At 36.0% G+C, this 72,089-nt stretch overlaps 6 protein-coding genes across 9 annotated transcripts; 3 read left to right on the top strand and 3 right to left on the bottom strand.

Annotated features, from left to right (window-relative positions):
• Positions 1–3,281: 3,281 nt before the first annotated feature.
• Positions 3,282–19,528, bottom strand: LOC121733721 (baculoviral IAP repeat-containing protein 2). Of its 3 annotated transcripts, XM_042124068.1 has the most exons (12): positions 18,988–19,528; positions 16,260–16,405; positions 15,774–15,902; positions 14,035–14,239; positions 12,991–13,143; positions 12,555–12,614; positions 12,185–12,250; positions 11,729–11,831; positions 11,238–11,385; positions 10,225–10,453; positions 9,444–9,590; positions 7,704–8,456 (listed from the first exon to the last, which is right to left on the bottom strand). In XM_042124068.1, the coding sequence occupies exons 1-11, from the start codon at positions 19,384–19,386 to the stop codon at positions 9,468–9,470; spliced, it is 1,761 nt and encodes a 586-aa protein (XP_041980002.1). In that variant the 5' UTR covers positions 19,387–19,528; the 3' UTR covers positions 7,704–8,456; positions 9,444–9,467. The 3 variants fall into 3 exon arrangements, with proteins under 3 accessions (XP_041980004.1, XP_041980002.1, XP_041980003.1); XM_042124069.1 differs by lacking the exon at positions 12,555–12,614; XM_042124070.1 differs by lacking the exons at positions 7,704–8,456; positions 9,444–9,590; positions 10,225–10,453 and adding an exon at positions 3,282–3,294 and having other exon boundaries at positions 11,216–11,385.
• Positions 19,529–22,361: 2,833 nt separating this feature from the next.
• Positions 22,362–31,788, top strand: LOC121733604 (zinc finger protein 200-like). The gene is made up of 8 exons (XM_042123900.1): positions 22,362–23,168; positions 24,332–24,445; positions 24,663–24,806; positions 25,155–25,290; positions 26,487–26,589; positions 29,054–29,180; positions 29,881–29,950; positions 31,614–31,788. Exons 1-8 carry the CDS (start codon positions 22,606–22,608, stop codon positions 31,740–31,742), a joined length of 1,386 nt encoding a protein of 461 aa, XP_041979834.1. The 5' UTR covers positions 22,362–22,605; the 3' UTR covers positions 31,743–31,788.
• Positions 31,789–36,125: 4,337 nt separating this feature from the next.
• On the top strand, positions 36,126–47,226 carry LOC121733923 (3-ketodihydrosphingosine reductase). Its single transcript, XM_042124325.1, has 9 exons — positions 36,126–36,763; positions 36,857–37,098; positions 37,223–37,425; positions 37,557–37,623; positions 41,606–41,771; positions 44,320–44,351; positions 45,715–45,885; positions 46,771–46,920; positions 47,072–47,226. The coding sequence occupies exons 1-9, from the start codon at positions 36,220–36,222 to the stop codon at positions 47,165–47,167; spliced, it is 1,671 nt and encodes a 556-aa protein (XP_041980259.1). The 5' UTR covers positions 36,126–36,219; the 3' UTR covers positions 47,168–47,226.
• On the bottom strand, positions 37,774–40,249 carry LOC121733564. The gene is made up of 8 exons (XM_042123852.1): positions 40,147–40,249; positions 39,741–39,898; positions 39,517–39,625; positions 39,323–39,408; positions 38,935–39,075; positions 38,565–38,664; positions 38,154–38,306; positions 37,774–37,889 (listed from the first exon to the last, which is right to left on the bottom strand). Exons 1-8 carry the CDS (start codon positions 40,184–40,186, stop codon positions 37,783–37,785), a joined length of 894 nt encoding a protein of 297 aa, XP_041979786.1. The 5' UTR covers positions 40,187–40,249; the 3' UTR covers positions 37,774–37,782.
• A 744-nt stretch (positions 47,227–47,970) lies between the features above and the next one.
• Positions 47,971–50,300, top strand: LOC121733563 (protein farnesyltransferase/geranylgeranyltransferase type-1 subunit alpha). The gene is made up of 5 exons (XM_042123851.1): positions 47,971–48,317; positions 48,568–48,691; positions 48,863–48,953; positions 49,218–49,357; positions 49,776–50,300. Exons 1-5 carry the CDS (start codon positions 48,188–48,190, stop codon positions 50,266–50,268), a joined length of 978 nt encoding a protein of 325 aa, XP_041979785.1. The 5' UTR covers positions 47,971–48,187; the 3' UTR covers positions 50,269–50,300.
• A 3,162-nt stretch (positions 50,301–53,462) lies between these two features.
• LOC121733562 (asparagine synthetase [glutamine-hydrolyzing]) lies at positions 53,463–55,840 on the bottom strand. Of its 2 annotated transcripts, none has more exons than XM_042123848.1 (2): positions 55,701–55,840; positions 53,463–55,223 (listed from the first exon to the last, which is right to left on the bottom strand). In XM_042123848.1, exon 2 carries the CDS (start codon positions 55,214–55,216, stop codon positions 53,528–53,530), a length of 1,689 nt encoding a protein of 562 aa, XP_041979782.1. In that variant the 5' UTR covers positions 55,217–55,223; positions 55,701–55,840; the 3' UTR covers positions 53,463–53,527. The 2 variants fall into 2 exon arrangements, with proteins under 2 accessions (XP_041979782.1, XP_041979784.1); XM_042123850.1 differs by having other exon boundaries at positions 53,463–55,225; positions 55,704–55,840.
• Positions 55,841–72,089: the final 16,249 nt, after the last annotated feature.

Genomic DNA, 72,089 nt, shown 5'->3' with positions numbered 1-72,089 from the left:
CTTTTACCTCGGAGGCTCTATAAAAGTAGTCTTTATGTCGTTCGCCTAAGGTTCTATCGATGGGAAATACCTAAGAGTAGGTTGGCGACGGCGCAGACTATGTAAGGAGTGGCTGCGCCCGCGCAGCTGAGTGAGTCATGCGGCGCCCACGTACATACCTTCAGGTAGAGGGCACCACTTGTAGATAGCCCTTTCTAATTGTTAATTCAACGTTCTCATTGAAAAGGCTTGTAACTATGCATAAGCTATAAAAGTTATTGTGAACAGCCTGGTGAGTGGTGAGTGGTGACAGACAGAAGGAAAGACGGATTTCGTTTTTCATGTAATTTTCCCTTTTTAATAAATCAGTAACCATACAGACTACAGCAGATATACTATCAGAGAAGTTGATTCCTAGGCACATGGGGGACCTACGTAATTTGGTCGCATTACGTCAAATCCAGCCGACAGATCACAATTATTAACATTGAATTGACATGATCCGATCAAATGACGTTGGTCTGTCAACTGCCTAGGAATCAATTTCCTTGATGGTACGTATTATACTTAATATACTATAAAATATAACATTAACCTTACCCATACGTGGAAGAGCCATGCTTCGGCACGAATGGGCCGGCTCGACCGGATAAATACCACGTTCTCACAGAAAACCGGCGTGAAACAGCGCTTGCGCTGTGTTTCGCCGAGTGAGTGACTTTACCGGAGGCCCAATCCCCTAACCCCTACCCTATTCCCTTCCCTACCCTCAACTATTCCCTTTCCTTCCCTACCCTCCCTTATTACCCTATTCCCTCTTAAAAGGCCGGCAACGCACTTGCAGCTCTTCTGATGCTGCGAGTGTCCATGGGCGACGGAAGTTGCTTTCCATCAGGTGACCCGTTTGCTCGTTTGCCCCCTTATTTCATTAAAAAAAAAAACCCAGTTTAGACATGTAGATTTCTAGCTGCAGCATTGTCCACACTTTAGTTACGGTCTGTTCCCGATTATTTTACCTCTGACTTCTGAGAGGATCTTATGCCGTCTACAAAGGGATCATTATCATAGCATAAGCAATGACACTAGAAAGGCTATAAAACATAACATAAATCGCGTTTGGTGACAGTAAAACAGTTTATTATTGCTGTGTTATTTTTAATACAAGGATTTGTACTGGCGCCGTCAATTTGCTCCACTCCAGCAGTAATTGCACTGTTGTGGGCGGTTGTTCCTTTGCCGTATAATATAATTATTGTAACTTAATAATAATTTCATAATCGATGTATTTTAAACTGAACCCCCCGCAGTTGAGTTTAAATTAAATTTTAATATTGGTTGGACTATTAAATTAATAAAACAATAAAAATACGATATAGGTAAATGTAATATACTTATATCATGTACTACAGTTAAAAGAGTTAAAAGTATTTACTTACTTTAGTCTGTCAAAAAAGTGAAAAAATTAAAAAGTCGCAAATTCGTTGTGTCTTCCCTTTTTTCTTAGATTGATTTGAAAGGGATGACACTACGATATTGCCACTTTTTAATTTCTTCACTTTTTTGACAGACTATACACTAGATTCTGTTTAAGTGTATTATAATATTATCTTTTTCCTCTTTTTTGATGCACAGTCTTTTTTACTTAATATTCAATAAGTGTTTAACATTTAGCATCCGGCGTGAAGGACCATTAAAACGCTAGATCTCTGTTATTACTCTTTCTATAACTACTTTACACCGGAAACGTAATCTAATAAAAACTATAAACATCCGGTGAATAATTCTTTATGCATAAAACGCATAGGCCATTTGTCCAGGTCATCACTCATCACAATTATATATTATGAATTGACGTCATTTTATCGCAAACTATAGGTAAACGCGTCGTTTATTCAACTACACGTGTACAAATTTTGACAGTTTTTTTTTACTATTTCGAATTCTTTGTCATGAATTCGAAATAGTAAAAAAAACTGTCAAAATTTGTATTTTGTTCCATTTTTTAAGAGATTTCTAGAATGTTTATCTAGCATTTTGAACATCGAATGGCGTTCAAAGAACAGAGTTGCACGTGATCAGGCAATGCACAACCTTGCAAGGACGTCCGTCTATGCAGGCGGCAACTATCGTTAATTAATTCTGCCTTAACGCTGACTCACCGAGCGATTACGAAGGTTTAGGGACATTATACTTATCTGCAGCGCCATCTGTTAGCGACGCCCACGAAACCTTTTTTTTGCGTTGGGGGAATGCGTTTACGCATCCCCGGGGCCTGGGGCGAGGTATGTGGGACTCCCCGGGGCGGACGGAAGACGCACCCGGGACTACCACTAAAAACCCCAACGGTGTTCCTACTCCTGAAGAGGAGTCCACACCGCCTTTTTTTCCATACAAACGTTGTCCCCTGTTTCCTCCCTGGATAATGCTAGTAGAGTTATAATTTTTTTCCTGAATATCTACGGCCACTAATACGATGTCCCTATGTTTTCTTTTTTTTCATAATTTAATTATTAAATAAGATATGAACGTTCAAAAACCCAAAAAAATGGCCAGATTTTCCGCTGTGTTCAAACATCCAGAAAACAGATTTGGCTAGATTATACAAAAAAAGCAAAACATAGGAACACAGATCAAGCCTTTTTTAAATCTTTAATGAAAAAAGTACTTAAATCGGTTAAGTTTTGGAGAAGGAATCAGGGGACAACGAATCGTTGATTTTCTGGATTTTCTGCAGTTGTCTCTATCGCGTTCTGCGGTATAGGCTTGAGGTAAGGGAGACAGCTATAGATATTACACGTGCTTTTTTTTCATTTCTCTAGCCCCTGGTGTATCCTCTGAAGGATTACGGGAAACGCGTGATACACGACCGCAGCCCCACCACCTTTGCTTCTTCAGGCTCAACTCGTGTGGATACACTATTCCACGTTACTCCGCGACGATGCGCTGGAACACCTAGCGCATCATGGCCTACTCGGGACTGAAGCCCGCGAAACCTGACAATGGATATGGTGAAATCAGTATTTATTTATTTTTATTTATGAAAATACAAAAGTATGTTCTGAATAAAGGTTCAAATCAAGGTTGAAATTTTAAATTAGTTGCTCTTGAGTTGAGTGGTTAGGTCACTTCAATATATTTTAATGAAACAAAAGTTTTCTAGGTATTTTGCGGCTTTTGATGGTATAAACCCCAGTGCCAGTAGCACTAAAGCTTGTATACAGTATAGCTAAAGTATACATTTTCCTCTTTCATCATTATTTCATTATTAACTTTTGATAACATATTATTAACCATAATATTATTGCTGCTTATAAACTAATGTTTTAATCCAGTATCAAATATATTGTACCTCGTTATAAAAGAAAACTTGACTAACACTGCGATATTAATGCAAATAAGCAGTTTTCGCCTTGAAAAATAATAATTAATTATATGAACACTATCTAGTTTCTAGAATCTCATTCAGCATTCTATTACTTATCTTGTTTACCTTAGACTTTAGAGGTCGCATGAAGAAATATTTACCGAGAGGCGCGAAATAGAATGGAGTATAAGAGGACTTGAGTTGATGAAGTAGGTACCTAAGTAACATTTTACAACATGAGAGCAGTTGGTCATTTTTTTCCTTATAATTTGAGCAAATCTTGTAACTTACCAACTTCATCATCTAGCTATACATAGAACCCACATTTTCAAATAATTTTCCCAGTCCTAAAGTCTCTATTTATGCAAAAAACGACAATTTTTTAAATTGTCAGTTACCCAATTCATCAACTTACGTCTTCTCTTAATCCAACAACTTTTTATATTACTCAGTCTTACGTATAACTCTGAATGTACAATGCTATAGAAAATCAACGTTTATCCTCAATAAAGACCACAAACAATGCGTTATTTGAAATCGCATTGTCGTTATTGACCTAGAGAGACCTCCACCTACTTTCGACTGTGAGTAAGCATGGAGTAAAGTATACTTAGCTATTATTGCTATCTTGCTTGCTGCATGCTTTTAATACCTTACATGGAAAATAAACCTGTTAGGAAAACTAAAACTTAAAAAAAAACTAATAAATATCAAAGGAATCAATCACAAAGGAATAAAGTCAGATTTTTCAATGATAAAACTTTTCCTGAAACTCAAAATATATCCCTAAAATTTTTTATTGAAATCAGATGAGCGTTTATAAGGTAACAGTCTGACATAGACATAGTTTATAATATTAGTAGGTAAGTACGCATAAAAACTTTGCGCGAACAATTCAATTTCACACATTTAGGTATAGTATATGGTTGTCACTAGTAACTTTTCCATATTGATCGGCTGACGGTAAACTTACAGTAAGCTCTTGATTATGATCAGATTTTACCGGTCTGCACCATACAAAACGAGAAATCGATACTATCCAATATTCATGACATTTCAAAACACTTGGTCCTTCGAACACCTGTATAAGCCTCTTTGTTGCATTTTCTGTAAAATGGGATGAATGTCCTCTTAATTAAAGCAGTAAAAATATAAATGAATAACCTAAGCCAGGTAACATCTGGTAACTGGTTCTGCAATGAATGATATGAGATGAGTCAGCAACAAGGTAAAAGTAGTCTAACGATTTGATAACATTTTTGGAAACTGTACTTTTTACAAGGTTGACATTATTATGTTTCAAGAAATACTTTCGTGCCAAGCATTTGCGAAATGCTTCGAAATATAGCTTCAGGTATCAGCCAATCCCGAATGGCTTAATACCTATATTATGTATGTTCTTTCTTCCCTGTTTAAGCTTAAAATTGAACGACCGCATTCATAGACAATAGGCACTTATCTTATTTCTTATTTATTGGAAAGTTTGATAAAAAATGTTATTAAGTTTATGCCAATGCCAAATCTTCATTAAATTAAGTAGTCATATTTTATTCTCTCTTTGTGGAGCTGTAATATTTTTGAAGAGACATTGTCATACAAGAATTCAAGATTTTTTTAAGTACTTTCTTTAATTTGATTGAGGACAAGTGCTGCCATCTAGTAACAATATCGATTTAACCTGAATAAAAAACTAACTCCAAAACTTCGCTCTGACCATGTTATGCTGTGCATGTAGCATTTTGAATATTAATATAGACCGGGCGTCGCGCACGCCGGCGTCTACGCTATTTCTGATCACCTATTTCCGTCCAGACGGCCGCTTCGGCGCCTCACTACACCTGCACAAAAAAACTCACCTTTGATCTGATACGACCATCTAATTGGAGGAGATTTGCACGGGGAGGTTCAAAGTATACTTCAAACAATTTTTACGGTCGCCTCTCGGGCTATAAGAGCAACACTTTAACGAGACCGCATCAAACGACGATCAAAGAGTTTAAAGAAAAATATCGTCTATAAAACTCTTTTTAATGTTTATAGAATTAATTTACTCGTCACTTGCACTAAGAAATATTTTTTTAAAAGCAAAATCTTTTGAATTGATAGAGTCTAACCATGTTATTTTTAACCCCCGACAAAAAAGAGGGGTGTTATAAGTTTGGCGTGTCTGTCTGTCTGTTTGTTTTATTAAGGATTTATTTTATTAAGGACTAAAAACCCTCAGTGGTCTACCTGTGTGCTGTTAACGAACTGGGATCAAATTAACTACTCCAGTGCCTGTTAAGATTGAGAATAAATCTGAATAAATCTTATAATGTAAAAGTATCTGAGAAAATAAATTAAGAAAAATCTATATAAGTAATATACATAAAACTGACTGACATGGTGATCTATCAACGCATAGCCCAAACCACTGGACCGATCGGGCTGAAATTTGGCATGCAGGTAGGTGATATGACGTAGGCATCCACTAAGAAAGGATTTTGATCAATTCTACCTCCAAGGGGTTAAAATAGGGGATGAAAGTTTGCATATACTAATACATGCTAATACTTCTTAACGCGAGCGAAGCCGCGGGCAAAAGCTCGTAATCAATAAAACCGAAAACACATTAGTAAATGTATATATTAAAATGGTACATGCTACTAGAGACATAAACTTTTCATACTAACAACATAACAATGTTCAATTAAGGACATAACATCACAAAATTACCATTTACCACTAAGTTATACCTAAATACAAGATCACAAAGCATAATATACATTGTACTTATATTCAATCGAATGAATAATTATTATTGAGGTTACAATTATTATTATTTCCTTCTAAGAATAAAATTAATTGCACTGACATTAATTTATTTCATTTTACATAATGCATACAAAATTATTTTAATACAAAAAATATTTGAACATTTAATAATTAGGCTCCATTTTAGTGGGGCAGTATTCTGTCATTAAACCACAATAAATAATTATAATAATCAAAACGACAAATTGTTTTGCTCGATTCGCTGTTTGGCCCTTAGCTATATAGGTACTTTTTATGATTTTAGAAGTCATACTCATTCAATTTTTCTTAATGTAAGTATATTTTTTTATTTTTTCAACTCTTATTCATGGATCAATCCCAAAAATAAATCTAGTCGATGTCTTGCTCAATTCCAACATAATAATTATACTCGAGTACATTATTTGCGAGATCTTTTTATTTAATTTTTTTCATAATTTTCTTTGTTGGAAGACATTACCGCCTGGCCATTGATTAATTTTAATGTTTAAAAATGTGTTAAATTTAGATAATATTACGTATACCCAAGGTACCTTTTATATAACTGGTTTTTTTAACAAGTTTTATTTTATATAGTTTTTAAAACTTTAAAACTTTTCAGTTTTCTGACAGTGGAGACACAATAAAATGTGTATCTTCAGTTAAAGTTTCTGATTTTAATTGCTTATCAAAAGTCAATGATTTGTCAAACCATTATACATCTACCTTTATAAGATTATAGAATGTTAGGGGGCATCTATAAAATATGTATGCCATCATGGCATGGGAGGCTCCTACTGTATCACACAAAATCTCTTTTGGGGCGGAGGGATTTCAGCAAAAATAATTTATTTTAGAAGTCATCAAGCAAGAAATTTACTTAAAATATAAGATTTTTTATTAAAAGAAGACTGTTAGACTAGTCTAAAAATATAAAGTTATCTTAAAAGTATAATATAAATGATTGTGTGCACTCCATATTATATTTAAAATAATTAAAATCTTTTTACACAATCAAAAAAGGATTCAAATAGAATTAAAAAAAAAATTAAAAACTTTTTATGGACACCCCCTTATTTATACCTTGTACATAATTAGGTATAATATTGCGCGATGTATTTTATTCTAAAGTTGCTCAAATGCCCTATATTCTATGATATAACATCAAACACAAAAGATGACCATCATCTTCATTCATTTTGCGCTACAGCTTATTTAATATTTGGTCTCGAGGCAAATAATTCACTAACTTAACTACACTACTAAGTTTCTTTAAAAAAAAAAACAACGCATTTTATATCACTTGGATAAAAATTAACTTTATAATATCGAATACGACATTATAATAATTTAGAATATAATTATGAATACCATTGTAATATATAGACTATAGATACGTTTATATCTAATAACAATCCTACAATACTCCTACATAATATCTAAAAGACCGACTAAAAGTTGTAGCACTTGGTCGAAATTGCGATGGTAATACTAATTTTGAGGTTAATAATTATTATTTTCTTCACAACTTGCTGCAACTTCAAGTCAGTCATTGGGATGAATGCCTACCCTTAACATGATTATTTTTATTTTTCTATTATTGCGTATTTGAACATAATTTGTTTTGGAAATGAAGCAAAGATGCAGATCAATTTTTAAGTACAGACAACATTTAGTTAGTTCTATTTTTTATTCATAGAGTTAAGCAAATACAATAATTAAAATCTTTTTACAGCTGCCTACCGTTATTATGGTCATATCATTTGAAAGCAATCATAATCTGCATTAAATAAAACATAATCTGCATATAAGCGGCGTGGCTAGAACTTATATATTTTATTTTACTTTTATTATAATGCGATTTGTAATTCCACAGTTTTAGTTTAGTTTATATTTTACCTTGTAAACAGGACAATATAATTAATATGATTTCCTTACATTTTAATTACTGCATGTTCATTATTCATTTTTGCTTAGTGGTAAACTAAAAACTATTTGAAACGATTAACTCGAGTTACAGTATCAGTAATTATTATTAAATCAGAGATTACTCCAAAAATGTTAATTAAAAAGTTCAGTTACTCCATAGATAAAGAAAATCAGACATGCGTTTAAAAATCAATGTTTTTTTAAGTTTATAGTAAAATATCATTTAAAAAGCCACAAAAGTGTAAAAGTATTTTCAATTTCTGATCAGTTTGTGATATTATAACATGATAAAAGTGGCACTGCGAAAATATGTCAACAATAAATAATTACATAGGAACAGCGAAACGGACTCTAACCTCAATCCTTATTGGACCAAAATAGTATTTTCATTGCGTTTACCAAAACCGAATACCTGAAAAGAATATAATATTACATTTAGATTTTAAATTTGATATTGAAAGTCAAATAAAAATAAACGCACGCAAATAATCCTGAGCGCGTATAAACCGAAAGAATTAGTAAACACAATACAGTTTTTTTGGTTTTAATTTGAAATAGAAATAATTTAAATTATAAAACTATGCGTCGCATCGTCCAAATCTATTAGCATCTTAGAGCGATTTAAGAAGTGTGATTTGGTTCTTGCAAGATTATAGTAAAATTAGGTTAAGAGAGTAAATAAAACAAATATCGCAGGGTGCAATTAAACCTTCCTGCCAAATTTTGATATATTGATCCTTGTTAAAAATAAAAATACATTTTTTTTTCTTTTATAATCACTCAGTACTAAAATGTTGAGAAATAGCTTCTGAAAGTTATCCTACAAAACACTACAATTAAAGGACACGACGCGTCGACAATTTCTTTTTTTTTTTTGTTAAATGGATTCTACCAATGATACCTAAGCCCTAGAAAAAAATTGGCAGGAAGGTTAGGTTTAATTGCACCCTGTATATGCCAGGTGAGAAGAAAAAATCAGGAATCAGCTTGTTTGAGCCTGAGCGGACCCTCGCAAAATAAATATAATAATGTTAAAAAAAAGAAACAATTCAGGGCTTGTTATCAAGTTTAAACAAAAAATCACCCCCTTAAAGGAGAGAAATGGTAACTAAACGCAAAATAAATATTATGTACTTTTTATATAAAAAAAAATTCGGGGCTTGTCAAGTTTAAACATAAAATCACCCCCTTTAAAAGGGGAAAAATGGTAACTCTGATCTGGGCGGGGCTTTGGGGGCGGGGTCAGGCGCACAAGCGCGCACGGCAGCGCGGCACAGCGGGCACGCCGCCAGCCGCGCCGCACCCCGTTCACGACCCCAGGTGCCCGCACGGCAGGAACACCACGCTCACCTGGGGCGATGTGTTAGTACTGTGAAGTAGTGCGATGTATAACACTGACCTGGGCGGAGCGCACGGGGCGGGGTCAGGCGAGGTAGGCCCGCACGAGTGCGCGCACGGCGGCGCGGCACAGCGGGCACGCCGCCAGCGCCGCGCCGCACCCCGCGCACGACACCAGGTGCCCGCACGGCAGGAACACCACGCTCACCTGGAGGGATAAGTTAGTTCTGAAGTGTGAAACAGTGTGCACGTTGGACATATTTTTGAATTAGGAACTCTAAACAGTAACCATATCTTGTGAAGTATCCTCATTTCAACAAAAAAGACTAATATAGGTTCACAAACGGCGAAGATATCCGCGAACAAACTTAAAAAAAAAACAGTAAGCATTTTGTTGCGTTATCGAAATGCATGCAATGAATGTTTTGCGTTTCGACAATGCACCACAGCTCACTAGAGCAGTGTTGACTTGTTCTATGCCTCTTTGTCAGCCCCGGATTTATATGTAGACCGTAGACCACGGCCTAGGAGTGGCAGCATCCAAGGGTAGCGTCCATAGAGGCCCTACAGATTACGTACTATCAGAGAAGTTGATTCCTATGCAAATCGGGGACCTAAGTAGTTTGGTTGCGTTACGTCAAACCCAGCTGACAGATCACAATTAACATTGAATTGACATATTCGACCGAAATAACGTTGGTCTGTCAATTGCATAGGAATCAACTTCCTCGATGGTACATGGGGCGGCGGAAATAAAGTAGTCTACTCTCACACAAAAATATAAATTCGGCACTACTCTTTGTTATATACGGCTATAATATAACACACATTCAAAAACTCACCTCGTTATCCATACACACTTTACACAATCTCGCCTCTTTCAGTTGTCTATTTTCTTCTTCTAGCGTCAATTGTTTTTTCTCCTCTGGAACAGTATCTTGGGTTTCTCTTGGCTCTTCACTTGTTACGGGCACAGGGCACAGTCGTCTAGGTGTCGTATTCGGTGTGGGAGTACGGATGGGACTTTCGTAGTGAGATTCTTGGCTGTCTGATCTTTCATCGGTTGAGACCCTGAAAATATGAAATATTTACAAATCAGTTGTTAATCGTAATCATTATGTTCTGCAAGAGTGTTTAGCGGTTATCAATAAGCAGAAAAAATTACTTTTGTTGATTTTTTATGATGTAACACAGTCACTTAATACCATATTATAAACCTATCGCTCCTTTAGTCACCAAAATGTATCAGGTTTGACATAACTGATCACTACGAGTAAGTTACATGTTGCTTGCAGCAAACTAGCAAGCAGCTAACAATTTTTAGGGTTCCGTACTCAAAAGGTAAAAACGGGACCCTATTACTAAGACTTCGATGTCTGTCCGTCTGTCTGTCTCCAGGCTGTATCTCAAGAACCGCTATAGCTAGACTTCTAAAATTTTCACAGATTGTGTATATCTGTTGCCGCTATAACAACAAATACTAAAAACAAAATAAAATTAATATTTAAGGGGGGCTCCCGTACATCAAACATGATTTTTCGGCCTTTTTTGCTCTATATCGCGATAATCGCAAGAGGTAGGCACTTGAATTTTTCACACATTCTTTTTTTTGTATGTGTACTTTAATATTTAATAATAATATTAAAATAAAATAAAAATTTAAGGGGGACTCCCATACAAAAAACACAATTTTCAGTCCATTTTTGCTCTGTATCGGTAGGGAACCCTTCGTACGCGAGTCCGACTTGCACTTGGCCGATTTTTTTTATGATATCAAATCCTATGCATTTTGTTATCGAGCTTCGTCGTCGACATGCGTCAACTAGTAGTTACATATCGAGATCAACTAAATTACCCAGAGTTAGGCAGGAACTCCGACAGTGTCTCCGCCAGAATGTCTCTCGCCAGGCGGCTGCTCTGCGGCGTCTCACTCCACGCCTCCTCGTTTAGCTGTTCGTCTAACACCGCGTCTATCAGAGCCTCAGACGATGTGAACGGGACACCTGAAAGTTTAGTTATAAAATGTAGGTTAGAGGAACTTTTTATAATATTAAAATATACTGGGGGAGGCCTTTTCCCAGCAGTGGGATAACAAAGGCCAACAAAAAATACTAATTACGAAGTCAAAGTATTACATACAAGTAAGTCAAAATATTACATATTTTACTACACATTATAATTTAACCATGACAGTTCTTAGTCATTATCTACAGGGAGCATAACCAACACGTTTACTTTTTCGCTGCTGATCAAAATATTATATGGAATTGATATAAGCATTCAAACGATAAAAAACATGTTGGCTAAAGCACCTGTAGACATTTATATACTTTTTTCAGGTTATACCTGTGGCACGCAACCGACGTGAGATGGCGCGGCGCACGCGCGCTGCGTCAAGCCCCGCCCCCAGAGCCGCGGCCGCGAACGGACCGCACATGCCCTCTTCAACCTGAAAATCATAGTTTAAACTAAAATCATGGAGATTTGAGTATTTGTTTTCTTTCAAAATGACTGGTCTATTTTTGCTTTCAATTTCCTCCAAAAAGCCCATATTATTGAAATTTGGCACATTTATAGAGCAGATCATAGGGTAGGTTATCGAACAAGGACAAATTTTGGTACAAAAAAGACAATTAGCTATGTTAGGTCCAATCAAAATTTATACTATACTGTAAACTAAATATTATTTATTAGTATTGAAAGGAAAGACGGGAGGCCTTTGCCCAGCCGTGGGACACAAACTTAATAAATTAGATTAGAATTTAGAGAGATAGATAGTATTTAAAAGACTTTGAATCTCACCTGGCTTTCAGTGATGGGGAAATTTATACTCGATCTAGTTCTCATGGCCCGACCACGGTCTCTGTTCTGAAAAAAATCATAAAGTGTATACTAAAAGTTTATATACTGTTAAAGAATATTATAAAAAAATGTATAAAATACTACAGAAAATCATTAAAATTATTGTTGTTATTTTTATATCTTTACTTAATTTGTATAAGTCTGTTTACTTAGATCTTTAAAGCCCCTCAAACGATTTAAATGGAGTTTACTGTTAAACAAATAGATTAGATATTATAGTTTTAATAAGGAAAGGCGCTTTTCAACGTCGAAAAGTATTTTTAATTCTAGATGTTACTTTTGCATTCAATTGCCAATTAATGAAACTCACCGAGTCTGAGAAATTCACACTCGTCATAGTTCTAGTTGTATGCCCACCGTCAGTTGAAGACTGTAAAATATTTAGATAATAAATTAATTAATCAGCATAAATCAAGAAGGATTTTATTTTAAACATAATAGCAAATATCAATATTGAATAGACTCTGTAGTTGTTTTTCAGCAATTTTTCGGCGCATACCCTTTCTTAAAGTCAGTAAATGATTAGTGATATGTGGATGTTGTCCAATGACAACTGTCCGGAACGAAAAATTGCAAGTCACAAACAATGAAGTATCGCTCCTGTCCCGAAAAACGAAAGAATTTGCTGAATTTGCGGACCAGAAAATTAGTGATACTACGTAATGACAACTAATAATTTAATGATTTATCATGAATTTATGACACTTGACGTGATCAAACTACACACTACAGTGGTGTAAACTCACCGTTCCATTCCGTTTCCGGCAAGTATCGATGAACTCCTGTCCCTTGACTAGCAGTATGTACCCGCAGGTTGGAAACCAGTGCGCGTGCTCCGACCACGGCCCGTCGCCCGCCTCCCACTTCGCCAGACCACCGTCGCAGTAGAAACATCGCACCTGCAAGATGTTGATATTAAAGAAAGAAAACATAGAGAACATAAATTTATTTGATATTACTCTGATATTACATAATTGCATATTACGGAAAAAACACTCATTGATGATTTTTATATCTTAACATTCTAACTCATTATTACCAAAAAAAGTAAAAATCTGACTCCCATCATCCTACATCCTTCGTGTCCTATTGGGAATAAGGAGTTAAGTTTTAAGCACTTACAAATAGTCTAACAATATTTGAGTGAAAGGATTTTGATCTAGATTCTAGTGTTTATTTCATAGTATTTGTGACGAAGACACGTAATTCTTAACCATATTTTCTAATTGCCGACGTATTTCTCGTGTTTCTGCTCACGCAGATATTGATTATCGACGCCCGTGTAGAAGAACCCCGCGTCGGCCAGTGTTCGAGGATCCTGAGGTCTATTCGCCGGCCAGCGCTCGAATTTTGCTAGTCTAGCCGCTAGAGACGCCTTGTCGGAATGCCGCGCGCTTCCGCCGACCACGCCCAACTCACGCCACGCCCCTAACATACTTTATCCTGCTCGCACACATATTTCTATCTCACCTGATCATCGACGCCCGTGTAGAAGAACCCCGCGTCGGCTAAATATGTTAAGGTGGCCATACACGGGACAATTATCGTAACGATTTATCTCCTCGATGTTAAAATCGAACGACAAATTGTACGTGTGTAGCAATATCGCGGACGATTTTACGTTCAAAAGATCGATTGGACGATTTTCTTTAAGATTGATCGAAACGACAGATTGTCCCGTGTATGGGCAGCTTTAGGGGATCCTGCGGTCTATTCGCCGACCACGGCTCGTAGTCGCTAGTCTGACAGCTAACATACTCTGCCTGCTCGCACAGATATTGCTGTCTCACCTGATCATCGACGCCTGTGTAGAAGAACCCCGCGTCGGCCAGTGTTCGAGGATCCTGCGGTCTGTTCGCCGGCCAGCGCTCGAAGGTCGCTAGTCTAGCCGCTAGGGACGCCTTGTCGGGATGGCGCGCGCTGCCGCCGACCACGCCCAACTCCCGCCACGCCCCTCCAGCCGCCACTACACGCTCGTTCTGCTCTGCTGCCGATCTGAAATTGACAGTAAATAAAAAAAGATGAATTTATTATTCAATTCAGTTAAGTTTTTTATAATGACAGAAAAAAAGTTATATGTATATATGTATCGAAAAGGATGCTTAAGTATTTTTCACTCTGTTTAAGACATTCATGGCACAAAATCAGAGTTGTTATTTACTTTTTAAGAAAATGTTAAGATTATAACTACGAGGTAAATTAATGACTGTGATTGTAGTATACGTAGTATACTAACTTTACATAATAGTAATTACTACTATTAGTCTTAAAAATGACAAAATAATAATAATTAATAACATATTATGCGATTTTTTAAACAATAAAAGAGATTATATGAATAAAAATGTAATATAATATGATAATAATAAAAAAAATTATAAGAGTTCATAACGTCATTTTAAACAGAAGCGAAGTTTCGATTTAGGGGATTCCTTATTGATTCATTTACTTGTATTAACAAGATACTACTCGGTTTCATGAATCACAGTTCTCATTAGCTATTAATGAAACAATTATGGCTGTTTTGAGTTAGTAGTTAGTGAGCTCAAGTTCATACTGAGAAAAGAAACTATACAGTATTTTTAAGATACATACTCAAAATTGAAATTTATTTACTTCAAAAGAAGATACACAATTCATATTTCATTGTAATGCTAAGTACTCACATACGGTTTTGCTCGATCGAGCAATAACGTCGAGCAGAACCCGCGTCTCGGACTTTCGTCCACACATTCAGCATTGCTCGATAGTTTTATTCTAAATCGATATATTTAATTCCATCAAACCGGCTCGATGCGAGCCTTCGAGCGGCTCTATGCTCGAGCCTTCGAAGCTTCGAGCTGTCAGTTTTGCGGTCCACACAGTAAGGGCGTTTGTTCACTACACGGAATTTTACCATCCGGCGTCCCGATTTCTTACGTTTTGATATGGAAAACGTGAAAGTTATGAACGCCGGACGGTAAAATTCCGTGTAGTGCACAAACGCACTAAGTATTACTCGATTTGGAGTAAAACTATTGAGCAAAACCGCATGTGAGTTAACTTAGCATAAGACTTCAAATTTCAAAGTACACACTGCACACGGTGGCAATCATACTCTTATGACGAAATCTATATAGATAATATATTGCAGTGAATAAAGTTTAATTCTAAATCACTATCAATATAATGCATTGTTGAATACCAAAGGTGTGGGCTGACCTTTAGCCAAAAAATTCTTGTTTGTGTTTCAGGTTCTACAACTTTGATTTCTATTACCACAATAGGATTCTACACTCAAATCAAATCATTTATTCACCGAATGTAGTTTACAAAGGTGTTATCTTATAATATGTGGTCTTCGCTTCCATTCTACCATTAAAATAGACTTATAATATTAAGCTCTTAAAAGCAAAAAGTACAAAAATAAAAACAATAGCTTAAAAACACATCAAGAAATAACAAAAATGTTAATATGTACTTAGTTTCTTTGTAACAAGACCTAGCATTCTAATCTTATCTCAAGGACTATTTTTGGTGTCATACTTACGTAGGTCCTTTGACTGTTGTATTTACTAACGGCATTTCTAGGGTAGGAGTATTCTGTGATGTGGTTGATATTTGTATATTTTGCCTCTCATTAGCTAAAGTCGTCGCAAGTGAGCAACGGGGGAAATACCTAAAAGCAAACCACCTTATCAATATTACTTGTCGTAAATACACTTGAAATTAATACACTCATACCGAGGAAATGTACCAGCTTCAAAAATTTACATGTTGTTAATAATTTTACTATATAATATTTAAATTAATTGAAAATATTTTAAGACAAAATATACTTAAATTGAAACAATAACAGTAGGAAAGACTCCCACATAAGTAATATTTCTTTTCTTCCGACCTTAGTATTTAGTATCTAAGTTATTAAAGTACCATTACTTCTATTAACACCTCTATCGTGGCTATCGCAGACACAATAGATTTTCAATTATTATGCGGCAGCCGACTGTGTATAATATTTTAACATTAAACTTACATTCTATGAACTTCCAGAGGTGATCCAAGTGATCCTAGGCTGCTGAATGGAGCGAGCTCACCCCCGCACCAAGCACAACGGACCCTCCCTCCACCTACATGGTAGAAACCAGCACTGACTAATGCTTCCCGCGATACTGAGGTATCCTAAAAAAAGGGTTATAAAAAAAAAAATGTTTCTCTACTATGCTTGAAGTCGTAAGACGTATACTTCGTCGTCGTATACTTACTTAAATATAATCTGTAATAAAATAGTACAATGAAATGTGAAATCGGTCAAGTTTCACTTTTTGTTTATTATCTTTAGATCAAAATATTAGAATGCTGCACAAAATTATTTTCTTTTTAAATGGTAGTCTACGAATAATAAAAACTAAGGAATCGTAACTCCCATACTATTACCGTTTTAAATTTGGTTCCTTTTGATGTGTCATGTAACGTCAGCTTACTACTGCTCAAGGTTTTTTTTTTATCAGAGATCTGGTTTATTCCTAATGCAATATTCACTGAACCTATCCAAATCTTCTTGTAAAAGATGGCAGTCAAGAGGTGAACTGACATTTTTCATTATTTTTTTGTCATCCGCATATAATAGAAACTTAGAATAGTGGAAACACGTGTTGACATCATTAAGAAATATTGCGAATAACAAAGGTCCCAGAAGTGAACCTTGCGGTACTCCAGAGGGCACCAATGTCCACCTTGACATGTATCCATTGATAGCAACAGCTTGAGACCTATTGCTAATGTACGAAGTGAACCATTGGTATAAGTTTCCGTGGATTCCCGCAAGAAGTAACTTTTGAAGAAGAATAGAGTGATCAATACGATCAAAGGCCTTAGAAAAGTCAGTGAATACTACATCTACTTGACCACCAGAATCCATGTTGGAGCTGATATAATCATAAGCAAGAATTAAATTAGAAGTTGTGGACCGAGACTTTAAAAACCCATGTTGCTCCAAGATAAACCAATGTCTAAGCGATGGGTAAATCGCATTATAAACGATACGTTCAAACAGTTTTGCAAAAATACACAACTTAGATATTGGCCTATAGTTTTTTATACAAGACTAGTCGCCAGCTTTATGCACCGGAGTGATAAATGCTGACTTCCAGATATTTGGTACATAACCTTCATTTAGGGACCGCAAATATAATATTAACAATTGAGTAACTAAGCTCGAGGCACACTTGACAATAAACAGGGGAGGTATGTCATCAGGCCCTGCGCCCTTATTCAAATTAACTGATTTTTAGAAGTGTCAGTAAATTTTTGGGGTTCACTTCAATTTCACCAATGAAACTATGATTTGGCAGTGCTTCAGTACTAATATTACCATCGGAGGAACTAGAGTTAGAAAATTTGCTTGGAAGTATGAAGCGAAAAGGTCACAATTTTTGTCACCAGAACTAGCTATCTCTCCATCATAGCTCATGGAGAAGGGAAAAGTTGATGAGGTTCTCGAATTATTTTTGATAAAATACCAATAAACTTTTGGGTTACTAGTAAGTGCATTCTCAGTACTTTGAATATATTGTTCATAACATGAGCGCTCAAGGGATTTGGCTGTTCTTCTAAGATGTGAAAAAGAGAGGTAATCACTATGGTTGCCATAGACCTTATATTTACGGTGGTACTTATATTTTTCTTTTAATACCTTTCTAAGAGCCGGACTATACCAGGGGGATAATAATTTGGGGTGGTAATTTTATGTGGTATGTGAGAATTTCGCAGATCATATAGTTTATCGTAAAAGTATTTAATAGCATCTTCCAAAGGCTTTTTTTTTTAGGTATTCATGCCAATTGATTGAATTTAATGTATTGTTGATTTCATCAAAGTTACCTCTTTTATAAAAGTATTTGTCTCTCCTTTTTGTATCTAAATCACAAACTGAGCTGTGCACAAGGTCAATACAAAGTGATCGATGGTGGGGTATATCCTCAGGGACTAATAGGTCGTCACAGGCATGAATAGCAAGTTCACAATTTGAGAAAGTCAAGTCCAAAAACCGATTATTGTGATTGCGAACTCGACAGCGTTGTGAAAGATTACACTGAGCAAGGGTGTCAATGAAATTGATATGGCTCCTGGTGAGTGATAAGCTACTTGCTGGGAATTGATTTCCTTGAGGATGCTATTCAATAGACGGGAGGTTGAAATCTCCTAATATAATGAAATTGTCATTAGGACATGAATTGACTATGTCAAATAAATTATTTGAGGTCACCTAAATATTGCAAATGTATTGAAATGTGTACCTAAGGTACACTTTTTTGACAAGTATTGTGGAGCATGTTTTTTGACGGAGTTACTTTTCCTTAGTTTTTATTATTCATAGATTTACATTATTACCATAACAAAATAACCTGTTTGATTTGAATCTAACAATATGGCTATTACTTACACTGTTCTTGTGGCCATGACCTAGTATTACCTGCTCAAATAGTGCCTTCAATACCATATTATCTAATAGCAATACAAAACTGAGTTTACCATTCTTTTTTAACAAGAATCTAGCTACTTTTTTGCTATTTCCAGAAAGTATGAATAACCTCAGAAACAACATAAAAAAACTTTTAACTACATAATATATATTATTTTTATAAAAATGTGTATTTACAAATATCTGCAATATGTACCTGAATATCAAACCAAATATTACATAACAACAAACACAAAAATATCTAATTAATATTAAGGTATTGTGTTAAAAAACCACTTACTTCCCAATTAACGAATGATAGTAGTCGCAGCACATAACTTTTATATAGTTCATCTTCTTCAGTCAGTCCATAGTCTTGAGGCACATCCGGCCCCTGTATATTGTCTGTTTCGGAACGGTTTCGTTGCGCTGGAGTGCATTCTCTGCTTAAAACTAATGGCACATTACCAGACAATCCTGGATTCAAAACAAAAGCACAATTCGGATCCATCCTTCGATGGCGCCACATAGCCTGGTCACCGTAGTGCCAATCCGATATTTTGCCGCCGCAGCTGAAGCATTCCACTTCGGTTCCCTGCCCCGTATAGAAAAATCCCGCTTTTGCTATTCTAATCGGATCGACAGGGGCTGAACCAGGCCAATTTATAAAAGTATTCAGCCTATTCGTTTCAAGATTCATAGTTGCGAGATCACAGTAAGCACTTAAACTTAGATGATACAGTAATGTATTCTATTTGAAGAACAACACCAACGAAAGCATAACATAAACTCATTAATTTATCAGACGCACAATCAATACGAATCCGACATCGACGATCCAATCCAAAATAAAACGAGTGCATGTCACTAACATGTCACTGTCAAAATATGTCAATACTCAATGTTACTGTCAAAAAAAAAATGTAATTCTTATTATGGCACTTCGGCTATAAAACCATGGCCAGTGTCGAGTAAATGGCGGGAAACGATGTTCTATGTATATGTGTATACACAGATTTTAGAAGTAAGAGATATGTTAAAGAGCGTGTCACTTGTCGAAATAGACTATTAAGTCGGTAAGTTCGGTAACCCGAAAATGTGTGACCATTTTCAATCTGTCAATGTGTGCGTGTGCTAGTGATGTATATTTTACTATCGATAGTATAGTCCGTTCGAGTTATTTTACCTGAGTTAATAATATAAGAAATAAATAATATGCAACTTTGACAGATTTGTATTTCAAATAAGGTATCATAAATTTTAATTGGCAAAAAAGGTGACGATTGAAAAGTAGATATACATTTTCTTTTGGAATGATTTTTCAATCGTCGGATATGTTATGACATGAGGTTCTTATAGGGATAAATAATACACACATAACACATTATAAAGTTACATTATTACTCAGGTAAAATCTATCTGGTAAATCAGCCCTTACATTGAAAGTAAACGTTGAAAATAAACAACACCCATAGTATATTATATTTCATTCTTAAATTAAATACATAATAATTATCATAAAATATCATAATATTTTTTATTACAATTATTTTTAACCGACTTCCAAACAGGAGGAGTCTAGACGTTCGGCTCTGGATATATTTTTTATGTATGTTCAACGATTTTTCTTTTGTTGTACATTGTATTGTTCCGAGTAGGTATCATGTTCACAAAAGTGGTGGTCTGGTGATGAAAACCATGAGAAATCGAGGTGACTCCTTGATATTCAAATGGGAACATATGGTCCCAGAAAACGTTCAAAATCTTTCGATTAGTAACCTTCTTGGGATTCCAACCAACATGCCCAATTAATTTCAGCCATTTTCCTCTTATTAGAGGATCTTGAGGGAATCTGTAAAACAAATGATTATGATATATAAATATAAACCTTCCTCTAGTTTTAGAGTCACTCTATATTATAGTAGTTATATTATATTAGCTATATTATACTTTACTATATTATATTAGTTATAATAAGATAATATGTCCTTTTTAGTCCGGCCGCACACTATCCGAATTTCTGATCACAAAAATTCGGACGCCCCGCCCCGCTCATACATTTTGACACGTCAGAAATTCTTTTAGTATAATGGGTCTACAACAAAATGTATGAACAGAGTGCGTTCCGCCGGGCGTCCGAATTTTTCTGATCAGAAATTTCGGATAATGTGCGGCCGGGCTTAAGGTGATAAATATAAAGGTAAATGATTTTTATTTTAGTTTCATGTTATTGTAAAATATCGATAAGCATATTGATAAATTTGATTCAAGCACTAGCGTATGTGTAAAAAATTTTGATGAAAAATTTTTCTTCAAAATTTGTGTAATATAAGAACAATAGTACCTTTAGTTACGCAAAATATGAAAGTAAAAGGGAGGATTCACAATATTTTGTTTGAAATAGAGAACTAAAGACAGAATATAGCAAAAATAAACACATCGTAGCAATTAGGACATAAAGATTAATTACCTGTGAAATGTATATTTTTCAGGATTATTCTTATGATTTACACTGCAAACACTTAAAGCACAAGTCACTATTTTTAAATATAATAATATTTATTAAAAATAACAAACAAATTGAACAATATATTGAAAATACCGAAAGGGCATAAAAACGACTGACGACTTTTGACGACCTGTCAAATAAAAGTGGTTACAATTTTCATTAGACTGCCTCTCTCTTTTCATCTTGTTATAATTCTATAAAGGATTTTCTTCTCTCTCGCACTCTTTATTGGTCTTTAGCATTATAGGTTTATGATTCAGTCAAAGAGTCAAGTCGGTCGATTCAGTAAAGTGGTATCCGCTTTACGGCGTTTTCACACGAGACACGACACGACACGATTCATAGACAAATATAAATTGAACGACAGACGTCACACAGTCTGTCGTTTGAACGTTTTCACACGAGCGACGATTTCTGCGACGACACCGTATTCACTTATGGCTGGTTTACACGTATTAAGTAGATAAGTAGTCAACAAGATTTTAACTTAAATTACTTTATACTTACTTAAATAAATTTGAATTTGCTACTTGCTGCTAAAACTGTGTTTACATGCAATTAATAACTTAAAATTAAGTTAAAATTTAGCTGTTACCTCGATAAGCAATTTATACGTGTAAACCAGCCATTACTTCTTAAAAGTATGTCATCTATTGTTGGGGTCCTAAGCTGATAGTTAAGCTTATTATAAAACGTAGTCATAATATAATTTTATTTATGTATAGTATAAAAAACCTGCCAGTACCTCGCCCATATTTTAAATGTTAATTATTAGCATATTATAATACTAGGTATGATGTAAATGTAATATGGCGGCGTAATGCTCGCCAGAAAACCGCTATGCAGTTTGGTAGGCTGTTAGATTATGATTAATTAAATATTTAAAAATTTTTCAATAAAGAATTTATTTATATATTATCTGTAGACAAAAAACGTGACGACATAGCGGATTGTCGTCTCAAAATCCTGTGTACATAGAAATGAATGGCGCCCGGAGTCGTTATCGCATTTTGTCGTGTCGTGTCGTGCACAGATTACTAGTTATATTTGTAGAGTGTCTTGTCTCGTGTGAAAGCGCTCTTACTGAAACTTTCGATGGAGTTTTGGAGGGAACACAAAATAGCACGTTTCTGGATATTAGGTACATCACTTTCCTACACTTGTGCATGAAAACGAATTTGTGTCTTTTGCCGAAACAGTGGCCGAAGCCCGGAACTCAAAGGATACTAAAAAAATTAAAAAAGAGAAGAAGAAGAAGAAGAATTTACAAACTACAACTTGGAATTTGGATGTGGATTTTGATTTTGTAAAAAGTCTGCTGGTAAAATAATTAGATATCTATATTTCATTGTTTATCAAAATACTTACAAATATATCTTTCAACAAATAAAGCAAATCTTTTTTGTCAACATGATTAATGATGATGATTTGTATGTGGTTATTGTTGATGATACAAACGACGCTGATGATACTGGAAACAGCTACAAACCGGGAAAAAAAGTCAAAACTGAACCCGAAACTTCGTATTTAGAGATCGAGAACGATTGGATGGAGAGAAAATATCACTTAGAAAAAGAAAAAGAGGATGAAGTCGAAAATATACTTAATGTGGCCCAAGAACATGGAGAAATTTTGCACATTGAGGAAGACGATGATGATGAAGCTTTCATGCTAGAATATGATACAGAGAATGACAGCATTTTAGATGATAATGCATATAAACCAGTTAATATTATATTTGATGGTGATCGGAGTGGTGCAGATAGTGATGAAGACAAAGAGGCACTAATCATAAAAGACATAAATTGGAGAAGAAGGAATACAGACTCATTTGTCCAAAAGTTAAAAACGAAATTTCCCCGTTTAAGATACAATAATGAGTATATGGTTAAGAGATTAGCAAAAATAATGAAAGAAACTCAGCAACCCGACCCACCTCCTGATTATGTCACTTGTGATGGTGATAAGTACAGGTAGAAACAAACATTTTAATGCTTCAACTCCCAAGCGGCCACATGCGACATAATATATATGTTACCGACTAAACCCGATTTCAGGACAAACCAGTTTTGCCTAGGCTCAACTAGTTCTTCCTATACGCGATAGGATTAACTAGTATAGCCTAGTTCAAAATAATTTGTCCTAAGCCTGATAGGACAGACGAGCTTAGGCTAGGCCAAACTAGTTGGTCCTAATATCAATACGCACACTCTAGGATAAACTAGTATGGCCTAGTCTAAACATCATAGTATATCTAGAAAATGAAAATAAATAGATAAACTGAATAAAATACTCCGTGATTGGAAAAATAATAATTTTTATCAAAGTAGTAGCTTTCATTTTCTTAGCCTGTTTCACAAGATTTTGTGCTGCAGTTGTTCTAGCTCTATGAATGTTTATTTCAGATGAAGAAACTTTTTCTTGGTTAAGTACTATGTAACGTTATCATCACTGTCTTCCGTCAGGGTAAAATTGCGATCCTCTTCTATCATCTTCATCCTGAATATTATTTATGATTTCTTGCGGCAAAGAGGAACTCGAAAGTCCTACTCTGTGTTCTATTCCAAATAATGCCTTGTATGGCGATTGCTTTATCCCTGAAGGGTAAGTGAGGTTTTCCATGAATTGAATATAATATGTCAAGCCTTATTTCGTTGAAATGTTGTCCTTCATCCAAGAGACTATCATATTCTCTATATTATCTTAATTGGCACGTTCAACAGAGCCCTGGCTTTGACTGTGCCTGGGTTTTCCGTGCACAATTTAGAGTTCGGGCCACAGACTGGCAAGACCAATGACCCCACTAATTTTTTTTACTATTTAGACTGGGCCATACCAGTTTATCCTAGAGTGTGCGTATTGATATTAGGATCAACTAGTTTGGCCTAGCCTAAACTGGTTTATCCTATCGGGCTTAGGACAAATTAGTTTGAACTAGGCTATACTAGTTAATCCTATCGCATATAGGAAGAACTAGTTGAGCCTAGGCAAAACTGGTTTGTCCTGAAATCGGGTTTGGACGGTAACATATACACAGACATATAATAACAATAGATAAGCTATTGTGTCTGGTTTTTCAACGATCATGTATTTGTTGTGTCACTTTTTAATCCCGATTTCATATTTGTTTTTCCAGGTGTAAAATCTGTTACACTGTGAGTTCTACTGAGCCAATAGCACAAAGGCATTATCAAGAGAAACATGGAGAAAGATATTTGTTTTGCTACGCATGTGGAGCCACATTTAGAAGGTAAATATTACTAAGTAACTCTTGTTTCCTAAATAAAAATGTAAATGAGCAAAAATGCCACGTAATATTGTATTGTTGCCACTTCTTAAAAAAATTATACTAAAACCTACAATGTTTATGCGATTTCTGCCTCTTTCTGCATCAATAACTATTTATCAATGTTACAAATGAATAAATAGAATTTTATGTGAATTTCATTGTGTTTTAAAATTTTCAGCAGGACAAATTTATATAAACATGAGAAGTTTAATTGTCAATCATCTGATATAGCACTTGTGTTAAGAGCAAGGGCTTTATTCTTGGGCCGCATGGGACGGTCACGACCATTCAAGCTCGGTCAAAGAGAAGAACCCCGTAAGAGGTAAGTGATATTTCAATCTCATGATAGTTAATACCGGTTCAGACTTCAGACTACTAAGTCATCATAACTAAAGGCGAGACCGCACATAGACAAACATTGCTGTGGACAATGCAATACTTCATGGCCTTATATAAAATCATTTATATCATACCACACTATGCAAACATGTAATTATATTTTACTCCAGTACTATGGGAAATCTAGTGTTGTGTCACTCAGCTGCAGTGTAATCCTACGCTTAGTGTGGTTTCACGAAAACATTAGCTTGAAATAACCCAATCAAATAACATCTGTTTATGAATCAAATCTCTCTGATAGTTCTGATAGTAGTTTATTCTGTGTTTACAGATTCCCTTGCACAGAGTGCTCAGCAACCTTTGCTAACAAGGCCAGCCTAGAACCGCATCTACGCATGCACCGCGGCGAGAGGCCTTTCCGCTGCTCCCATTGCCCGCGCGCGTACACCTCATATATTGCGATGAAAGTTCGTTTTTTTTTAATTTAAAAAACCCTGGACATACGTTTTTTGCCATTATTTATTGACTGTTTTCTACGAAAAAATATTGCATAAGCAATTCTAAGTTTGATAACATATTTTTATCAAGCTGTTTAAAAGCTTTATGCAAGAAAATGACAGCTAAGAAATCCATACTAATATTATAAATGCGAAAGTATCTCTGTCTGTCTGTCTGTCTGTCTTGCTTTCACGCCAAACGCCAAAACTTCCGAACCGATTGTAATGAAATTTTGTATACAGATAGTCTAAAGCCTGAGAAAGGACATAGGCTACTTTTTTACTGGAAAAAAGGGTTGTAAGGGGGTGAAAATGCGTAAATTTGTTCAAATTAAGTTAGTTCCAACAATTCATAATAGATGGCACCGTGCGTCTTCTACATCGCGCTGACGCTTGCTCAAAAGTCTTTCTATAAGACGTGGTATCATCTTACATTTAAGTTTCGATTTTTTTCGATTGTTATATCTATTCTACGGTATTAAATAACTCAGTACTTTATCTGTGCAGTGACGTAACCTTAAATCTATCAATGATAAATAGTTTATGGGTAAAGTTGTGTAATTGGAAGGCTAAATAAGCTTTAAAATTTGGCATAAAATATAAAGTTTAATATAAAAAAATGAAATACTTATTGTGTGCACACTGCACAGCTGTATTGATTTAAGGGGTACCAGGGTTTTTTTATAAAAGCTTTTGACACCAATTTTGTTGACATCGCGCGCTATAAACTGAAGTCCACGCGGACGAAGTCGCGGGCAACAGCTAGTATTATATAATATGTATTTCATACCATAACAGAGCACAAAAGCGTCTATAGTCCTTTTATATTTAACACCATAAGGCTATAAGTCACGGGCGTATATATAGCTTTGATAAGGGGGGATTCCCTAACGTAAAATAGCGGCCAAGTGCGAGTAGGAATCGCCCATCAAGGGTTCCGCAGCAGCAAATAGGCAACGTGCTTAGGAAATCAAAAACAATTTTTTATACGTGTACCGCACCGATTTTAATTGGCGAGGTACATATATTATTGTCGAAATTGGACAAGCAAGATGGATAGTAATGGGTCCGGACTCCCAGGACGTCCCCCTTATATATGCCCATGCTATAAGTAATTAGAAATTATATCCACCTAAAAATAAAACAATATTATATTTCGTTTGCAGCATCACATGAATAAACATAGCAGTATTCAGTTTATCTGTGACTACTGTGGCAGGGTATTCAAGGAGAAAGGAAAGCTTGTCGTACACTTGGCTTCACATGCGCGTAAGTATATTATATACTCTGATGTTAGCTGAGTATAATTCTGTACCCGAAGAGTAAAATCGGGACCCTATTATTAAGACTACGATGTCTGTCTGTCCGTCTGTCTATCCGTCTGTCTGTCCGTGTGTCTGTCTCCAGGCTGTATCTCAAGAACCGCTATAGCTAGACTTATGAAATTTTCACAGATTGTGGTATTATCTGTTGCCGCTATAACAACAAATACTAAAAACAAAATAAAATAAATATTTAAACTCCCATACAACAAACAATCAATAGCCAGCTTCTTCGATACTTGGACGGCCAAGCAACTTGCTAAGCAACAAACGATACGGGTTCCGTAAGGGTCGCTCGGCTGGTGATCTCTTGGCATACCTGACTCATCGTTGGGCTCAGGCAATTGAGTCGAAAGGAGAGGCATTGGCTGTTAGTTTGGACATTGCGAAGGCCTTTGATCGGGTTTGGCATAAAGCGCTGCTATCAAAGCTTCCATCATACGGGCTGCCCGAGAAATTATGTAAGTGGGTCACTAGTTTCTTAGGAGACAGAAGCATAAAGGTCGTAGTTGACGGCATATGCTCGGAAACTCAGTCTGTTGATGCTGGTGTCCCTCAGGGCTGTGTGCTATCGCCTACTCTATTCATACTGCATATCAATGACATGTTACAAACCAACGGCATTCATTGCTATGCGGATGATAGTACAGGTAATGCTGTATATACCGGCTCCCCTAATATTTCTCGGCAAAATGTCTCTGAGAGTCGAAACAAACTTGTGTCTAAGGTGGAGAATTCATTGGAGAAGGTCTCTGAATGGGGTAGACGTAACTTAGTCCAATTCAACCCCGCCAAGACACAAGTCTGCGCGTTCTCCACTAAAAAGTCACCAATGGTCGTTTATCCTCGTTTCGAGGGCACATCTTTAACCATCTCCCCTAGCATTGAGATACTTCCGATATCATCTAGAGGGTAAGGCCAAATTAGCCTCGAAGAAGCTTGGTGTTCTTAACAGAGCGAGACAGTACTTCAGTCCGGACCAACGGCTACAACTCTACAAGGCGCAGGTTCGGCCTCATATGGAATATTGTTCTCATCTCTGGGCAGGGGCGCCAAAATACCAACTGCTCCCTCTGGATCGTATCCAACGAAGGGCCGCTCGAATTGTTGACTGCCATAGTGTTTCAAACAGCTTGGACCCCCTGGAATTACGCCGAGATGTAGCTTCACTCTGCATCCTCTATCGGTTGTATCACGGGGAGTGCTCTGAGGAATTGTTCGGAATCATACCACCTGCAACTTTTCGCTATCGTCCCACGCGAAAAACATACCATCCTCATCACCTTGATGAGTGGCAGTCTTCCACAGTGCGTTTTTCGCGTAACTTTCTGCCGCGCACTGTAAAACTCTGGAATGAACTGTCACCGGCAGTATTTCCGGACCGATACGACCTGCAAACCTTCAAGAAAAGAGCGTATTCCCTCTTAAAAGGCCGGCAACGCACCTGCAGCTCTTCTGATGTTGCGAGTGTCCATGGGCGACGGTAGTTGCTTACCATCAGGTGACCCGTTTGCTCGTTTGCCCCCTTATTTAATAATAAAAAAAACATGATTTTTTTTGGCCTTTTTTGCTCGTAATCAATAATGGTAGCAGGCACTTGAAATACTCACAATATTCTTAATTATATTTTTACTTTAATAATTAATAATAAAATTTAAATAAACTTATTTTTGCTCTATAATGGTATGGAACCTTCGTGCGCGAGTCCAACTCGCACTTGGCTGATTATATGTATTGCTGAGTATGAAAAAGGAAAAAATATTTATAGCTAATTTATTGTTTAACTAGATGACGCCCGCAACTCCGTTGCGCCAAAATTCGTTTACCGCGCGGGAACTGTACATTTTCCGAGATAAAAAGTATCCTATGTCCTTTCCCGGGACTCAAAGTATATATCTATAGTAGTATAGTATAGTAGTAGTATACCAAATTTCAGCAAAATCGGTTCAGCGGTTAATGGTTTTGCCGTGAAGGGGTAACAGACAGACAGAAATCCTTTCGCATTAATATAATATTAGTTTTTTTTAATGTATATCTATACAATATAAAACTCAAAGGTGACTGACTGACATGGTGATCTATCGGGATATCTATCCACTGAATTGGGATGAAATTTGGCATGCAGGTAGATGATATGACGTACGCATCCGCTTAGAAAGGATTTTGATCAATTCTACCTCCAAGGGGTTAAAATAGGGGATGAAAGTTTGTATATAATAATACTTCTTAATGCGAGCGAAGCCGCAGGCAAAAGCTCGTTAGTATAAATAAGTACAAACTGTTATTTGTAAAATATCTCTAAAGCTTGAATAAAAGCTTGATACCACATCTTTTTGCAATACGAATTAATTCAGCAATATGGTTTTGCCATGTTGCTTGGTCATGTTTTACTAATTAATCATTACTTGTAGCTATAAAGAGATACGGTTGCAAGGAGTGTCCAAAGCGGTACTCGACTAAATCCGACCTGACGGTGCATGTCAGCAGAGACCATAGAAACCTGCCGTTGCCGTTTGACTGCAAAATATGTCCAATGAGGTATGCCGTATGATATTATAATGCTACTAAATGACGCCCGCAACTTTGTTGCGCCGAATTTCGTTTATCGTGCCGGAATAAAAAGTATCCTATGTCCTTACCCTTCTCTTACTTATTACCTCTGTGGCTCAGTGGTGAGCGCGTTGGTAGCTCAAGCCTGGAGTCGCGGGTTCGAATCCCGCCGACGGAACAAAAAGTTTTTCAATGTTCCTGGGTCATGGATGTGTATTAAATATGTGTATGATATAATAAAAATCTTAAATATATGTATAGTATAAAAGTATTAAATATATTTCCGTTGTCTGGTACCCGTAACACAAGTCCTTTAGGTACTTAGCACGGGGCCAGACTGACGTGGTGTGAAGCGTCCATAGATATTATATTATTATTATTATTACCAGGGACTCAAAGTCCTGAACTCATACCAATTTTCAGCAAAATCGGTTCGGCGGTTTTGGCGTGAAGAAGTGACAGACAGACAGACATACGTTCGCATTGATAATATTAAGTATGGATGGATATATTGAGTAGCCAACTATGAAAATCCTTTTATTTATTTTAATGTGGCCATCTTTGATGTAGACCTAACTTCTGAGATGGACTCATTGTGACCAAATGGTCTTGACGACGGAAAGATTATTCATAAATACATTTTATGAAATATTTTTTTACACTTTATTGATAATTTTTATTTCTTCAGATTCGCACGTATGTCAACTTTAAAACGCCACATGAAGAAAAACCATGGAATGGTCATCATAACTTCAAGGGTAAGTTTTTTTCGTCATCTTGAAGGTACAAGTTGGTAGCCCGCTACATGAAGCGGCAACAGACGACGTGTCGTCGCGACACTATTGGTTTCTATGTATTTCTTTGAAGTTTTGTACGTGGGAGAGCCATGCTTCGGCACGAATGGGCCGGCTCGACCGGAGAAATACCACGTTCTCACAGAAAACCGGCGTGAAACAGCGCTTGCGCTGTGTTTCGCCGAGTGAGTGAGTTTACCGGAGGCCCAATCCCCTACCCTATTCCCTTTCCTACCCTCCCCTATTCCCTTCCCATCCCTACCCTGTCCTATTACCCTATTTCCTCTAAAAGGCCGGCAACGCACCTGCAGCTCTTCTGATGCTGCGAGTGTCCATGGGCGACGGAAGTTGCTTACCATCAGGTGACCCGTTTGCTCGTTTGCCCCCTTATTTCATAAAAAAAAATAAAATAAAAAAAAATAAAAATAGTGTCGCTATTTCATAGAACCATACCAACTCTTATCTTTAGAGTTCGTTTTTAGTTAGGCACATAATAGCGTTAAGGTTTTTAGATTTCTAGGTCTGTTTATAAAATGTGTGTATATAGAGACTAAAATAGATATTATAGTTGAAGATTGACAAGATATATAAAGTACTAGCTGGTGCCCGCGACTTCGTCCGCGTCAGCATAGTAGATCAATCACGTCGCAAGTATTGTTTTCCAAAAATTTTCAATGTACAGAATTGACTTTCCTACGATTTTATTATATGTATAGATGACTTACTTTGTTCCTAAAAACGCCACGATACCATTTCGTTATAAGTAACAAATCCATGGTGGGGGGGGGGGGGGGGGTTTGGGGGGGGGTGCAGTCCCCCCAAATCAAATGACACTCGAAAACCGTATGTTTAGTTTAGTTTTTAACTTTGCTCTTCAAAAAGGAGAAATATAACTCCGTGACATAGTTTTATGTAGAGGAAAATACCCCCCCAAGAAACGACCGGTGCCGAAGCTCGCTGCATAGACACTCGAAATCTGTATAGATAAGATAGATAAAAGCTCATAGCAAGAAAAGGAGTAGAGATAGATACAAAGTGTAAAGGAGTAGGAAATTTTATGAGCTTTCATTGCGTACCGCACTTTTTTTCTCTACAACGCACCGTTTTAGCGATATGATCAAAAAAACTAAAAATAAAGAAACTTGAGCCCCACCCTGGGTGGGTTGGGCTCAAGTAGGCGATATCGTAATAATATATAGCCTATGTGTTGACCCGACCTCTAAGTAATATCTGTGAAAAATTTGAAGTAAATCCATCCAGTACTTTCTGAGTTTATCCCGGACATACATACAGACAAACAGACAAAAATTCTAAAAACTATATTTTTGGCTTCTATATCGATTGTAGATCACGTCGCAAGTATTATTTTTCAAAAATTTACAATGTACAGAATTGACTTTCCTACGATTTTATTATATGTATAGATACAGAGGTGACGTAAGGCCTCGCGGTCTTAGGGGCCTCGCGCCCCTTGGACAGGGCGTTTTTTTTAGGATTTACGAGTATCAAAAAATCTTTCAACAAAATCCGTCTTCTTGCATCATCCATCAGGGGGCCTCGCAAAATATATTTCGCCCACATACAATTTAGGTTTTGCGCCGCTACTGAAAGTATATTTTCTTTCCAGATGTTTGCCAGACAGCTACCATCAATGACAGAACAAGAAATCGTGACACAACTCCAAGAGGCAATCATTGTCCTCAAGAATTCAGATCCATCTCATAGCAATGTCCAAAAAGAGCATTATGAATCGTGATTGGCATTGTGATTTTTGTATTTGGCTTGGCTAAATATCTACTTAAATTAAAACATACTTTAATTTAATCCTTCGATCGTGGATTCTTGAAAATCTATTGTTATTCTATTGTGTCTCGCTCACCGGTGAGCTTATCGGGCTTGATGGGTTAAGGATTGAAAAGTTTTTGGCTAAAGATGTTTTGAGTATCAACATCTTATTATTAAAATTTTACAAAACACCGTAAATTATGAATATAATGTAAAATAATAAAGTCATTTTAGATAAAGTTGTTATGTTTACCTTAATCTGGCAACATTCAGGGGATCAGTGCCGTAAATAGGGCGGTGCCACCGGTGCCCAGGCACAGGGCGTAGACTCTGGGGGGCGCAAGAATGGCCAGGCCAGACAGATCCTTATTTTTCAAATTGCTCCCGATAAGTTTCCGCTGCGCCCCAGAGATGTTTCCCAATGTAGTAAAAAAATATCCACAGCCGAACATATAACCTCCTCCTTTTTTGAAGTCAGTTAAAAAACAAAGGTGCAGTTAGGGGGGTATTACATTATCCTACTATCCTACTAATATTATAAAGGCGAAAGTTTGTTTGGATGTATGGATGTGTGGATGTATGGATGTTTGTTACTCTTTCACGCAAAAACTACTAAACGGAATTTAATGTAACTTTACAATAATATAGCTCATACATCAGAATAACACATAGGCTTTTGACGACCTCTGTGGCTCAGTGGTGAGCGCGTTGGTAGCTCAAGCTGGGGGTCGCGGGTTCGAATCCCGCCGACGGAACAAACAGTTTTCGAAGTTCCTGGGTCATGGATGTGTATTAAATATGTGTATTATATAATAAAAATCTTAAATGTATGTATACTATAAAAGTATTAAATATATTTCCGTTGTCTGGTACCCGTAACGCAAGTCCTTCAGGTACTTACCACGGGGCCAGACTAACGTGGTGTGAAGCATCCATAGATAATTATTATATTATAGGCTACAATTTTAACCGACTTTCAAAATGGGGGAGGTGCTATGTTCGTTTTCTTATGTTCAACGATTGCTCCGCCGTTTGTAAACCGATTTTCAAAATTTTTCTTTTGGTATATAGGGTATCATGCCAATTTAGTATTATATTCATAAAAGTGGTGATCTGATGAATTATCCATAAGTAATCGAGGGAACTCCTCAAATTTTATAGGGAAACGTGTGGTTACTTCGGTTTCGTGAGAAGTATTCTAAGCATATGCTACCAACAAGTGAGATTTTGCACCGAGGTATACCTGGTATACCGTGGTTCGGAAGATGCTGTGAGAACTCCTGATTCTTTATAGATATAAGTTTGGGAGTTTCGGCGTTGTTTTAAGAAGGAAAGCATATTATGCTACTATGCAAATTACATTCATCGTCATCATCATCACTACCATAATTGTTAAATAAATAAACATAAATAAATAAAATATCTTTTTATTCAAAATGGGTATCATGATACACTTTTTGAAAGTCGAACGAAGAAACTACGTTGCCTACCACCGGTTCGGGAACTACCTCGCCGAGAAGAACCGGCGTAAGAAACTCGCACGGGGCCATCTTTTACTAAAAAAATGGAAAATTACAATGTTATGGCTTACAGCTATGTAACAAAATTAAAAGAAAAGTAACCTGCATGGAGCCACCCTATTCCCAAGGTGTGCTGTCCTCGTCCTCTATAGTGATGGGACACTCGGTTGATATTTGTCGGTTGATTCGAGGATATCGATAAACTAAGATGTTATAAGTGAGCGTCCTGTTATATTATACATATATTATATTGATATCAAAAATGTTTTTTTTATATTATACAGGGTGTAACAAAAATAAGTGATAATACTTTAGGGTGAGTACGTGTTCCTTATAGAGAGTTCATTGTGAAAGTAGCAGCGCTGAAAGACCAATTTTTTTTTCACTTTTGTATGGGGAAACTTGTGACGCTCGGGCCCTTGCCCATACAAAAGTGAAAAAAAATTTTCGTCTCTCAGAGCTGCTATTTTCACAGTAAACTCTCTACAAGGAACACGTACACACCCTAAAGTATTATCACTTATTTATGTTACACACTGTATAAAAGAAATCATTTTTGCCTATTTTGTCTCTATGTATATATAATACATAGAGACAAAATAGGCAAATATGTTTTTTTTTATATAGGAGCCTCCTTAATTTTAATAAAATTATTTAATTTATTTTAAGTTTATTAATTATTATTTAAGTTGCCATTACTGATATCGGGCAAAAATTACCAAAAAATCGGACAAATACGAGTTGTACTCGCGCACGAAGGGTTTACAGTTTATTTTAATTTTACCATCAATTATTATTATTATTAAAGTATGTATACAACTGAGTACTTTGTGAACATTTCAAGGACCTATTTTTTTCCCGATATATCGAGACCGATATTGATATTTTTTCAAATATCGATGTATCCATATATCGATATTTTCTTTCAATTTCGACATCCCTATAATACGACACTTTGACAGTTTATGTACCTCGGAGAACCGGAACATAAAATGGCGGACCGGCCACAGTATTTTGATTTGGTAGAGTCCATATATATTAAGTCTATGGTAGAGACCATTATGCCGAGTCCACATAATAAAAGTCAATGCCTTTTTTCCAGCCATATTTTACTTGACACTGGCCATGGTTAAAACAGTGTTGCCAACTATGGGGATTTCCCACTAAATTTAGTGGGAAAAAATAAATTTTGTGGGTTTTTTAGGGGGTAAAATATTTTGGGGATATTTTTGGTGATAAAAATTTTGAAGAATGGAATATTTTTTTAATAACAACCTTAAAGTGGCTCGGAACTTTGCCGCGAGCGACTGCGACGGACGAAAATTCAAACGAAATACCACTTTATGACATAGGCTATAGGTTTCATTTTACTCAACCACTAGCTTTTACGCCGCCGCCGCGCCGCGCCGGCGGCAGCATGAGTCGCCACGTAAATGTCAGTAGAAAATGATACCTATATTCTATGTCATAAAGTAGCATTTTATTTGATTTTTTACCGGTCGCGGTCGTTCGCGGCATAGATCCGAAAGCCACCTTTAAGATGGGAACTGCCGCACAAAGCACATGTCGCTATAGTCTTTTGAGTCGTACCAGCTGACAGTAGGCTGACAGATTATTATATTTGTTGTCATTGTATGTAATGAAAAAAAGAAAGATTGAAGTATTTAAAAACTGCCGGCCTGTTTGTTTGTTTGGCCTGTTGAAGGTGTATTTCAGCGTTTTGAGCGCTTAGTAGAACATAGAGCAAGAAATTTTAAATATTTTGATTTTTTGGGGAGTTTTTGTTGAAATTTAGTGGGTTTTGAAGTTGCTTTAGGGGGAAAACGTTTTGAATAGTTGGCAACACTGGGTTAAAAAGTCGAGCGCCATATTATGAAAAAAAGGAACACGCAAGAAGAAGAAGAAGATAATATTTGTAAATTGTAAGCAAAATCCAAATCCAATCTACCAGTGTTGCCAACTTAGTGGAATTTCCACTAGATCTGGTGGTTTAGACATACCTTCCGGCGGGAAAAAAATGGTTTTAGTGGCTAGTGGATTTCTTAGTGGATTAGATTATTTAAGTTAGTGGTAGCTTCGACGTTAAACCACTAGTTTTTTTTATTATGTTTCTAACCCTTGAAGACGCACACTGGAAACTTAATTATATTATTATTATCTTTATTCGTTTTGCTGAATTCTAACGCTGATAAAGCGCGATTACTTAGCATGATGAATGTTGTCAAGACTTAACAGAGAAACCGGATGAAGTTTGATCGCCTTTCTTTCGTGCAAGGTTAGCACGCGAAGGCAAATGCTGTAATAACAACATTATACTATTAAATACCGTATTACAAAAATTAGAACTAAAGAAATTTATTCTTCACAAACTGAACAAGTAAATGACAATGATTCCTCTAAAGACGTTCATCTTTACTCTTAAGTTAAGTACCTACTTATACATAGGTAACTAAAGTTTTCCTTCTTGTAGTAACAAAAATAATTATTTCATAATAATAATGACGTTGTTGTATTATTTTCAAATTATATTCAGATAGGTTGTTGTTGTCTTTAAGTTATTTAGTGGAATTCTGGTGGTTTGAGAGGCCATTTAGGTTTTAGCGGTTTCTGGTGGTTTACGCTGCTGAATTTGGTGGGTTAGTAAAAAAAAAGTTGCCAACTTTTTTTTTGCACTGCAATCTACAAATATATACTGAGCAACACTGCAATCTACAAATATATACTGAGCAAAGGACTCGTTTCCAGCTCCCAATAAATTAAAAAAAAAAAAAAAACAAATATATACTAGTAATCTGTGATCCAAATCTTCCAAAATGTTTATTGAATTTTAATTATAGGTTTATATTATTTTATACTAAGTTAAAGCTGAATACTAAATCTTAAAACATTCATACCCGTTGAATGTACTAGCTAATAGTAAAGAAAACTATGTTACTGTACGTTTTAGTTGTGTGTTTAATTTTGATATGCATTTTTACGTTAATTGTTGGATATTCGTTAGACAATAAGAAAGTTTATAGTGATCTTAAGGAAAAACACGTTGTTGTTACTGGTGGCTCAAGTGGAATAGGAAAAGCTGTTGCTATTGAGGCTGCAAAACTTAGAGCCCATGTGACGATAATTGGGCGTGATATTGAGAGGTTAAAGTCAACAGTTGAGGAAATATTGAAGCATACCCTTAGCAATGAGCAAAGGATACAATTCGCACCCTTAGATGTGACATCTAATTATGAGGTTATCAAGAAAACACTGTCCGACGTTGAAGCTAAAGTTGGTCCAATATTTATGTTGATCAATTGCGCCGGTATGTGTAAGTGCGCCGAGTTCGATAAGGCAGACGTAGACGATATTAAGCAAATGATTGACTTGAACTATTTTGGTACAGCATACCCCACTAGGTATGTCTTGCCTGGCATGAAAAAAAGGAATGAAGGTTTAATAGTTTTTGTATCAACTGAGGCAGCTCTGATAGGTAATTTTTAGCTATTAATTTTTTAATTTTTGATGCATAACTTGAACCATAATATATTTTACAGTTTAACAAGACCATTAATATTTATTTCAGGAATTTATGGTTATAGTGCATATGGTGCTGCAAAATGGGCAGTGCGAGGGCTAGCGGAGTCTGTGTTTATGGAGCTCATTGGTACAAATGTGAGACTGACATTGGCTTTCCCGCCTGATACCGACACACCTGGCTTTGCACAGGAGGAGCTGACCAAACCCGTGGAAACCAAGCTCATCTCGGGCTCTGGGGGTCTGCACTCACCAGAGGAAGTGGGCAAGAAACTAATTATGGATTCATTAGTGAGTTTTTAATAACAGTTTTCACATAACAATAGCCTGACCAAAAATTAATTGAAATGTTAACAAATATAATTAATTACATTTACTTTTTGTACTGTACATTTCCATGAATATTGGATTTCAGACTGGAAAAAGTTACTCAGTATTTGGAATGTCTGGAAAAATTCTGTCACTTTTAAACTGTGGATCGTTAGAAAGTAAAACTCAAGTTTTCCTGCAGATTATATCTATGGGCTTTTTGAGAACAATTATGGTAGCTATTTTACTGTCATTCCATAAAATTGTAAGAGATAATTTAAAAGAGAAGAGAAAGGCCCAAAAAAGTGAATAACAAAATTATGGGAAATTATTGCTTACAAGGTATGTTACTTTTTTCTTATTACAATTTTATGTAACACTGCTTATTAAGTTTTTGTAAAAAGAATATAATATTGTAAGTAATTTTTCGTTTATTCCAGATTACATTCAGAATTAAATTCTGCATACTTTGGGTATAGGCTAATGATTAGTGATGAACCAAAAAAGGTACACTAAATAGGCATAGAGCTTCAAGCATTTATTTTTGTAGTTTACTGTTACTACTTTATAACCACTTAACATTATGGTAAGCATAAAGAAGCATTTAATACATAAACAATATATATTTTAATAATTTATTTTGTATTTGTTTTTTTTTTTCAACATTCAAATAGGCATAGAGCAGGAGTTTTGTTGGTAATGCAACTTGAACCCTCTTCCAGTGTAGACACCATCAGTTCTAAACCACACTATTATGGGACCAGCACCCTCATCTTAAACAAAAAAATATCTAGACTAGAGTTTCCATCAAAATATAATTAGTATGCACAGTAAATTGAATTGTTGACACTCACTTTTCCACATAGATTTTTAACTTTTTTTAAATCTTTATTACGATGAATAAAAGTGAGTAAGCTCATAATGATCTGAGCATATGGCATGAGTAATTAGAGCATTTGTCGCGTTTTGCCGTTTAGAGTGAAGGAAAAAGGAATTCATTAAGTAATATTATTTATAGTTAGAGAATAATTAATAACCTGTGACTGGTGCATCTAATGAGAAGTCCTGTAAAATGGATCCATCGTTTAATCTCTCGCCACAGAGTCTCACTGCTGCTATCAGTAGCCAGTCACTCGGGCAGTTGTATATCTCTACGCCCGCTTGGCGTGGCGGTATTATTGGTGTTCCATCTGAAAGAGTATCATAATTTTTTATTAAAAAAAAACATTTCAGGTTGAAGCAGGTTACATTATATGTATGTTAGAATTATTTTTGATTTATTAGGTATCAAATATCAATGTAGATGTCGCAGCCAACTGGTTTAAATAGCCATTCAATCAAACAGTTAGCCCTTTGGCTGAACAACGATGGCTTTTTTAACCAGTCGACTGCAACATATATACAAGAATATTGAAAGAAATCCCCAAAATACATATTAAAAAACATACCTGTATCATAATTTACGATTTGCATTTCTCCAACATTTGTGTATGTAATGGAACAGGTGGACGGCGACCTTCTTATACATATTGCGTAGTTAAGATTATTCTAAAAATATAAATAAAGCATGTATATTGGTATAAATTACATACTAATTAGGTATACAACAAAACATATGTATTTTTGTTATTTTAATTCCGGCACAAGACGTAACGTTCAACGCAACATGGTATTCAGCTGATCAAAAAGTTCTGACGAGAGATTGAATACAATCCCTTGTCATTTGGTCTCTTACTCAATGAAATCAGATAAGTACTTACAGATTGTCAAGAATCATTAAATATTTTATCGTCTTGCATATTTCATCAGTTGACTTACCAAATAACCCAAACTTCTCAGGATGCCTATTTCAGTTCTGTCTTTATAGTTGAATGACTCTATGTGACCATGGTCCTCTGTGTGGTACTGAAGACAACCCGACGGCGCTGCCAAATCGTCAGAAGCGGTCAGCTGTGTTACCTGACAGGAATAGTGTTATTTGATAATAATGGTATAATTAAAATAATTGCAGTAAAGCATTCCTTGTCCCTTTCTATCGCGAACAAATATTATATTGACATATCGTTTTCACTGATACCGGATACGCGATAGGAACGGGATAGCAATTTTAGCAATAGGTAAGATGTGTAAAAAATTCTATGTAGAAATTCGTCTTTATAATTTAAGTGATTGTGTGAGAGTGAAATAAACTGTGATTTAATCATACTTTAATGGAGAATAGTCTATTTTCCTCATTCAGGGTTTGAATAGAAAGATTGATGGGTCCCTCCGTATTTCCAACCTCTATGTACACTGAAATAAAAAAGGTGTTATCAGAAGAATTTTGTAATATTTTAGAGAAAAAAAGTATAAAAATTGTAAAAATAGCCAAGTAGGAATAGTTTTTTAATCAAAACTTACTATGCTGGCCACTGTTAATACCACAGATAATGGGTATTACATTGTTAGCATCTTGCCCGGAGATAGAGAATTGGTCTTGCTCACAATTCCCACTTGTGGGTGGTAAAATCTGAAAATAAATAGAAACTAATATTAAAGGTACGCTCGCATTGTGGCGAGTTGCAGCGCCAAACTTAAAACATTTTTCATTATTGAAAAATAACTAGCTTAAAGTGGAAACTTACCTCAAAATTGGTGAAATCCAACCTAAACTGCTTGATGTCGTGAGAATTTTTCTCCAAAGTGACTACACAGGACAGTCTCTCTGAACTCGGGGCTGGGAAGTTTGGATTGACGAACCACCCAGATAGAGCTGATGAATTTGAGTCGCAGGCGAAAAGGACTAAAAAGGGAGAAGATTATTAATTGGTACTAGAGACTTATTTAACGTAATGAAGACGTGAGCCTATCCCGGGCAATTTCGTGCTTTGGGGTAAAATTTCATTAAGAAGTCTCGTATGTTTGGGTAAAGCTAACCGATAGCCTGCAAATATTATTATGCCTTCTCTCTCATAAATGCGAAAAACCAATGAGATAACATTATCTTGATCCGTACGACTAACTGAAATCCAGACTGATCCAAATACTCACTGACACAACACGTTCCCAAGCCATCAGCGCATGAGCCCATGGGTGATCCAGCTATACTCTGGCAGTCGAACTCATGTAGACAAGTGCCTTCCAGACCACTAGACGAAAAGCACACCTCATGATCGAATTCTACCACTTCAAATACTTCCAAAAATCTTTGGCGATTTTTAAATTTGGTGTTGTTAACCGGTATTTTCTTTCCTTGCCTCCTATTGGCTGAATAGAAAAACGAAGGTTGAAATCCTGTTTCGAAAACATGCGTGAAGTTGCCTTGTTGATTATGCTCTTTATACTTGGTTGATGTTTCATCCCAAACTTTTTCGGTCTGTGTTTTGTAAGGAAAGTCTGGTAAATACAGAGATTTACTGTCAATTCTTCGTGATGTAATATCTTCTCTGTTTCCATACTGGGTCAAATAATTTGATGTATTTTCTGTCGCCAGGAGCCAATGTATGCCTTCAATAGCTGTTACACAAGCTAACACCACTAAAACATGATTCATTTTAGGATTTTTCGCGGATTGGAATTTGAATCAAGTAAGTAGGTATGAGTTATGACTGATAGAGAGTATAATAGTACAGTAGACTAGAGTACTAAAGTCGGTATGGCTGATGGAGAGTACACTTCGATACTAACAGAAAACTGGAGCAGTGCATGTGATGCACACCACTTACCCTGCGAGGGCCGCTTGACGGATCTAATTAGACGTTTACATAGAAAACATGTTCGTTCACCTGTATGCTGCTGCTAGAAATAATTTGCGATTTCTCTGTATCCGCGGCATGAGGCATTATCACTATCGTGGTAGCTACCTAGAATGCAGCCCCGGACTTATAAATAGGCCGTATAGGCCGCGGCCTAGGGGTGGTTAGCGTCCTATAGGGCCGACAGATTTCAACAGTATCTCCTTATCATAGGACGACCATCTAGATACCTAATGAGATTTCACTTAGTGCTAATTTTGGCGTATCACCACAATAAGGCTGGTATAAATAATCAGTAGGTGCTCAAGATGCATCTCGGTCTCAAGACACGGTTCAGGCTTTGTAATTGGTTGGTTGTCAAAATTTGGACCAATCATAGAGCCGAACCGCGTCTTGAGGCCGAGATGCATCTTGAGTACTGACTATTTATACCGGCCTAGGTATCGCCGACTAATGGCTGCTGAGTTCTGACAGTTTTAGGTCAACTAGTACGAGACCACGGACAGCCGCACCCTCTCCTGTTTAATCGTCGAATTGTTGCATTGTTAGCTGCTGCTATTAGGATAATGTTTCCACAATTATTGTTTAGAGCTAAAGATGGCATGGCTACTCTATCTAACTGGTTAAACTTTAATCTCCTCTCCCTTAATACTTCCAAAACCAAGTTTCTTTGTTTTCACAAAAATGCTGCCTCCGCCCCTTCCTCGCTTAATGAGTTAAAAATCCATTCCTCAATGTGTACTTATCCCGTTCAGAACATCAACTGCTATAATTGTTCTGCTATCCAGCGCAGTGAATCCATCCGCTACCTTGGCGTTATCCTGGACCACCAAATGACATTTAGACAGCACACAACAGAAACGTCCAAGCGTGTTAGAAAATTAATGGCCGTCATGAGGAACTTACGAGATGTGGTCGATGGTCAGACCCTCAAAACTATCTACTTCGCTCTATGCCAATCGGTTATCAATTATTGCATTCTGGCTTGGGGAGGCTGTCCATCTTCCACTCTTCTTCCACTGGAAAGAGCGCAGAGAGGGGTACTGGAGTAGCACTGGAGAATCCCTTAAGATATCCTACTAAAAGCCTATACGATGATACCAAGGTCCTAAGTGTCAGAAAACTTTATCTAGTAAGAGCGTTTGAAGCAGTACATAAATCTATAGTTAAATGTCAACATACTTACGACGAAATGCTTAAAAAAAGAATTTTTAAAGTACCTAATGTCCCTGTATCCACTTCTTCGCCTCCCGCTTTGGAATTTTTCTGTCTCCAATACTTACTGTACTCAATTAAACTCCCCCATAGGACAGGCCTCGCCTACTTTGGGGGACCGTTATTTGTTAAAATGTTTGTAAAATTATCATGGTGAATAAAGACTTTTGTATTTGTATAGTATATATGATATCATATATAACCTCCTTTTTGAAAGTCTTGGAAGGGTGCAGTTATATAAACTCGCACAGGGCGCAAAAAGGCTATTTAGGTACGGCACTGCGTATACCTCATCTGTGTATTAATTGATACTTGGTATAAAATACATTACAATATTTTGCGGTCCGAAATTCGACATTTCGCGGTCCGCATACGGACCGCGATCCGCCTGTTGCCTACGGCTACCGTTGCCTTTAAACTTTAAAGTATTCTCACCTTAGTTTTGTTACACTCTATATATGCGGCGGCGCGAACGCGCGGTTTTTCCGCTACACTGCGAGATTACTAATGTACTATAATTAATTAGCAAATATAGTAGGTATACTTAGTAGTACATATAGTAATATAGTATAGTATAGTAAGAAAGAATTGATAATGATATTCGTTACCTTCGAAGTGAAAAACATTGTCAAACAGAATTATCCCCGACAATAATTAGGTAACTATTCCTTCCTAGGCTTATCTGGCAAGTTAGGTAAGCCTTATTGTAGTAATAAATTATAATATCTACTAGTTCAAACAATTAAACTGGTAGGCGAAAGCCGTATATCAAAATACATGACTCGTATGCTATCCATACTAATATTATAAATGCGAAAGTATCTCTGTCTGTCTGTCTGTCTGTCTTTCACGCCAAAACTACTGAATCGATTGCAATGAAATTTTGTACACAGTTATTCTAGAGTCTGAGAAGGGACATAGGCTATATTTTGATGTGGGAAAATATCTTATTTCCATGAAAATATCGATGAAAATTAATTCGCATTGCGCGTGGGCAGCGCTCATCCCGGGGGTCCTGGGTTCGAGTCCCACAGGCGGAACAAAAAGTTTTCAATGTTCCTGGGTCTTGGATGTGTATTAAAATAATATTTTAAAAATCTTAAATATATTAAATTTATGTATAATATTATAAAAAATCCAGAAATATATCGATGCAATGAACATTTTAGTTCTAATACGATTTAACAGATGGCGTTTTATTTTTTACTTCATTGTAACAAAGAACTAATCATTTTAAAACCCTGGTAAGTGGTACCCCTCTTAGGGCCGCGCTACACCGGAATGGCAGCGCTTAAAGTGCTCGCCTCGCCGCTGCCATTCTGGTGTAACGCGGCCCTTAATTAATCAAAATACCCAAAAACAGCTGTGCAGTGTGCACATAATCTATACTAATATTATAAATGCGAAAGTATCTCTCTCTGTCTGTCTGTCTGTCAGTCTCGCTTTCACGCCAAACGCCAAAACTACCGAACCGATTGTAATGAAATTTTGTATACAGATAGTCTAAAGCCTAAGATAGGACATAGGCTACTTTTTTACTGGAAAAAAGGGTTGTCAGGGGGTGAAAATGCGTAAATTTGTTCAAATTAAGTTAGTTCCAAAAATTCATAATAGATGGCGCCGTGCGTCTTCTACATCGCGCTGACGCTTGCTCAAAAGTCTTTCTTTTAGACGTGGTATCATCTTACATTTAAGTTTCGATTTTTTTCAATTGTTATATCTATTCTACGGTATTAAATAACTCAGTACTTTATCTGTGCAGTGACGTAACCTTAAACCTATCAATGATAAATAGTTTATGGGTAAAGTTGTGTAATTGGAGGGCTAAATAAGCTTTAAAATTTGGCATAAAATATAAACTTTAATATAAAAAAATGAAATTCTTATTGTGTGCACACTGCACAGCTGTATTGATTTAAGGGGTACCAGGGTTTTTTTTATAAAAGCTTTTGACACCAATTTTGTTGACATCGCGCGCTATAAACTGAAGTCCACGCGGACGAAGTCGCGGGCAATAGCTAGTTAATACTAAACATTAATCATTGTGGTCGATGTACTTAAGTCTTGAGGCTTGACATAACGTGTCCTGAATCAGCCACACCTGTACTTTCCTAAGGTCCTTTAAACACAATAGCCCTTATATAATATGTGATAAATCATATTGTTACCTACTCCTTGAACTAGAACATTGGGCTGTCTGATAGGTATTACGTTACTATAAAAGCTTAAACTGACCCGTGACTATCACATACGGTATCTGAATTTTGCAACGATACAATGATTAAGGTGAGTGGTTTTGTCTAAGATAACTATTACTCATTAATTGATGGTTATTAACCTAGATATTATATTATAGTGTTCCACAGACCCACAGCTGGGCGAAGGCCTCCCTTCTTTCCTTCCACAGTTCACGATTGTATGCGCACTTATGAGCGCGTACTTTTAGTTGGTACCTGTGTAAATAATGTTATTTTTTATAATCAAAGTTGCAACTAACTACGTTGATGTTGTTCGCAAAATCAATTTTGTCGCAAAGTAGTTTCATTATGACGCAATAATGGTCACATAATTGATAATGTATTATGTGAATTAACCATTATTGCGTCATACTGAAATTACTTTGGGACAAAATAATTGATTTTGATACAATAGACTACTTGACCTACTTTTTTCTTCATGCTAATCGCTTCTTAATCATTCATTTTCACAAAAAAAACTAATATTTTAATATTTTACACAGTAGAAACCCATAAAAATGTTGATTGAAAAGTATGCCTTATAAATGGCGCCGAAAACACTGTCCGTTATAGTGTGACGTCATACGTTTTGTATTTTAAACTCTCTTTATTGAACATATTTTTATGTGCTAAATGTACGAGTCTAAAAGTGCCCAAAAATTATAAAATAATTAAATAAGAAATTAGAAATCATATTTTGTAATGTTGCAAACTTTTGGAGAAAAGTTTTGGCCATTTCATTTCCAGTCTACAATAAATGGAGATAATATATAAAACTGATGTTTTATTTGAATTATTCAAGAAAAATATATTTTACAAATCTTTCTAGACTTATTCTTATTATTTATGTACAAATAAACTTACATAAAACGAGTGCGATAAATAAAATATATTAAATTAGGAGTCTGATGACGTCACATCCAAATCGGAAGTACCGCAAAAGCGTTTTCGTCAGTACAAATCCTATTTTCATAAAATCATATTTTCAAATCGACTTTATTTATCAATCATAAGCTTTTATTTGGTGATAAGGGTGAAATACGGTTTCCTAGGCCAATTTCTACTAGAAATATGCATTTGTTCAATAAAATTGAATATAGGTCAAGTAGCCTAGGTGCAGAAAACGAATAGACTGTATCTACTATCTACTAACCTGACGAAAATAATAATTATATCTACCTACATACTAACCAATATAGCGATATTTACGCAGCGTATGGCCATCCGAGGTCCGCTGTCTTTGTCCAATGCCACTTATCCAATATGACGGACAGACAAGCAGACCTTGAAATAGTTATAGATTCGCTAAGTATACCTACTTAGCGTATTACTATACGTAGGTAGGTAGGTACATTACATTGTTAATGGGGCTCTTCTTTAATATTTGAGATGATTTAAAATTTAAATTCCAGATCATCCTGTTACCATGTATTTTGGCTGCGGTCCAGGCGGCTGGTCTATTAGGCCCAGCCGGGTTATACGGACCACCAGTGGCCTATCCCGGGTACAACAACTACCCCGCGCAGCCGGCGATTGCTTCACAACAGGCCAATATCTACAGATCGCCTTTTAATTTAGGCCAAGTAAGTAATTCCATGACTATAATAGATAGAAAATGCAGCATTAAGGTAGCGCACTTTATGACAGGACGCACTACGCAGCGTAGCATTTTCCATACATTTTCCGAAACGGCGGCAGGTCATAAAAATGTACGCAAAATGGGACCGCATTTCCATTTTCCCGATTCGCTCTGTCGCATTGTGTCCGTCTTTTTATTTTAATACGAATCATAAGGGATGCTATGGGGATGCTTAATGTTGAACCTTTCAGCACTAACTGCCGCACTCAGAAACGAATATTAGTTACTTACGTAACTGTAATTAAATAAAGATTTTGACTTATGCCCCATACATTACCTGTCAAAGTCTTATTTAAATTGAAGTTTAATCCTCATTAAGTGTCTAATGAGTGTGGCCGTTACAACGATGACCTGCAAACAGTTAGAGCGTTTTCACATTATCCGATCCGATATCGGTGTCGGACGCCGATCCGATACCAGGGACCCGGGTAAGTAAAATTTGTCTATGGTTAAAAATGTATGAACCGATATCCGGTATCGGGCCGGACAATATGAAAGACAGGTTATATTTCATACATTTTACTTACCGTGGATCGGCGTCTGATACCGATATCGGATCGGATAATGTGAAAACGCCCTTATACCTATCCTACAGAGATGTTGCGGATCCCGAATTTTTTTCATTGCATCCGCATGAAAATCCGCATTGATTTAATGCGGATACGGATGCCGATGCAGATGTCCAAATTTGCGCGGATTCTTCGCATTTGCGGATGCGGATGCGAATATTCGCAACATCCCTGCTATCCTAGCACTATTTGGTACCTACAGTATTCAGCAGCCGACAGACAAAATAAATTAGATCTTAGTTTTTAAATTAATTTTTCAGGTATCCACTTATTCAAAGGCAATCGATACGCCGTTCTCCAGTGTCCGGAAGGCGGACATTCGAGTCAGTAATCCAGGTTTAGCATTGGCGCCGTCGGCGTACCATGGACTGGCGGCCCCAGTATTGTCGCACATTACGGCTCCTGCCAAGGTAAAGCCTTTATACTATTTACAAAACGAAATATAATATGCCTAAGCGTTTATAAACGTGTATACTTAAGTCTCAACTCTTAACTTAAATATGTTAAGTAAGTCTACAGCAGCTAGAAAGTTAAATAGCTTTTTTTTTAATTATTTTCCAGGTGGTAAGCGGTGTACTAGGAGTAGCCTACTCGGCGGCCCCCGCAGTCTCACACATGACGTACACAAACGGATTAGGCTATAGCTATGGCTGGTAATTAATAATGAAGTTGGATCTATTGGAATTAGCTAGAATATATGACTGTACTTTTGCTATTTATTTAACGTAACTTTTTAGTATTTTAAGTTAAAGATTCCTCTATTTATTTCCTCATAGATTTAAGGATGGTATTTGTGTTGTAATAGAACTATACAATAAACTCTGATAAGAGAATTTTCTACGTTTTGTTTTATTTAGGTTTGTTCTGTCTGAACTGTAAAATATGATATGAGTATTGTTATTATGCTAAGTAATAACCGTATGTGAGTAACATACGGTTTTACTCGATCGAGCAATCACGTCAAGCAAAACCCGCGGCATGGACTTTCGTCCACACATTCAGCATTACTCTATCGAGTAAGCTCGCCGTTCAGTATTCACCGAACCCTTCGAGCCAAAATATTTCTGTTCAACGAAATATAATCTACACGCTTGAGTAAAGCTCGAGCGACGGCAGCTCGCGTCGAGTAAGTTCGAAGGAAACATCAAGTCGGCTCGATGCGAGCCTTCGAGCTGTTAGTTTTGCGGTCCACACTGTGGTTTTTGCTCGATTTGGAGTAAAATTATCGAGTAAAACCGTTTGTGAGTACTTAGCATTAAAGATGAATAACATTATGTTGTGTGCCTGTGCATTGTCCATATAAAAAAACTACCTGTCAAATTAAACATGACGTTGATACTTGACATTTGACAACTGATAATTTGTTAAATCCAAAGGAGATACTGGCAACTCACAAAGGAGCCATAAATAAAAAAGAAGAAGAAGAAGTGCCGTACTAGAATTTATTTTTATCTTACGTTTATTTATTTAGAGAGATAATAATTTAAATAAAATTCTAGTAGTAAATACTTAGTATACTTAGTTTACACAAGCATTAAATTTATGTTTTGTATCCTTAGACAAACATAACAATAATTCTAAATACACCGTTTTTCTCACAACTAACCTTCTGGTTTTTGATAGGTAAGGGAGGTATTTAAAGGCTCTGAGTTAGTAAACCAGTTTCAGTGAACCAAAATGTCGGACGGTGAAAGCAGTTACACGGAGTGGACTTTCTATAGAGATAGGCCAGAATGGTCAGATGTGACCCCGGTTCCGGAGGATGATGGACCTACACCGGTTGTAGTTATTGCACATTCTGAAAAATGTAAGTATCTGCACCAAATGTTCGATAATTTGAAAATAATATACTTAGACAGCAAATAAGTCAGGGTAAAAAATAAAACTTTAGGTCAAGGCATTCTTATATTTACATTGGCTTATTTAAAGATAATATTATTTTTAATATTTTGTTTGTTTGTGATTCAGTATGTAAAATTAATCTGATTTGATTATTATTATTTTGATAAAAATGTTAAGGAAATCTAATTTTAATATGATTATTTGTATTCTTCCAGTTGAAGATGTTTACGACTATTTTAGAGCCGTCCTTCAAAATAATGAGATGTCAGAGAGAGCTTTGCATTTAACTAAAGATGCTGTGGAGCTAAATTCTGCTAATTATACTGTTTGGCAATACAGGTAATTACTCAGGCTGTGGCCATATTAATATAATTTCACTTTGAAAAACCACAATGCCTTTTTGTAAATATTATTAAATGTTTGTTTTAAAAATTTTGCAAATATTCAATAGTAACAAATTCATACTTAACAAGTGTCAGTTAGTTCTTAAAATGTTTTATTTTATTTCAGAAGAGATCTGTTAAAAGCTTTGGGAACTGATTTAAGATCTGAACTAGAATATGTCGAGTCTGTAATTAAACAATCACCCAAGAACTATCAAGTAAGTGTAATAAAATAGTATGATCTGACTTGTACCCAGAATAAACATGAACCCTTCGATCGCGGATTCTTGGAAATCTATTGTTTTTGCGGTAATGGTGGGTATGGTTAATTACATAATAAGTAATAATAAGATTTTATCAGTCAGTTCTGACTGATAGGTATAAAAGTAGTATAACACAGTTAATAATAATGAATATTTTTAGTTTTTACTTATATTCTGCTGATGCAATCTGTAGTATAATTAAAAAATTTAATTGTTTAGGTTTGGCATCACAGAAGAGTCTTAGTGGAATGGCTCAAGGATCCATCGCAGGAACTTGATTTGACTGGTGATGCTCTCATTCAAGATCCAAAAAATTATCATGCGTGGCAACACAGGCAGTGGGTCATCAAGGAGTTTGGGTAAGAATTTTTTAAGTTACCAGAAAATAAAGTAACCTATTATTGTTATGGCTGTAGTTCTGTTATTCTGTAGTACTTACATAATGGCTTGTATAGTTTCTAAGATCCTACAATCTAAGGTAGGGAAGAACAGCAACATGCGGTTTTTAGCAGCAAAATATCCATACTAATATTATAAATGCGAAAGTGTGTCTAGATATCTGTCTGTTACCTCTTCACGCCCAAACTGCTGAACTAATTTTGCTGAAATTTAGTATGGGGATTGGAGATACAATCCTGAGAAAACGGACATAGGATACTTTTTTATCCCAGAAAATTTTACGGCTCCTGCGCGATGAACGAATTTTCGCAACGGAGTTGCGGGATTCATCTAGTAAGCAATAAAATAAACCATGTATAATATTAAAATCTGTTGCAGGCTTTATGATAAGGAAATGGAGTTTGTTAATAACTTGATAGATGAAGATGTGAGAAACAACTCAGCCTGGAATCAAAGGTACTTTGTAATGAACAATCACCACGGATGGTCGGACATGAATGTGCAAAAGGAAATTTGCTATGCCATGGAGAAGATCAAGTTTGTAAAAAATAATGAGAGTGCTTGGAACTATCTGAGAGGAGTTATGCTTCATGATAAGAGAGGATTATGCGGGAATTCAGTTGTTGTGTCGTTCTGTGAGGAACTTTACGATAACAAATGTCGTTCCATTTATTTACTAGCATTCCTTATCGACATTTGCGAAGAGGCCATGAGGAAAGGCGAAACCAATTCCTATTACAACGCCGATAGAGCGCTAGAATTGTGCCAGGCGTTAGCAACAAAGTACGACAAAATAAGGTCTAAATATTGGAACTATGTTGGCGATAACATTAAGTCGAAAAAGAATACAAATACCGAGCTCTTAAATTAAATTATGCAAATTTTAAGATATTTATGAATAAAAACATTGTTCTTGTACTACCGTCTTCTAAATTAATACTGGCTTAGGCTGGTTTTACAGTGACGCGTACCGTCCGCGCGGGTGATAAGCGCGGCTCGCAACCATGCGGATGACCCGCTCGAAACTATAAAACGAGTTGAGTGCCACACGGTTTGCCACCTCGTACAGTCGCAATGAGAACAGCGCGGCCGTAACACCGTCCGCGCGGTTTATTTTACTATGTAACGACTAAGGCTGGTTTTACAGTGACACCTAACGCCCGCGCGGGTGGTAAGCACGGCTCGCAAGCAATGCGGATGACCCGCTCGAAACGAGTTGAGTGCCACGCGGTTTGCCACCTCGTACAGTCGCAATGAGAACAGTGCGGCCGAAACCGTCCGCGTGGTTTATTTTACTATGTAACGTGTAACGACTAAGGCTGGTTTTACAGTGACGCATAATATTGATGGTGTAATAGGCCGAATCGCAGTATCACAGACCACAGTACACTTGTGAATCGCGTGATACTAGAATCATGATAATATTGATTTAAGGGGGATATTAGATTATCATATATATTGGATCCGAGATCATTGAGTCAATGATATTGCATAATGTAAAATAGACATATGATTCATTTCTTCCTTGATCATAGATTTTTGACATTTGCTGAGAGATTGGATCCAATCATTGACTTCTGTTTCCTTATTCATTGGATCCAATACGGTCATAGAAATAGGTGTTGCCAGTTATTTAATATAAAAAAGAGTTTTTAATTTCTTTTTCGTTATTTTGTTTCAAATAATGTAATGTAATTATTTTTCTAATTATATACTTGGATAATCTTGCTGAAATAACAAAAAACAAGCCATATTAAAAATGACGATGTCTTTTGACAAATCGAATTCTCTGAGATCTAGTAACCCTAACGTCAATACCTGTCAGCGTTAGCGCTCTCTATTGGCTATTGAAACCACATATGACGTAAAATAGGATCAATGAAATATGATTAAGTAATATGCAGATATGATCAAATGATCATATATATTGGATCCTATATATGATCATAGAAATGATCATAATATATAAATGATAATGTAATACCCCCCTAATACCTGCCATTGAGAAAAGCGCGGCGGAAACCCGGTCCTAGCGGGCCATCCGCGCGGTTTATTTTACTATGTAACGATCTATTGGCACTCAAAGCTCGTTGACCGTGACGCTTACAGGTACCAACCGCGCTGGCAGACGCGTCTTTAAAAAACCATACTAATCTATACTTGATTGGTAATTTGAATCTAAAGCTCGATTACTATTATAGGCACCTAAAGCGTCACATTAGTATTTAAATCTTAAATCAAGAAACATTTTAAAAAGATTGAATAAAAACACTTGTTCAAATTAACATACCAGTTCAATGCCGATTGGTTTTGGTGTTGTGTTTAAATTATAAATTATTGTTTATTTATTAAACGACGCGTTCCGGATTCACATACTTAACTTTATAAATAGGAAATAACATAGTTTGACACAAATTACAGTGGTATCATAATAATTGCTACTCTAAACTTAAAACTTTTAATAGGAAGCAAACTGCAACGCTGTACTCTGCGCTAGAACTCCGTGGATTTATTATAATTATACAAGCTTATACAAGTTATGTTATCACTCATCAGCCCAAATTCCTCTGAGCTCGCACGCGGAATAGAGTTAGAAGGAATAAGTTGTTAGAGGAGAGGTATTACTTGTAGGTACTTGGGTTCTTGCTAATTAGCTCTTCTGCCTTTTAAAAGTTTTTATTTTATTTTACTAATTGGTAATGCTGCGCTCCGGCGCGGGCGCCCCTATATTGTCTTGGCGTCTGTGTGCGCCGCACACTTCGTTCATAAGGGCGGTGTTAAGGTGTAAATATTATATCAGGAATGTAAAACTACTTGTTTTACATTCCTGGCACATACTTTTAGAAGATATTTTATGTACGATCTATCAAACGGAAAATGTGTATAGAGGAATTATATACAGGGCGGCGCGGCCCTCCGCCCTGTATATGTATAATTCCTCTATGCTGCTCTATGCTGATAGAGATGGCGGCACCTTTTTATGGATGGCGTCTATGATATTAAGTATATTATAAAAGATTACGTATTATCATGTCCAAATCATTATCAAAGAACAAAATTATACAGAATATTCAGAAAGACAAAATTTTATTGCAAAATAAAAATATTAATATACCTACTTACTTACATATTGTGTTTATTTTACTAGTAACTGTAACTAGAATTTTTAATAGCTAGTTGCTAGGATATAAAAATGATTTAATTACTTATATACAGTGTGTAACAAAAATAAGTGATAATACTTTAGGGTGTGTACGTGTTCCTTGTAGAGAGTTCACTGTTAAAGTAGCAGCTCTGAAAGACGAAATGGCCCGAGCGTCACGAGTTTCCCCATACAAAAGTGAAAAAAAAATTTGGTCTTTCAGCGCTGCTACTTTCACAGTGAACTCTCTACAAGGAACACGTATACACCCTAAAGTATTATCACTTATTTTTGTTACACCCTGTATAACAAAATTAAGTTATAATTTAAGTTTAGGATAAGATAAAAATACTTATAAAAAGATCAAAATAATTTGGTTTGTTTGTTTCAGATCAAAAATATTTAAATAAGTAAGTATTGAAAAATAAAAATAATAAGTACACATGTTTAAACTTAACTGTAAAATTTTATAGCTAGGCTATTAAACATAACATAATTTTAGTGGCAATTAGAATATCACATAAAGCAGTGACAAATAAAGTGGCCTTTAAAAGACGTAATATAAATAACAAAATTAACGGGTACCTACTTAAGCTAAGACAAAATATTAAGATTTTTTTGTTTCAGATCAAAAATAGTAATATAAAAACTTGTAAAACATTCTTCAACTTTCAACTTGTAAAACTTCTTGGCTAAGAATAGGTTATTATCGCCTGACGTTGTTGGAAATCTATAAGTACTAATATTATAAATGCGATCTCTTAATAATTTAAAAAATATTAATGAAGTACTTACTTAATTTACATAATATTGTGCCGGTTTTTATAATTATAATTTTAAAATTTTCATGCTGGTCCAAAACTGATTTATAAATGAAATGATAATTTAAACAAATTTTAATATTAATTAATGAATACCTAATTTTTTGTATAATAATCTCAAGGTTAAATAAGAGTTATGGACCATTTTTCAAAATGATTTAAAAATATTATATTTTGTATTCTTGAATATAGTTCAATTTTTCTTTTGCAGCATAGTGTTTAATAAATCTTGCAGATGGATCTGACACTTGGACCCATTTTGGCATCCAATAGTATGGCGTGAAATTATATTGTCCAGGAAAAGACTTTTCAAACACATGGCGATAGTACTTTGATTCCACGGTGGTTGGTTGTGTTCCAGGGTACTCCTCATCATGTTTGGAGAATCTTTCTCTGATGATCTCGTCGATTGTAGTAAATAGCGACTTTTTCACTGACGCCACACCATCACTGAATGCTTCTTTGTGTCTCCATAATATAGAGTCTGGTAGTAGCCCGCTGTTTGCGAAACTTTGCCTTAATAAGTGTTTTTCCACACCATTTTGGGGGGTTTTTAATTTTGCGTCTACATTGAGGTAGTGGTTGGTGAATTGAATGTCCAAGAAAGGCACTCGAGGTTCTAAGCTCTGGGCACTGGTTGTTCTGTCAGCTCTCAGTCCATCATACAAATATATGTCTGAGAGCAAGCGTATACTCTCCTCGTGTCCTGCAGCTTCAGATGGAGCATCTCTGAAGTAAATGTAGCCCTGAGCTAACTCATCTGCCCCTTCTCCACTGAATATTACAGTTGTATCAGTCTTTTCCTTTATGTACTTAGAGAGGAGGTACATGGGCAAACTTGCTCTTATTGTTGTGATATCAAACGATTCCAAATGATAGATTACATCGTCTAAGGCAGCCTTAACATCATTTTCGTCAAATTTAATCTCGTGATGTTCTGTTCCGAGATGGTCGGCGACTATTCTAGCTGCAGCCAAATCTGGAGAGTCTCCCATACCAATAGCAAAGGTTTGTATCTTGTAAGAAATTTGCTGTTGCTTAGCCAATTTAACAACTAAGGCAGTCACTAATGATGAGTCTAATCCGCCACTCAAAAGACAACCAATTCTTCTATCAGACATCAATCTCTTTTTGCAGGCTGCTTCCAGCAAATAGGCAGTTTTTTGGTACACATCTAGATCTTTTAATTCATCTTCAGACACAAAGGGTTTGAAACTGGGTGGGTATCCTGGTTTGAAGTATTGTTCTGTTCGGTTAAGTTTTACCTTACCACTTTCTAGAATATCCCATACTTCAATATGGCCAGGTGGAAATTGGGCCAGGGTGGCATTCGGGCCCAACTTCGGTTTTACACCCACCAGGCCTTTAGCTTCAGAACAAATCCCCAGAACACCATTTTCTGCATCTTGAAGCTTAAACAGGGGCCTCACTCCATAGGGATCCCTAGCGAGATATATTTTTTTAGCTTCCCCGTCAACCAAGCAGAAAGCAAACACTCCATCTAGTTTTTTTACCGCTTCAGCTATGCTAAAGTGTTTGTAACAGTGAATAACGGCTTCTACGTCACATCTGGTTTCATAACAGAAGTTATATTGTTCACGTAAGCGCTTACAGTTGTATATTTCACCGTTACAGATAAGTGTTACCCGAGGATACTGGTGTATTTTCATCGGCTGCATACCATGTAAAGTATCAACGATTGTCAGCCTGTGGAATCCCAAAGTTGCCATTGGTTCTCTGGCATCTCTCTCAATTCTCCAGGCATCTGGTCCTCGGTGTTTAATTTTGAAGAAACAATCAAAACATGCAGTATTTGCATCTCCATTGATGCCGAAAAGTGCCCAAATACCACACATGGTTCACCTGGAAATATATATATTTTTATTATGAATATAGGTGAATACTATATTATGCCTTTTTTACTTTTTTACACTTTCAAACTTAAGACTAAGTTGTAACAATGTAAGTTATAAAATTCTATCAGTGAATACTACTAAAATATTAATGATGAAAGATGTTGCACTGATTTTTAAAGTATAAAATCCGATGATAAAATCGTTAGAAAATTAATTAACCTTAAAAATTAATTTAATAAGTAAGTAAGTACTTAGTTAAGAATTTTTAAATTACTTTGGTACACTAAAATTAAACAATGATTGTACGAGCTTTAATTAAAAAAGTATAAGTAAGTATAAAATTTTAATGTCTAAAATTTTTAGGTTGTGGTTCAAAGACTCACATTTTATTAAATTTAAAACGATATGAGTAGGTATTTGAAATACGTAAACATATTTTTATTTCAAATAAATATACATATTATAGGTAAAACACTCAACTCACCTTATTGTTTTATCAAATGCAAGTGCAAGGTACCTAAACGATAAATCTTGAATTTAAATGAATACGAAAATTATATTTTCGGCTATTTATATTTCGTTTAAATTTCGAACAAAATTTTATTGGTGGATTCGCCGCGCCGCCTTTTCTGATAATTGACAGTTGTCAAATGTTGTCACACTAAAGTTGCTAGTGTTGTATCTTAATTTATCGATAAATCTTCACATTATTTTCTGAACAATAATAATAATTCATCATTGTTGGCTATTGTTCTCTGTTTTAAAATTAAATTATTTAATTTACTAGCTAAAAGCCGAGCTTTGTGAGAGCTCGCGTCGACACTCATTAACTGACTGATGGTAAGTCCCACAACATTTACATTTTGTGGTACTTACACTTTACAGAAAAACTATCACGCCTATTGATTTGTGCTTTATCATAGTAATTTTTATTTACGTGTTAATAATTAAGTATGCTATCAATTATCATCAGTCAGTAAAGATTTTTTTTATGTAGATGTGTTACCACTTATGGGATTTACCATGTCTCGCTTCGCTCGCCCTGCTAAAAACTTAAAACAAACATTAAACAAATACGAAATGGAGTCGAGCCTCAAGATTGGAGCCAGTCTTCCGACTGCCACGCTTGGTTTTTTGTGTTTCACAAAGTTTAATACGGTATGATTTATTAATAAACGTTATTTTAATTAAATTATTAAAAAGTATTATTCTATTAATTATAATGATCAAGCCATTCTCTCTAATTAACGACCTTAACGTTTTTTTTTTACTTTACTTCGACACTTCCACAGAATATAATATATTAGTAGACACTACACCATTCACAGGTTTTTTGTTTTTTATTATCAACGAATAAGTTGTCAGAATAATCAGCGGGGCTAAAATGGTCGCTTTGAAGTATCATGATATGAATCATAATATGATTCATTTTTCTAAAATCGCAAAATGCAACTCTGCTTGCAATTCATTTCTGTATTTTTGTACTGATTTGACATTTGTCAGTTTGACAGTTTTGAGAATTCATTTGCTGAATTGATTGAGAGGAATTGCTAAATGTGACCATTTTAGCCCCGCTGGGCGAGCAAAACGAGTCCTAGTATATCTCCCAATCTGTATATTTTGTGGTTACGGAACAACTATCACGCCAATTGATTTGTGCTTTAACGTAGTAATTTTTATTTATGTGTTATCATCAGTCAGGCAAGGTTTTTTATATGTACATTATGTAGATAAATGTGTTATCAATTATCATCAGTCAGTCAAGGTGTGATGACGCGAGCCCTCACAAAGCTCGGCTTTTAGTTAGTAATAATAATATTACGAGTATGATGATTGATGGTGTTTATAATTTTATGCGTGGGAGAGCCATGCTTCGGCACGAATGGGCCGGCTCGACCGGATAAATACCACGTTCTCACAGAAAACCGGCGTGAAACAGCGCTTGCGCTGTGTTTAGCCGACTGAGTGAGTTTACCGGAGGCCCAATCCCCTAACCCCTACCCTATTCCCTTCCCTACCCTCAACTATTCCCTTCCCTTCCCTTCCCTACCCTCCTCTATTACCCTATTCCCTCTTAAAAGGCCGGCAACGCACTTGCAGCTCTACTGGTGCTGCGAGTGTCCATGGGCGACGGAAGTTGCTTTCCATCAGGTGGCCCGTTTGCTCGTTTGCCCCCTTATTTCATTAAAAAAAAAATACTTAAACTATAGAATAACGAAAAATAATATAGTCCACGAACAACACTATTCATACAAGTTCTCGTAAAATAGCTGTTTAAACAACTTCATATAATGTATAAAGCAGCAGCCGGCGTTTCTATTGTAATGTTTTTAACGTATTGCATCATCGTAGTTACAGACATAAAAGAAAGAGAAAATGATTAGAGGTTATCTAGACACGCGGTAGCGTGTCAAGCCAAGTTCCAGCATAACAGAACTGGCGAGCAGCACCGTGTGTAATGTTATGTGCTAGGGTTAGAAGGATTTAGAGAGAAAGACATGCTGACTCTCTTGAAGACTTTATTCACTAGCAATAGGTCTAACACAAAGCACTGGGTCCAAAACCATAGCTGGGCACCGTTAATCAAATAGTTAACTTCGTTAATCATTAATCCGTTAAAAAAAATGTTACCTTCGTTAAACGTTAAAGCGTTACATTTCGGACGAATTAACGCAAGTTAAAGTTAATCGTTAATCCGTTAATATGTAATATGGCCTTGTTGTAACTTATATCATTGCGTTAGTGTACATACAAAACCTGTTGGTTTAAGGTTTTGAAAGTTAAAATGTTAGGGACAAAACAAAATACTTCTATAATTATTATAATATTCTACCTAACTAAACTATACTGTACTCTTCTTTATCAACATGCAAATGATTTATAATAACAACTAGCTGTTGCCCGCGACTTCGTCCGCGTGGACTTCAGTTTATAGCGCGCGGTGTCAATAAAATTGGTGTCAAAAGCTTTTTAAAACCCTGGTACCCCTTCAATCAAAATACCTAAAACAGCCGTGTAGTGTGCACATAATATGTTTTTTTTTTTAATTAAACTTTTTTATACCTTTTAAAGCTTATTTAGCTTTACACAACTTAGCTGCATAATGCATTACACAACTTTAGCTTTGCCCAATAGCCAATACCCATAGGCCATTAAACTATTTAGGGCGGATTCGACCAAACTGGAGTAAAATTTTACTCGAGTATAACTGTCTCCTAATCTAAGAGTAAGCTGGTTTTGCGTTTTTCCAACTTCTAATCCAAGAATGAGGTAACGGGAGTAAATAATTAAACGGGCTATTTTGGTGGAGTAAATATTAAACTGAGAATAGTTGCTGAGAACTGAGAATAACAGGGTTCACCTGTCACGGTCGGTGTCATTGTGAACTATAATTGACATTTTATTTCATACTCTTTGAGTAACTTGGTAAAATGCAAACGATAATACCCTAGAGTAAATTAAAGGAGTAAAATTATTCTCATGATAGTTATACTCGTGTAACTTCAAGTTTGGTCGAATCGGGCCTTAGTATTTATTATTGGTAGACAGTTGTTTCTGATTTCTATGTTGGTACGTGAGTTATTTAATAACATGTATAACAATCGAAAGAATCGAAAATATTAACTCAACATGGTACTACCTCTTATAGGAATACATATGAGCAAGCGATAGCGCGATCTAGGCGACTCTTGGCGCCATCTATTCCAGTTTTTGGAACTAACTTAATTTGAACAAATTTACGCATAAACACCCCCTTACAACCCCTTTTTCCAGTAAGAAGTAGCCTATGTCCTTTCTCAGGCTTTAGACTATCTGTGTACAACATTTCATTACAATCGGTTGAGTAGTTTTGGTGCTGTTGTTTTTGAATTTGATATCTAATCTAAGTTGGTAGGTGAGTTCTTAGTTAAAGACGTGTAAAACAATCGAAAGAATCGAAAAGCCTAGTTTGACATGGTACCACCTCTTATAGAAATACGCATGAGCAAGCAATAGCGCGATCTAGGGGACTCTTGGTGCCATCTATTTTAAGTTTTTGGAACTAACTTAATTTGACCAAATTTACGCATTTTCACCCCCTTACAACCCCCTTTTCCAGTTAAAAGTAGCCTATGTCCTTTCTCAGGCTTTAGACTATCTGTGTACAACATTTCATTACAATCGGTTCAGTAGTTTTGGCGTGAAAGCGAGACAGACAGACAGACAGAGATACTTTCGCATTTATAATATTAGTATAGATAATATTCTAACGTATTAAAAACTATAAACAAAAACATACTAACTAATAAGTATGATTAGTTCTATGTTACAATAAAGTAAAAATTAAAACGCCATCTGTTGAATCGTATTAGAACTAAAATGTTCATATTAGAAATTGCATCGATATATTTCTGAATTTTTTATAATATTATACATAAAATATGTTTAAGATTTTTGAAATTTTATTTTAATACACATCCAAGACCCAGGAACATTGAAAACTTTTTGTTCCGCCTGCGGGACTCGAACCCAGGACCCCGGGATGAGCGCTGGCCACGCGCAATGCGAATTCATTTTCATCGATATTTTCATGGAAATAAGATATTTTCCCACATCAAAATGTAGCCTATGTCCTTTCTCAGACTCTAGAATAACTGTGTACAAAATTTCATTGCAATCGGTTCAGTAGTTTTGGCGTGAAAGCAAGACAGACAGACAGACAGACAGACAGACAGAGATACTTTCGCATTTATAATATTATATATGGATATATGGATATATGGATAGTATTGATTAGAAATGCAGTAGGAGTTCTATAAGATAAGATAGATTGATTATTATTATACCAAGTGATTAAATTATTAAACATAATATTCTAACGTATTAAAAACTATAAACAAAAACATACTAACTAATAAGTATGATTAGTTCTATGTTACAATAAAGTAAAAAATAAAGCGCCATCTGTTGAATCGTATTAGAACTAAAATGTTCGTATTAGAAATTGCATCGATATATTTCTGGATTTTTTATAATATTATACATAAAATATGTTTAAGATTTTTGAAATTTTATTTTAATACACATCCAAGACCCAGGAAAATTGAAAACTTTTTGTTCCGCCTGCGGGACTCGAACCCAGGACCCCCGGGATGAGCGCTGGCCACGCGCAATGCGAATTCATTTTCATCGATATTTTCATGGAAATAAGATATTTTCCCACATCAAAATGTAGCCTATGTCCTTTCTCAGACTCTAGAATAACTGTGTACAAAATTTCATTGCAATCGGTTCAGTAGTTTTGGCGTGAAAGCAAGACAGACAGACAGACAGACAGACAGACAGAGATACTTTCGCATTTATAATATTAGTATGGATAAACAAATTACTCTCTCTATAAGCACCGGTGCTGAGTAATGAAATGATAAAACGAAACAAATCTCTTCTCACTCACACGCGCCTGAAAATGTATCTAGTATTGTTTTTGTTTCACTCACTACTGCCGTGCCGCGGCGCCGCGGTGCCCTGCGATGAATAGGCATTGGATTAACGATTAACGGACTTATGCATATTAACGGAAGTTAACGTGTCCGTTAATATTTTTAAAATGTAACTTAAAAGTTAATCCGTTAATCAAAATGTTAACTTCGTTAATTAACGATTAACGGATTAACGAGTTAATGCCCAGCTATGTCCAAAACACTAAGCACTATCACTGTCCTAGGTCGTAGCCTAGGTATATGCCATTAATTATTGCGATAATTCTACATATAACATGTTATAGCATTATCGCAATAATTAATGGATTTTCTCGTTAGTGTCGCCCCAGCGTTAGGGATAATTCTTATAGTTTCCTATTACATCAGATGGATATCCATACCTAATACCTACTACGTCAGTATTCCACACTGGTTTACCCACGGGCCACCAGGCTCGATCTTGCTCTTGCTGAAAGACCAAAAGTGACGCTCGGGCCCAATGCCCATACAAAAGTGAAAAAAAATTTTCGTCTTTCAGAGCTGCTACTGTCACAGTGAACTCTCTACAAGGAACACGTACACACCCTAAAGTATTATTACTTATTTTTGTTTATTATTACTTATTATTGATATTATTACTGTATATAAGTAATAGGTGCCATTTTGTTCGATAACTTTTTGCCATATTGTTTGTAGGGATAATATTAATCGCTAAAATAATATTATTAATCGCTCTTGTGGAGGCCGGGGGTCATGTAAAAATACTAGCAAATACAAAAACTTCGATATAGAAATAGCAACAGCAAGCAAAATATGTATTTGCTATGCACTGCGCTGTTTTTTTGGGCTTCAACCTCGACTGTAGTCATAATTTAGTGCTGCTGCGCTAACTTTCATAGTTATTTTACCTGAAGCTTTCTTCCTTCATGCCCAGTGCGTAAGGACTATTCTTGTACAGACCAAAATATCTTCTGAAATGGCAATGCAGCAGTTTTAATGGAATTGTTAATGTTAGTCAGTTAGGGTTGTTTGTCTTTTGTTTCTATGTTTTATTTGTAAGTTTAAGTAGAACGTTTACTTCGATTACAATATTTTGTACCTAACGGAGAAACTAAACTAGTCCAGTAAACTATTTTTGGTTTAACTGAGTTCTCAGTTAGAATCAACCGGCATCGGGCATTCAAAGATAATATAATATAATTAGATTATGTTACTGTAAAAGCTCGAACTGCAGAAAATTCTAAGATTTTCTAGTAAAACTTGAGATCTACCAACTCCTAATGGTGAATGTCCAAAAAGGTTTGCCAAAAAGGGGCGGCCCTGGATCATGTTGACGTCCGCGTTTCTACTAAGTATCTTATCTATACTGTACTCGGCGAAACATGGCGGTAGCGGTCATTGACTCCCTGTCAAAAACTTGTCATTTTCTATACAAAGCCGCGATTGACAACATCTGACACTTCATTGTCAATCGCGGTTTATATAGAAAATGACAAGTTTTTGACAGGGAGTCAATAACCGCTACCGCCATGTTTCACCGAGTACAGTATAGTACTTTCATAGAAAACTTATAAAAGGTTCATACCTTTTATAAGTTTTCTATGAAAGTACTTCTACATCTTCTGTGACAGATTTATTAAGTACATCTTTCACAGAATTATTACATCATAAATCGATTTGCCGAAGACCCTCGAAAATCAATTTTAAAATAGACAATGTTACCCTGGTTAAAGAAATTATTATATGTATAATTTTTAGAGATGTGCCGACTAGTCGCCGACTAGTCGGCCATTTTTGTAGTCGGCGAATAGTCGACTAATCGGCTTCTTACTTTTTTGCTATTATTGAAATTACATTAAAAAAAACGTCCACGAGATCAGTGTAGTAAGCGACTCCAGATTTACAATTTAGGTTGTTCAGCATTGTAGTTCGTTCCTCTTGCCAAAGACCACACTCCCAAAGAACATTATGGGTGGATTCTTCAAACATACTTCCTTCGGTCGAGCACTCGCACATAGGTGATGCAACCAATTCAAATCCGTAAAGTTTGACTTTAAAATTTCCATGACCGGTCAGGAATTGAGATACGCATTACGCTGTGATCAATATCTATCCAATGTTTGTACTTCCGTTTGGCCATTCACGAATATTAGGGAAAAAGTTGTAAAGATGTCTCCCTTTAGTGGATTTGGCCCATGGCATCTGCCATTCGGAGATTAGACTACGTAGGTACCGAATCCTCTAAAGGTTCAAACAATCTTGTGATTTTCATTTTATCGCGAGCGTCTAAAAATTAGGGATTCGTAATATTTCTGTTATGATAGTACATTGTCGCACGACGCTGTAGGTATCTCAAGGTCAACGGGTAAAACTCCGGCTAAAACAGGTAAATCTTAGGTGTTTGTGGTCCTATAAGCTTTACATAAGAAAATGAGCGCAAGACGTTGGCTTTGTAGCAGCTTTCGACGAGCCGCGCCGATAGTAATTGCTCTATCGGCCCACACGGGGGCTCCGTAGCAAATACTGCCGAGGTACGTCGCGGTGTAAATTGATTAACGGCCATTCCCAATATTGGATCTATCTCTGGTTTTGCCCTACTAGAGATAGGAATAGGTCACAATTGACATAAAATATATGTCTCTAATGTCTAATGTGAGCTATTCCTATCTCTAGTAGGGCAAAACCAGAGATAGATCAAATATTGGGAACGGCCGTTAATAGTTTTAAATGATTGTCAAAGTAGATATTCTAGTGAACGAGTAAAAATTACGTTTGGCTTTCTCACCGGTTTGGATTTCAGATTTCCGTTTCTTATCAATAGTTAACTAAGTTTTGTTGATTACAGAACCCTATAACGGAACCCTATCGAGTAAATTTTTTGTATATTATTGAAAGATTAATAACCATACCTATAATTTAAGAGTAACATTGTCCTACAAATAGAACAGTCCATAATTTTGGGCCATCAAGTCAAAAAAAAGTATGATATCCTTTCTATCTCTGTAAGGGTCAATTTATATTAGCGCAGAGTCGAAGCGCATCTTAACTCCAAAGTGTTAACGCAATTTATTAATTCTGAGAATTTAATAAGGCACGCGCTTCCGCGCGAATTCGGGCGCATACGCCCGATCAACGCTGATTGGCCTCACAGAAGTAATGTATGCGTTCTGGTCTGGAGTTAAGGTTGAATTTTCTGTATTCAGTTTTTGAGAATTCGCTTCGACTCTGCGCTATTATAAATTGACCCTTAGCTACCACTTTCGAGATTTTTCGCAAATAAAAATGTAGTTCGTCTTATCAAAATGAAGCTACTCACTCTCACAAGAAATTTGGTTGATAGTAATAAAAAAAAATTGTTCTAGGGCTCCCGTACTATAGTATAATATTTTATGAGTACTTATAAAAAAAAATGTACTTAACGTTTTCTACATATTTTACACCTTAAGGATAATACATAGTTTTATCCTTATTATGCTGTAATATTTTATGAGCTTAATGTATAGGGAATATCTCATAATATACGGCGAACGAGCGCAGACTTACAATGTTAGCGGTGCGCGTAATATCTAGCCTCACGTGATTAGCATAACAATTAATAGCTATAGCCTATAGCACGGATTCTGCTAGGGCGTTAGATGGCTGACTGGAAAGCGTTATCATGCCTAAAGAGAAAATTATATTAAGAATTAATCGCGCGATTTGTGAATAAATTAGTACAGTTTACCAATTTAACTAGGAGTAAATTGATATTAATATTTTATTTTTTATTTTAATATTTTTTTTTTTTGCGGGTAGGCGAGGCAATAACATCTTAAGTTGACTCGGGATTTTAATATTAAATTAAAAATACTTACAGTTCTTAAATCACTCTATGTTTAATATTTTATAAACTTTGAACCCCTCTCTTGCTCGCCACATAATTAACACTGCACAACTTAAGCACTTACATCACCTTCCACAATATCACTAAGAAAATGGATATGTCATGTATAACATCTTTAATAAGCATGCCCCTCTCAAGAGAGTCAAAATTAAACACGCACCAGCACCTTGGCTGTCGTCTGATATCAGAACTATGATGGCCAAGCGTAATCGAGCTTGGTATCGTTATAGAAAACGACCGTCTGACGAAAACTTAGCAAAGTACAAGTATCTCCGGAATCTCTGCAGTCGTCTGTGTAGAGATGCCAAAAGACGCCACATACATTCATCCATAGATCAAACCAACCCTTCCCAACTTTGGAAATTTCTTTCTACACTCGGAGTAGGAAAGACTTCATCATATTTAGACAACACCTTAGACCTAAATTCTCTTAATTCTCACTTCTCTCGGCCTCCTGTAGTCATAGATCGGGTTACTAAAGAGCGCACCGTATCCCATCTCTCTTCCTCTCCTCTCCCTCCATGCACTGCGTTCTCATTTACACCTGTTACTGAGGACGATGTTATTAAACATATGGCAGCTATTAAATCTACTGCTGTAGGTAATGATGATCTCAGCTCCCGTATGTTTTCCCTTTCCCTTCCCGAACTCTTGCCAGTTCTCACTCACATATTTAATTACTCCCTGGCAACGAGCTGCTTTCCTTCGGCATGGAAACGTGCCGACGTCATTCCCTTGCCCAAAACCCCTAATCCCTCTTCCTTATCCCATTACAGACCCATCTCCATATTACCTTACCTTTCCAAAGTACTTGAACATATTGTGCATAAACAGCTTTCCCATTTTTTATCATCCAACCATTTGCTTTCCCCTTTCCAATCCGGCTTCCGTCCTGGTCACAGTACTGTGACAGCACTGCTTAAAGTTACTGATGACCTACGCCTTGCTTTAGAAAATAAATGTATCTCCATACTAGTGTTACTTGACTTTAGCAATGCGTTTAATTCTGTTGACTTCGACATCCTTCTTTCAGTCCTTCGCTCCCTTAACCTCTCCTCTTCCGTGATAAACTGGCTAGATTCATATCTCCGGGCACGATCACAGCGAGTCCGCTTTGGTGAGGCTGTCTCTGACTGGTCCGATCTTGATGCAGGAGTGCCTCAAGGTGGCGTTCTCTCTCCTCTCCTTTTTTCAATATTTATAAATAATATCACTCTAATAATAACATCTTACTTCCATCTCTACGCGGACGACTTGCAGATTTATCGTCATTCTCACATTCTGGATATTGACTCTACGGTTGGCGACATCAACTCAGATCTCGAACGCATAGCAGATTGGGCTAAGTCATTCGGCTTGTTAGTCAATCCTGGCAAATCACAAGCAATAATTATTGGCAGCAGGTATATGACACAACGGCTTAGTAACGTGCCTAGTGTCATTTACAATGGTACCATAATTAATTACACAGATTCGGCCAAAAACCTAGGTATAATTCTAGACTGTAACCTATCGTGGATTCATCAGGTCACTGAAGTGAGCAGGAAAGTGCATTACTCACTGCACACGTTGAGGTGCCTCCAAAACTTTTTACCCATACAGACCAAAATTTTCCTTGTCCAAGCACTCATATTTCCCATCCTCGACTACGCCGATTCCTGCTACCTAGACGTCACTGAAGAGCAGTTAACGAGGTTGGAGCGCTTACAGAACCTCTGTATCCGTTTCATATTTGGTCTGAGAAAGTATGATCATATCTCGGCCTACCGCTCCAAACTCAAGTGGCTTCCTATTCGTCTCCGTCGCAACTCCCATATCCTTTCCATGCTTTACAACATCCTTTATAATCCTCTCTCTCCTCTATACCTCCTTGACCGCTTCAACTTCTCTCGCGCTCCCGATATCCCATGCAGGTCCAACGTCCGGTCAAACCTCTCCCTCCCCTCCCATCGTTCCAATTTCTACTCCTATTCCTTTACTGTTCATGCTGTCAGATTGTGGAACTCGCTTCCTCACACAGTCCGTGACAGTCCCACCATTGCTGTCTTTAAACGTCGATTGAAAGAGCACTACCTTGAATCTCTATCCATTTAAGTACCATTATTATATGTACATATAGTACTTATTTATTATAGTCATATTATTATATCTTATAAATATAGCATTTTGTATTATATTGATATTTATTATTTATTTGTTTTGTCATTTTCATATATATTATCTTTTGTCGTTTTAGTATTATAGTACCTAAGTATTAGTTTTACTTTTAACGAGCATATATTATTATTGTAAATTTATTGTAATCATATTCGTGCACGTCCTATCTGCTGTTTTAATCCTATCTCTCTCCGTAGGGCTGCTGGAAGAGATTTCTTTTAGAAATAAGCAGATCCTTTGTGTCGTCTTTCTGTGTAAACTGTTATATTGTTATATTTCCTGTGCACAATAAATTATAAATAAAAATAAAATAAATAAAAAAATAAAATACTGACAGTAAGTCTCGCGCCAAGCTTTTACTATCATGCAAATTGTACTTATAATATCTATATTGAGGTTATAAGTTTCCTTAAAATGTTTAACTCAATAGTTAAACATTTTAAGGAGAAATTTATTTTCTTCATTTTAGAATGTTTTTAAATAAAAGCTTTTTTTCAAAAAGTTTTTTGTTTATAATTTATTATTTGTTTTTTAGTTATTCTCATTCTAGATTTCTTAGTCTGTTTGATTATACATAGTTTGTTTTGTTTCAAGAATTTGTTAAATTCTGATTAGATTAAGTCAAAGAAATCGTACTTACCTACAAACCTTCAAGAAAAGAGCGTATACCCTCTTAAAAGGCCGGCAACGCACCTGCAGCTCTTCTGATGTTGCGAGTGTCCATGGGCGACGGTAGTTGCTTACCATCAGGTGACCCGTTTGCTCGTTTGCCCCCTTATTTAATAAAAAAAAAAAAAAAAACTTGATTTTGATCGGTGAAAAACCGAATCGTTTCGTTCCGTTTATTTCTGCGTGAATATAAAATTAAATGTCACATAACAAAAGTCACCGAATTTAACCAGGCATGACGCGACACGACACAACACGACACGACACGACACGACACGACACGACACGACACGGCACGGCACAGCACGGCACAGCACGGCACAGCACGGCACAGCACGGCACAGCACGGCACAGCACGGCACAGCACGGCACGGCACGGCACGGCACGTCATTGCATTCGTTTCCAAGTTACTCTCAAGGAGCCCTTTCATTTGATACCCATATTGCAGAAGTGCATTAACAATAACTATTCCCGTGTCTTGGATGAGCCGCCATATTGGATGTAGAGTGACATTACATTGGTTTTCATGTTACTCTCAATGAGCTTTTTCATTTGATACCCATATTGCAGTAGTGCATTAAAAATAACTATTCCCCTATCTTGGATGCGCCGCCATATTGGATGTAGCATGACATTACATTAGATTTCGAGTTACTCTCAAAAAGCCCTTTCATTTAATATCCATATTGTAGGACTGCATAGAAAATAACTATTTCGCCACCTTGGATGGTCGGCCATATTGGATTTAGAGTAATATCACATACCATATCGTACATTGTCATCCAAACTAAACGTGTGTGCAAAATTTCAGCTCAATCGGTTAAGTATATCTACTTCAAAATTTGGCAGGAAGGTTAAATTGCACCCTGTATATTCCGTGATTACAATAGTGAAGATAAAGTTTTAAAAAATCATAATATGACACTGAAAATGCTCGCCGCGCCGCTGCCATTCCGGCGTGGCCCTAAGTGTAAAAAAGTATAAACAGACTGAGTACTGACTACTGACAGACACACTAGTATTGTATAGTAATATGCAAGAAGTTTACATAGGGTGTAAACTTCTTGGTAATATGATATTGAATGTACTGTCACTTCTTGGTGGAAATTCATCTTCAATTAAATAATTATACACTTTCCTTGCACTTATTCCACTTTATTTTAATATATTTATTACAAAATTGTTAAATACACGACCGGTTTCGAAAAAATCATCATCAGGTGTACTGCAGGTAATTTTAAATTTTTAAAAAAATTTTTGTAAACAAAATTGGGTTGTCAGCATCGCAAATTTTTTCTACCATTCAGTAAAATTTTTATACCATAAACAATATTTTCTACAAAAAATCACAAATTAAATTTTAAATGTATACCTATAACATTGATAAACTAAAAACAATAATTACATTAAAAATATCAGCAAATCAATTAAATGTCATATAATCATAATTAATATAAAAAAATCACAAATTAAATTTTAAATGTCATATAACCATAATTAATAATACAATAATAATAACAATTCATAAAAATACGTCAATCTTTAAATAAGTCAATAATGTCACAAAATAATAAATTTATAAAAAACATGTCAAAGTAATGCCAATGTCAGTTTATAAAATCTCTAATAACTAAATTAATTAATGTCAAATGTAAAATAATGTCCTAAAATACATTTTAAATGTCCTGTAATAGTACCGAATTTGAGAGGCATGTCTGATCATTTAAAAGGTTCCCATATTTCTTGTGTTTGTTTATTTCCAGTGCTTCTAATGCATCCATCTTCCTGCTTTTCGGCAATACATGTAGATATTCGATGTTTTTATCGGGATCGAAGTGATGTCCATTGGTATTTAAGTGTTCGGCAAATGTGGATCTATCCGTTTTCTTCTTCCATGCTGTTAGATGTTCTTTGATTCTTGTTTTAAATTTTCTACCTGCAAATTTTAAATTTTCTAAGTGCAAGGAAAGTGTATAATTATTTAATTGTATAGTAATGGCAAAAATTATACATAGGGTAAATGACTAGTAGATTGGACAGTACTAGTCATTGGAAAAAGCACAAAACACCATATTTATTAATGTTGCTTTAAAAACTGACTGTTTTTCTTTAAAAACAGGCGTTCTTTTACTTTAAAAACAGGAAATTTTTAAAGCAACATTAATAAATATTGTGTTTTTGTGCTTTTTCCAGTGACTGGTACTGTCCAATCTACTAGTCATTTACCTTACATAATATTATTTTGAGTTTTGACCGTCTTTTCAGTCTGTATCTGTAATCACGATTGCGTTCATGATGTTTCAAGTTTAGCGGTAAGGTAACAAAACAAAATCATTTTAAAGTTTTTCCGCAAAATGGTGAAGCTATCGTTATATAAAAATTATGAAAGATATCCCTAAGAAATATGACCTCATCTTATTTGGAAGCGGGCTAAAGAAAGTGACTGAAAAAAAGTGATGTGAGAACTGAGAACAAATAACACCCCTCTTTTTTGTCGGGGGTTAAAAATTCAGTGCCTTCTGAGAACGATTAGGCAAATTGTCTGCTCATAATGTCCCTCGTGTTTGTCGAGTTCTATCAAGTAATTTCAATGGCTCTATTAGCTCACGATATAATAAATATCTTAATCATGATTTTCCTTATTACCAACATTGCATTGCAATTTGCAACTATATTATGGTAATAACTAGTAATAAGCGAATATATGATGAACACGCAACTGAGAAAATAACTTGTTAGGGTTCCGTACCCAAAGGGTAAAAACGGGATCCTATTACTAAGACTTCCCTGTCTGTCCGTCTGTCTGTCTCCAGGCTCTATCTCAAAAACCGCTATAGACAGACTTCTGAAATTTTCACAGATTGTGTATTTCTGTTGCTGCTACAACAACAAATATCTATTCTGTGCAAATACTGAAAACAAAATACAAACGTGATTTTTTTGGCCATTTGGGCATCAAGAATGGTAATAATTGGTAGGCTCTTGATTTTTTTCCAAAATCCTCAGATATAATATGTGTACCTATTTAATAATAAATAATAATATTAAAATAAATATTAAAGGGGGGCTCATATACAAAAACATAACTTTTGGCCTATTTTTGCTCTATAACCCCTTCGTGCGCGAATCCGACTCGCACTTGGTCGATTATTTTAATATAATTATCTATATTTTATGCTACTTATTTCTTTAGCTAAGTATATGTAAAAAATTCGGCGTCTACCAGCGTTGCCAGACGTCCCAATTTTGGCGGGACGTCCCGACTTTTTCATCAAAATTAAATGTCCCGCGCGGGACAGTCTCTGTCCCGCTTTTCGAGGAAAGCCCGAACGTACGTGCAGCGTGCTGAGAAAGAAAGGAGCGTAAGTAAGATAGAGTGTGGGTGGTAGGGGGGTGGATTTTCTTTGGCTACTTTAGCTGTCTATTGTCACGTAAACGTTATTTAACGCAAATAAAATGATAAAAATTAAAAAAAAACTTTCGATTTTATACCTTTTTTTACTTTGTCCCGCTTTTGACTGGAGAATCCCGCTTTTTCACTCAAAAAGTTCCAAAGTCCCGACTTGGCACAAAAAAAAGTCTACACATATTAAGATACACGTTACAGTACTTACAGTATGCTTACAGACGTAAATCATAGCTACATTATCAAAAATCTTCAAAGCTTTATGTACAAGAGACGAATTGCGGGTAGGGGTATCGAAAAAGATATTACAAATTTGAAATAACAAAAGGTTGCTCGTATCTATTATATAATGTTCTGCAATCTGCAGACTGCAACAGTAATAGATAAATAATAATACATAATATATTACTAGGCATGATTCCGTGGTCTAGTAGTTAAGAGCTTGGCTCATGAGTCATGACTAGTCAATAGTCATGGGTTCCATTCCCGCATTGGGAATATTTTTGTTTTCAAGTTTGGTTATGTAAGACAATGTAGGCTGATTGCCTGATTGTCTGAAATGAAAGATGATCCATGTTAAAAGTCGGATTAACAAAGTGATGGAAGAGAGTGGTGCGAGTCCCACATATCCGCGTCAGGATTCCTAATTTCCTATCCCCCGCGGAATGCGTAAATGCATTTCACGGCGTTAAAAAAAAGGAGATGTTACTGCGTACACACTATAGAGTATAGACTTATAGACTCTATAGTCTATGTGTAGCTGACCGATTTCAATGAACACCAGCGACCGCTACTAAAACTTTGATTTCAGCTTCGCGCCGATACCGTATACTAGTTATACTACTTGTAAAGTTTAAGGTTTAAAATATTATCAATTATTAGGTACAAGTTGATGCCCACAACTCCGTTGCGCAGAATATCTGTTATACGCTGGAGCCGTACATTCTAACTAGATGAAAAGTATCCTATGTACTTTCTCCTCTCTCGAGACTCAGTATTCTTCAGATAAAATAAGTTCAGCAATTTAAGCGTGAAGACGTAACAGACAGACAGACATACTTTAATATTTATAATATTAGAATGATTGTATCATAAATAGTAATAAAAGAAGCAAGAAAATCGGGGATTTCTAAATTTCGGCGATTCATAAAATCCTTTATCGTACAAACAGTCACTGAAAATAATAAATGTAGGTACTTACCGCGGAACTTGATAGGTGCTTAGAATACAAATGTGATGGGATTTCGCTACGGCCAGTAGTAAAGTTGGGTTAAACCAAAACTTACACGTATCATAAG

This window comes from Aricia agestis, chromosome 14, assembly GCF_905147365.1.
Source record: "Aricia agestis chromosome 14, ilAriAges1.1, whole genome shotgun sequence".
Lineage (NCBI taxonomy): Eukaryota > Metazoa > Arthropoda > Insecta > Lepidoptera > Lycaenidae > Aricia > Aricia agestis.
This window is presented reverse-complemented; position numbering and strand designations above follow the sequence as displayed.

Bases quoted from the DNA above. Each gene is read 5' to 3' on its own strand.
- LOC121733562 (XM_042123848.1), bottom strand. From the start codon at position 55,216: ATGTGTGGTATTTGGGCACTTTTCGGCATCAATGGAGATGCAAATACT.
- LOC121733563 (XM_042123851.1), top strand. From the start codon at position 48,188: ATGTCGGACGGTGAAAGCAGTTACACGGAGTGGACTTTCTATAGAGAT. The intron at 48,692-48,862 runs GTAATTACTCAG...ATTTTATTTCAG, and splicing joins TATACTGTTTGGCAATACAG to AAGAGATCTGTTAAAAGCTT. The intron at 48,954-49,217 runs GTAAGTGTAATA...TTAATTGTTTAG, and splicing joins AATCACCCAAGAACTATCAA to GTTTGGCATCACAGAAGAGT.
- LOC121733721 (XM_042124068.1), bottom strand. From the start codon at position 19,386: ATGAATCTTGAAACGAATAGGCTGAATACTTTTATAAATTGGCCTGGT. The intron at 12,251-12,554 runs GTGAGTTTCATT...GATTTTTTTCAG, and splicing joins GTGTGAATTTCTCAGACTCG to AACAGAGACCGTGGTCGGGC. The intron at 11,832-12,184 runs GTGAGATTCAAA...TATGATTTTCAG, and splicing joins TCCCCATCACTGAAAGCCAG to GTTGAAGAGGGCATGTGCGG.
- LOC121733923 (XM_042124325.1), top strand. From the start codon at position 36,220: ATGTTACTGTACGTTTTAGTTGTGTGTTTAATTTTGATATGCATTTTT. The intron at 37,624-41,605 runs GTACACTAAATA...TATCCCGTTCAG, and splicing joins TTAGTGATGAACCAAAAAAG to AACATCAACTGCTATAATTG. The intron at 46,921-47,071 runs GTAAAGCCTTTA...ATTATTTTCCAG, and splicing joins ACATTACGGCTCCTGCCAAG to GTGGTAAGCGGTGTACTAGG.
- LOC121733604 (XM_042123900.1), top strand. From the start codon at position 22,606: ATGATTAATGATGATGATTTGTATGTGGTTATTGTTGATGATACAAAC. The intron at 29,181-29,880 runs GTATGCCGTATG...TTATTTCTTCAG, and splicing joins TGCAAAATATGTCCAATGAG to ATTCGCACGTATGTCAACTT. The intron at 29,951-31,613 runs GTAAGTTTTTTT...TTTTCTTTCCAG, and splicing joins TGGTCATCATAACTTCAAGG to ATGTTTGCCAGACAGCTACC.
- LOC121733564 (XM_042123852.1), bottom strand. From the start codon at position 40,186: ATGGGCTCATGCGCTGATGGCTTGGGAACGTGTTGTGTCA. The intron at 39,899-40,146 runs GTGAGTATTTGG...CTCCCTTTTTAG, and splicing joins CTTGGGAACGTGTTGTGTCA to TCCTTTTCGCCTGCGACTCA. The intron at 39,076-39,322 runs GTATGATTAAAT...TATTCCTGTCAG, and splicing joins ATAGACTATTCTCCATTAAA to GTAACACAGCTGACCGCTTC.